Source organism: Falco cherrug, chromosome 5 (genome assembly GCF_023634085.1).
Source record: "Falco cherrug isolate bFalChe1 chromosome 5, bFalChe1.pri, whole genome shotgun sequence".
In the NCBI taxonomy this organism is placed as follows: Eukaryota; Metazoa; Chordata; class Aves; order Falconiformes; family Falconidae; genus Falco; species Falco cherrug.
The window spans coordinates 43,975,270-44,047,358 of NC_073701.1; the positions used below are offsets into that span (position 1 = coordinate 43,975,270).

Consider the following 72,089-nt stretch of genomic DNA (forward strand, 5'->3'; position numbering starts at 1 on the left):
AAAACTACTTCTTCAGGATGGATAAATAGAAGATAGAAGAAGGAATGCCGGGAAGTATTCATACAAACATCAAAAATCCAAAATAACTTTATTCATCCACAAAGGTATCTTATCAGTCAGAACAGATGCTCCAGTAAATATGTGTGCTGAAGACATAACTCCATTAATAAAAAAAGAAACAACTTTCAATACTATTACAAACAAAGATACAGAAACCTTATCAAATGAATAATAATACTGTATAAATCAATGGTGTGTCCTTGTCTGGAGTACTATGTTCAAGAAAAGAAGCTGTAGCAGAATAGGTGGACTTGAATATGAATAAGCAATGACGCTGAAAGAATAGAGTTTGGGTACATGAGAATAGAATGTGTAATATAAAGATACACAAAAAATGCCAAACATACAACTATTTACTGAAAATAGAAATCACTTTCTGGTTTACGTAAAACAGGAATTTACTCCAGCTGTATTCACACTTCTGTAACACTTGTTTTCTGTGAATTGTCTAGCCATATAATTCTTGTAAGACTTCTTGTAAGAAAAATAATCTGAATGAACTATATAAACAGAAAAAAAAAAAGAAAAAAATCATGTAAATGTGATTGAATATTAAAGTCAATAGCTTTTATGAGCAACATAGCTTCAACAGGTTGTTTAAGAATTACCTGCATAATTCATAGTTTACAGGTAGGGATGTCCAACTCTTTTTGTTTTTAGAGATTTGCCCCTGAGTGAAAGCTTACTTATTTGTTCCTAGTACAATGCTGAGTGCATGTGAGAGGTCTCTGAGAGCACATAGCTGGCAAACTCATTAAGGAGTATGAAATCAGATCATTTCAGTGCTGTTTGCTTTGATGGTCTCTCAGGTCTCAGCATATACAACAATGCAATGGTGTGTTTGAGCTTACGTTGGTTTGCTATTATTAGCTAAATAAGTATCTGGACATGGAAATATCAGCATTCATTGCCTTCATCAAACTACAGCCCAGGAGTAGTTCGGAGGACTTCGGCAGCAGGGAGGAATTCATTACAGTCCTCCACAACGCCCCTTCCCTCAGCAACCTGTGACTCACAGCTCTTGTTTTTTATTTTCTCCCTCACAGCAGCCAATTTAGAGATAGGCAACCTCTGACCCACATAAAAGGAACTATTTCTAGCTGTTTGATGGCATTTAGCTACAGTCTGGTGCTGTTTCCCTCAGGCAAGATGTCTCTCAGCTCTGTAGTAAACACTGGTCCTTGTCCCCAGAGCTCTCTTGCTCTTGTGTACCTGCCCTGCAGCTACCAGCAGGATCAGCTTCCTCCCTCCAGCATCTGATGGAGAGGGGCAGTCACATGGATGTGGGGGCAGAGTAAAAAGCAGCACAGGTTGGTGGGAGAAGCCAGAAACATACTCAGACCCCATGAGGCTGTTGTAGGACATCTCTCCTTCATTTGCAGGTATGCTGGGGGACAGCCACCCACTGAGACGGCACCTTGCCATGATGGGCTGTGCTGTGAATCCCAATGACTGATCGACGAAGTAATCCAAAATTAAGAGAGATATTTGCTGAAATGTGGGTATTTCATATTCATGCATTGTACATGTATGTATGTACATGTATATATGTATGTTTATATATTCATAGCTATGTATACATGTATATTTATTTATACAAGTTAAGTGGGATTTGTACAGAATAGATCTGTCTGTCACCTCCTCTTACAAAAGAGGGTTAGGGAAATTTAGAAATTGCCACAATGTGCTAGTTTTTGTGGGCTGTTTTGGGTGGGGGGTTTTGGTGGGGTTTTTTGTGGGGGGTGGTGATGTAGTGTTTCACTTGGGCATTTTTGGAGCAAAATGAAGTCTTCTAAACTTGTTTTATTTTAAAAATAAGGATAAAATTCCAAAGTTTTAGATAAAAAAAATGTTAACGCATCCAAAAAAGGCAAGGCATCTCTCCCTTGTTACAGTGCCTGATGCGCTTCGTGAACTCTGAGGAAATTCTGGAAGGAAAGCAACCCTCTCGCAAGGATACACAGCCCATAACGTTCACAACATACTGCTCAGCTGGGTGGGAACTGGGCTTCTCCCTCAAGTGAAGACAGCTAACAGCCAGAGCTGGACAAAGTACAGATTTAGGTGTTCCTGTTGCATCCTGAGCCCTGGGGGATGAGGTGGACCTCTGTAAGATGTGAGGTCCAGAGAACAGATAGCTTTTAAGCTGATAACAGCACTACTGGCTCTGTAGCGCTCACATTACTGTTTCAACAATATCTGAGGGCCAGACGACTGTTAATCTCAGAGTTGGAGCACTGCCTGTTTTTTATCTGCAGTCAGGTTTATTTGCTGTCACATTTCTGAACTGCTGTTCTTCCAAAGCTCCGAAGACACATATGCTGGTCACTAGTGATGGAAGTGAGGCTTTAAAATGCCTGATATTAAACCAATTCTTTCCGCAGCGCATTTTTGTAATATTGTTTTTGAAAACGTTTGGCATTTATGTTTCACATCTGGCTATAAGATCTAAGGTATTCACCCAAACAGTAGCCCATTTTGGTCACTAATGGTTTCACTGCAGAAACTGAGAAAAGTGGCTCTCAAAACTCATGGAAGAATGTAGATTGATCTGTAATAAAGGACAGAACAGAACACCGTGTGCTGAAGCATTGTATTTAAACTCACAACTGCAAAAGCAGAAGCATATTTTTCATGAAGAACCAGGGTAAAGTTCTTGTCTAATCTTTGTCTTAATAGTATTTCAAATACTACTAATTATATTTTATATTATTCATTTTTCTATGTGTCTTTCTTAAAATCAGCTGGGAACTACTAGCAATTATTTATCAGAGTTTAGAACACTAATTAAGTTGAGTTGTTTAACAGATTTTTGATGACTGGAGCTTTGACCTGTGTTCCAGAAATTAGTTACCCTGAGCAGTACAGAAAGAAGGTTGTGCTAGTTATAAATACGTAATATTGCCTCATTATTTTCCTTCCTTATTAATTCTAGCAATTCCTTCATGTTTCAGGTATTACTGTTTCATTTCTATAGACATGGTGATTAGCCCTCTGACTCCAGAATGCGGTACTCTACTGTGCAGAATATTACAAAGTATGTAAACATGTAAATGTACAGAAGATTCTTATTTTCTGGCACTGTATATTCAGTGTACATTAATCTTATTGTAAAGGAAGGGCATTATTATATACCCTCAACTGCACACTAGATTTTTTTTAAAAAAAATTTACTTCTGTTGTTGCTTTTGTATCTCTGTTTAACCTAAAGAAAACTCATAATGACTGAAAGAATATGGCAGGCTGCAGAACAGTGGTCAGTACCCATAGCAGTTTCCTGATTTGTGTAGTTCTCCTGCCACACTGGAACATGGTTCCCTTCCTTTCTCTTCCTATCCAACCTAAAAAAAATTTTTAGTACTTCTACTTAATTAATTTCTGAGGACTGACTGCTTGGCTCATCTTTAAAGCTGTTAATAGATTTAGATCAAAATCTTCCTAGTATTATAGGAGGTATCGTTGAAAAATGAACTTTTAAAAAGCAAAAACTCTTAATCCTTTTCTAATCTTTTAAATTAATTTAAAAGACAAAAGATGTTCTTTTGGGTAAAATACATATATGTTTGCTTTGCTTTGCCTCTGCTTTCTTCCTTTTTAAAAGCAAAATGGGAGAAGGCAAAGAAATGGGAGAGAGAGACTCAGGACTGAACAACAGCTATAAAACAAAACAAAAACATTTCAGTACATGTTTCAAAAAAGTTCTCCATGCAATACTGATGAAAAATTAAAAGGAACGTCTGTCTTCATTATTTGTGCAAATAAATGAGTGAATTTTCTGAAAAACTTAAATGAATTTTTACCTGTTATTGGGAAGCAATTCTTATATCTTCTTGGGATTAGGATGCTGTGACTGGAAGAGGGTCATCAACTGACTATCAATTAACAGTTTCCTCCAATACAAAACTAGATGGAAAATTGTTTAAATTTTGTTTTGAAACAGAGAAAGGATCTTGATAGCATGACAATATTCTGTCTTGGCTTTTGTGAAGAACAGAATGTCTGCGTTTTCCACAGAAAATTACCTTGTCCCATTTTCTTTCTTCCCCCCCCACACCCCACCCATAACCTGCAACAGCAACCTCTGTTCTTCATCAGACCTGACTTTTCCACATGCCAGGCTGCCCAGCTCTGCTTTAAAGACCAACTCTGTTGAACTGCAAAATCATAAACACCTATACTTGATTTTCATCTGCTAATATCCTCTTATTTTTAAAAAGAGCATGTTGCTCCTCATGTTGTTATCTCATAATTCAGTAACTGCCTGCCCTTGGCCAGTCATGAGAGCTTTCTGTTGGTTATTTTGGCAAGGTTGAAAGATGGATGTGAGTAAGAAAGGACTTATGTCTCTTCATCTGCTTGCCCCACTTTTTTTGTAAAATGAAGGCCATCTGGATTTTATTTTGCACTGAAGAATGTACAGCATGTACAGAATTTGTTTTCCATGTGAGAGACAGCATTCAGTTATGACTGCTGGGATTGTAAGCCTGCAAATGTTTGTGGCAAAATACCTGGCTTCAAATTCTGCTTTCTAAAAAGAAATGTGAGCTAAACCTGGTCTTGGGGTTGAAGACGGGGGGCAGGGGGCGGGGTGAGGATGCCATGTTAGAGAGCCTGAGAGTTTCATATAATCCACGTTCAGCCGTTAATGTGCTGCCCTGAACTTCGCGTGGCCCATCTTAACAACATGTAGGCTCCTCTAATTGTGTGACAGTTCTGGTGAGAACAGATCAAAACCTCAGAAAAGACAGACAATGGCTGTAAGCCAGGGGAAGAAGAAAACAACTAAAAACAAACCTGAGGAAAGTATAAATTTAGCCTGTTGGTACACTGTGCCCTCGACGCGTGCTGTCAGCAGAGGGGTGTGGTTGGTTACTGCCAACTTCTCTGCTCTGCAGTAACAGGGCTCCCAGCCATCCCTGCCATAGCGATCATCACTATCATCATCACCATTCAGAAAGAACATGTGGGCTCTGTGGGGAATGTTGTGGATATAATATAGAAATGATACATTTCTGCATCTGAATTGTTACATGCATATACTTAGGAAAACTTGTTCCAGAGGTTGATGGTAGCTTACATGGAAGGTGCTGCCTCTTCCAAGAGCATGACATGGCCTAAGTGAGTAAGAAGGAAAGGATGGTCATGTTCTGCACCCTTCATCCCCAGCATGCCTCAGCCTGGCAGCCTTTGAGGTGCAAAGAGGCCAGTCCCATAAGGGCTTCACTGGGCTGGCCTCTGCATTTCCTAACTTTCTTGTTCATCTACTGAGTTGCAAGGGTAGCTCATTATTCCCCCTCGGAGACAGGGTGAAACACCATAGATTAAAACTGCATCTAAAAGCAATTCAAGAAATGATCTGATATTCTGTGAAGTGAGGCATCAAGCCATGCTGGAGGACCCAAGCAGCAGGCCCATGTTCAGTCTGAAAGATAGCTATATACCTAAGTCTGGCCCAGGCATTTTGCATCCAAACTTACTTCTAAAATAAAGCACTGCTTGCAAGTTGAGGTACTGGGAGGAAGGAGGGATGGTTTGGCAGGTTTCCTTTCTCTCTTGGCCTACTTCAATACTATCCAGCTACCTGAGAATTAAAAAACAAAAAAGAAGAAAAAAAAAAAAGAAAAAAAATAGAGATGCAGTTCAAAAAGTAGCACTTGAGATGTGGAACAAAAATTTCTAAGTTACATGCATGCTGGGCGTACCTGAACAGTCCTGAGAAGAAGCTCTCAAAGCAGTGGTGGTAAGAACATGGCTGGCTGAACTCTCTCACACCCACTCTGACTCCTGCTCCACACATCTACAAGTGGGGACAACATTTATTTCAGCTAGTTGCAGCCATTTAAAATCCAAATGCTTGGTCTTAACTGAGCATTTAGGTTTTCCTCTATAATCAAGAGCAAAAAAAAGGCACTTCTAGAGGGGAGTTCTGAGATAGGTGTCTGGACATCTTGGCAACTAGCAGGCCTGGATTTTAAATTCTAAGGAGGCTACTCTCACAGAGATACAGGATACAGTGTAGAGGAATGAAGCTGGGTTAATTAACATTGATAATATACAGCTGTGGGCTGGCTTTAGCGGTGGCGGGCTGGCTGATGTGGATAAGGTGCAGCTGTGGCTGGTTCCTGCTAAGTGGTTAAAATAGCTCTAAGGGGTATAGAAGGGGAACAGCAAATGAAGAGACATCTGGAAAGGGAGAAGAGAGAGTGCCCTGGATGAGAGACAAGAAGGCAGCAGAGGCGAGAACCTAAGGGACTGGCTTGAAGAGTATGAAGAAACAGCAGGAACAGTAGATGGACCCTAGAAACCTTTGTGGGGGATTGGTGGCCATGCTGGGGCAAGGCGTGCTAACTACTTGTTGAAGTTAACTTGGTATGTGATGGTAAAAGACCTTGTTGCAGCTGGCTAATTTTGAGAGTGCTGTGACAATGCAGGACTCACAAAAGAGTTCAGGAAGTTCAGTTTGTTGTTGATTAAAGGTGTTTTGCTTATTTCAAGCGTGTATCAGCCAACAGTTTCAAGACCTTTTCATTTTCTTTCAGATACCACTTAATGCTACATTGCTAACATGCATGTTTCACACACTGTTCATGCAAGATGTTGTTCAAATTGCATAACTTGTAAAGTGTTGGTTAGCTTTCCATCAGTTCCCAGCCAGAACAGAAACATTTCTTGCTGTATAGCATGTTTCCATTTCTCCCAGAGACTATTTAATATATTAATAATCTGTTATTTAATGTTATCAACCATTTAATATCTATTTTACCTCTCACATGTATCATCACAATTATTACCAGGCTACATGTTTGTTTGATCTGTCCCTTGTGGTGGTTTTCACAGAAATGCTGCCAAAAAATACTGAGGCAGTTTGTGGGAAGCTACAGAAAGTACAGTCTGCTTCCTTAGGTCTAAGATTATATTTTGGTTTTAAGCTCAAACAGTGCTCCTGAAATGCTATCAATCAAAATAACAAATGAACTTTTAAATGCCATATGTTCTCCAAGTGGAATTTTAATTAGATATTAAAATGTAATTTAAAGTTCAGGTTATACACAAATATTGTCAAATATCTCAGTGTCGTACAAAATATTTGAATAAGTCAACCATCTATATGAAAGTTTATGGGTTGTTTTAATGAGAAATGCCTTTTCTGGTGGAAGATAAATCTAAATAGATTTAGCCTCCTGAACAGAGTGATCTTGTAGAAGCCACCTCTTTTAATATAAATTCACCTCTTTTAATAGTAAACATTAACCTGACAATGCTTAAGCTAGCAAGGATTTCTGTTTTTTCTGTAAAGACTTACATGCATTATGTTGTATTTAATAGGTTCATCACCCCCATCACTTTTGTCTTATTCAGTATTAATAGCTTCTCCTCTAAGTAGAAAGATTTTAGAGGAGGTTTTCTGTATGTCTTGCATCAAATTGGTCCTTCATCTTATAGAAGTATCTTCATTTTCCTCTAGTCTGAGTGCCTAGTAATAATGCTAGCCATCTATTACTTATTTCAAAACTGGTGTAATGTATTCATTCTGAGTATTCAAAACCTGTCAAGGGTTGAACCGCAAGCCTCTCATGGGCCTCCCTTTCCTGGCTTTGCTAGGCTGATGGCCAGGTCTGCTGGCTGTGTCAGGGCTGCTAGGTGGTGGTCACACACCTAAGCAGAGCTCACACAGTAACCCGTGTCCTGCTCACAGTCACCAAGGATGTCTGACAGGGATCCCACATTTCCTTCAGCTACCAAGAAGGAACCCCCTCATGCCATCTTTCCACCACTTATTGTAAGCTCCAATAGACAACTGTGGGAACTGGACAGCATCTTTTTGAATGCAACAACTTATCTTATAATGAGCCTGTAGAAATCATATCAATCACTGTACTTCCATTTGTGTTCCTCTTGAGAAACAAAGAAAGTAACCATGGGAAATGTTCCAACAGGCGAGGAAATTTTCCCCACCAGCAAGTAGAGTAGTTTTTTCCTCCTTGTGCAGTAAAAGGTCTTCAAAGTACTTGCTAAGTTGATAGTTCTTAAACAGATTTTCTCACATGTTCTTAAAGACCTAAAATAATGCTGTAAGTAAAGTTGGGCAGGAATTTATGTGTGTGTGTGTGTATAAAAATATTAAAATAGTTTACTTTTTAGAATCTGAAAATACAGCAGATTCATTAAAGCACTATCAGGTAAGCTAGTTCTGAGAGTGAAGCTGGAATTTCAAGTGGTGAATGAAGGGAGGAGACAAACAGGCTGAAATAGTGTTTACTGAAATAAAAAGATAACTTGGTGCCAGGGCATTCTTTCTGGGTATGAGAAATTCCAGTTTACATCTGTGGCCTGAATCACAGAAAATCTGCCTGCCTTCTTTATTTGGGGATTATTTTCTTGGTTTGATTTAGTTTGGTTTGGTTTAGGTTTAGAGAGGGTAAGGGTTATTGTTGGTTTTCTTCACTGAAAACCTGCAGTTAGTTGAGATTTTGTCCTAAAGCAGAAAAGCAAAAGCAAAAAAAAAAAAAAGAAGAAAGGAAAAAAAATAAAAGCCTCATACTGGAAAGTTTCATGGGACAGGAAAATTATTTCCTGCTTAGCCCGACTAGTAAGAGCTGGCAAAATCTCCACAGCTGCTCTGGAGTGTCTCCCTGGTGCTGGGAGTCAAACACATCAGAGGGAAAGGAACGCAGCATGAGTAACACGATGAATATTCATGTCCTGGATGTGGGTCTTGGAGTCAGCAGAAGTGAGTTCCTGCCAGATGTGAGGGTTCAGCGCAGATGAACGAGACTTTCAAAGAATCCTGAGGAAAATCTGTTGTGCTTCTACTGACTGAAAGAATTCACGTCTCTTCTAGCTGATGACTCAATAAAAAAAATTTTTGCTTTAAATTTAAGAAGAACACAACTGAGTTGTGTGTGTGTGTGTAAGCTTGTAGAAGTGAATGAAACCAAGTGGAGAGCCCAAGTAAATATTTTTCTTCATCCTGAGTGACTATGAAGCTTGAGATATCTATGCTGCATTTTTTTTTCCAGTACCGACACAGCCAGTGCTGTTTGTAACCACCAAGTTCAATAAAAGCTTTTTACTCATTTTCTTTACTATGTCCTTGTTATTTATTGTTAACCTGTGAGTGCTTTCAGGCTAATAAGACAGAACCTTAGCATGGAATCAGCCCTGTTGGTGGGCCTCAAGCAGCTGCCACATCCCAATGTGTGCACAAAGACAGCCCTGAGCAGGGCTCGCGGCAGCTGAAAATGCAGAGCCACCTCAGCCTTCCTGGTGGAGCTCTGCCTGCCCCCTCCTCGAGTCGCTTCCTGCCCTCTCCACCCCTTCCAAGTGTGTGGGCCTAGAAAGTACTGGCAGTCCCACCGTGCATCGTACATCTGGGCTACATATTATTGACGTTACAGTAGCTGTGAATGGCTCCAACTGGGACTAGGTCTTCCCCCCACCCCCCACCCCATCCTTAAACACTGAACAAATAAGAATGGAAAGTTTGGGCTCTGAAAAGATTACAGTCATGAGTTGTAAGAGTGGCTAAGACAAAACGAGCCTGGGAAAGGGCCAGGGAGCGTGTGTGTGTGTGTGTGTGTGTGTGTAATGGATGGGGAGAAGGGTGTAAAAATCAGAAAAAGAGAGCAGGTGAACACATACAAGGTCTTTGATATCAGGCATACTCCTAATAGGTTTTTTTAACACATTTCTTAAATTTTAGCATGCTAAGCTACTACATTCTTATGAACTGGAACCAACATCAATGCTAGATTCATCTGATGTGTGTCACTGGGAACTGTAAGCAGAATGGAGAGCCATGCTTCATCTAAAAGTGCTGCCCATCACATTATTATTCTTATTCTGGCACAACTGGCAGAGAAACAACATTTGAGTAACTTGTTCTGTAACCCCCTAAACCAAGTGATCTGGTATATTAACTATCCCATGCTGCTTATATGCATGCAGATAATGACAAGAGCCAAAACAGATCAAAAATATCTCAGGAAGAAGAGGCAAAAGAATTTGGCTTTATGAGCTGTCCTCATAATCTTTCAGTTATAGGTAAAAGATCAAAAAAGTACAAATGTTAGTTCTGAAATATAATACATGAGGACAAGTTTGTATCACAATGAAGACCGTGATTTTCTTAATATGGTATTCTACTTCCAATGGGTAACAATGCAGTCCACCTTTGAAAAACATGAAACATATTATTGTGAAAAGGTTTTGCTAACCTTATTGGGGTTGTTTTAGGCTAAACTGAATAAGATTTCTGAGAAAAGCCTGTTGGTCACTTATGATAACAGGATCAGAAGAGGAACTAAAGAAAGTGTAGTAGTTCTATCGGCTGAGAACTTTGTGTGTGTATACACCACTGCAATAATAAGCAGAAAGAAATTATAGTCTTGCAACGTGATAAAAAATTGGATTTTCCTGGCTTAATAAATACCTGGTGGGATAATTTATATGCTGAAAAATTCCTAGAAGGAGTAGACATTCTTCATCAAGGAGATGGGAAAGTGGCAAAGGGTAGTTTGAAGTCACAGAGTAAACCTGATGAAATAGTGTTAAAGGAAAGGGCGGCAAGCACGGGGACTATAATGAGGGAGAGGACAGATCATCATGAATAGATGATCAAGACGATGAAGTTTTATGTAAGCCATTCATTAAAAGGACAGGGTCTGCTTAGGGGAGTTTAATCACCCATCTTTTCATTGGGAAAAGAAAACAGCACGATATGGAGAGGTGGTAATTCTGTGTGTGCTGGAAGCATTGAGAGGAGGGAATTCAAGTAAGGAAGGCCTAGCTGAGAATACAAAGATGGTAGTCAACTTAGGCAAAAATCACTATGAAATCGTAGGGGTCTATGATCTTTACAAAGGAAGGGAAGGGAATAGTAAAAATGCCAGTGAAATTCAAGAGGCAAAATTCATACATTCAGCAACTGGAAGATAAAATGCCAAAAGAGACGAGACAAAAAAAAACAACAACCAAAAAACAACAACAACAAAAAAAAACCAAACAGGTATGGAGAGCCAGGAATTTCCTGAACAATTTTAAGGACTCAGGTACAAGCTATCTCAGTGTTGAGAGAGAATGAAAAGCATAGATATAGCCCTGCTGGCTAAAATCACAGGTTCTTCAATGACCTAAAACCTAAGGGTGGCACGGTAAGAAAGTGAAAACTAGGCAGAGTAATAAGGATGAGTATGAAAGAAGAGCACAGGTATGTGGGGACAAGAGAAGAAAGGGCACTGTGCAGAGTGAATTAGGACAGGTGAGTCATAGTTGTTCAGTAATAAGATCAGTAGTAAGAAGAAGAAGAAAAGGTGACAGATTAATTTTAAACGTTGAAATGTTTAATTCCTGTTTTGTTCCCTTCTTCAATAAGGTCAATAGCAATCGTACAGATATCGTATTTAACATCAGTAACGAGGGAATGAGATCTCAGGTTAGAACAGGGAAACAAAAGGATAGATAATAGACCAAGCTAGAGCATTTTCGTAAGTTGGATTGCTTTAGAGCAACAAATTCTGATTAAATTTGCCCTAGGGGACTTAGACAACTAGCTAAAACAGTCCTCAGGTACATTATTTGTTATCTTATGCAATCTGAGCAGAGCAGATGTGGGTCCAGAAGACTGAAAAAGGCAAGCTTTGAATCAGTTGTAGCTGGAAAATGAAAATAAATATAACCCTAGTGACCCAAATCAAACATTGGAACTGTTTCCCTAATATTTTGGCAGATTCACTATCACTTAAAATCTAACTTAAGCTTAGATGCCTTTTTAAAATGATCTGCTTCAACTCAAAAAGAAATTGTAGAGATATCTGTGAAATTGAGTAAGTAGAATGGAGAATTCTTTACTTGGGAAACTATCAGATATTTGGGGTGTTGCAAAAGAGAGGAAAACAAAATCAGGGCAGTAAATGTATGCAATGAGCTAATTGTCCTGTCTCCATGGAAACAACAGTGTTGAAGTAGTACTTATAAAGTACAAGGTACATTTTAAGATATTTATCATTATTTAATGCAAAGAAAACTGTAGTGAAGGGTCATTCATCTGAAATGGTATGGGAATCTGAAATGGGATATGTAGGCACAAAAATACTTAACACCTAGCAGCATCTCATCCTGTTAGAGCCCCTCCTGATCTTGCAGAGTCAGTGACTCCACTCTTCTCCAGACAAAGCCTAGCAGCAGTGCCAGTGCCAGCAGACCTGGACTATCTTTACAACGAAGATAGTAGATCAACAGTAAATAATACATAGGTTTTCGAAGATCAAGGTGCTTTCTTCATGTCTTCCTGGTAGTTCTGAAATTCCATGACAAAAATGAAAAAAGTCCTTAGGATAATGTCTTCTTCAGTTTCCTTGAAAAAGTCTGTTCTTTTTCTCTTTCCATTTTCTAAATAAATTCTATTTAAAGATTCAGATTGTATTACTTTGAGATTTTGTTTTATTGACAAGCACTCAGCTTCTGATGTTCCATCTTTTCAGAAATGGCTAGCTACCTACTTGTAGTCGGTAGAAAATCAGAACACTGCAATCCTGGGAAATCACTTTTATGACCCAGAAAACAAGTAATTTTGGGTTTCAGATGTAAGATGAAGAAAGCTTAAACTACTGAAATATGTCTTGCTTCCTAGCTAGTAAAATGCATTTGACGTTTTAGGTAGAAGCTACAACTCTAAATGATCCGAATGTCTCTCTTCTAAGACTGAGTCTTTGGAAAAAACAGGACTTCTCAGAGGGAGCATATATTGTCCCCTCAGGATTTCAAAAATGGTGCATTAATAAAGAGGAGCCATAGCAATGAGGGCGGCTTTATGGTAGCTACATTTGATCAGGAAATTGTGTCTTCCCTTTACAAACATTTCTATTCAACTAAATTCCTTTTTTATTATTGTTTTAGAGATTCTGAATGTTGTCAAAACATTCTGACTCTATATTCAGAAAGTAGCTGGATTTTAACAGAAACAGTGTTTTGATTCCAAGTTTTGAATATTTATAGCAAAGTTATATGGATTTGCAGAAGTCCATTTTCCTATTTATTCTGACCATTTTGCACAACATTTCTATTTTGTCAGTAAAGCATTTTCTTAAAGGAAAGACATTCTAGCCAGTGAATGAAGAACCCATTCTTCTCCAGTTTATTCCTTTAACACTACCACATTTCTTAAAAAGCAGCATCCGCATCTTTCTTGCTGTTCTAGCTTCTCCCTGCTCTAGAAGTCATTGAAGCTGATGATCTTCCAAAAATAGGACTGGCTCCTGAGAGCCGGTGCTGCCTCCTTGGTAGAGCAGCATGCAACACACTGCCTGTGAGTGCAACCAAGAATGGCCCAGAAATTACTTGAAGCTGCTCTGCACCTTCCTCCCATACTGACTTGCAAAGTCTCTTGTTTGTAGCCTTCCCCTGCTTGCAACCAGCAGGACAAAAGGACTAATGCAATTCTCTTTGCAGAAAAGAAGCAGATGTGCAGGTCAGCAGCAACAGCCCACTACCCAGCTTGCTCACCTCCACTTCACCCTCTGTGCCCTCTGGCAATTCTTAGCTGCTGTTAAGTTGGGAGCTGGAAATGTCTTATAAAAAACCCTGGGAAGCTCTTTGCTTTCAGAAACTGGTGAATTTTATCATTTTGCCTGCAAACTTTTCCAGTTATAACTTCCCACAAAACAGAATTCTTTTTGTACTCAAGTCATGGTTTAAACATGCTGTCCAAATCCACCAAACCTATTAGTGTACATTTTATCTTTCCTTTCCTTTCAGCTGCCACCTTTTGTTTCATAAAGTACTACTCCGTAGCGGAGTTCAGATAAAATATTTTATCTGGCTTAGGTAATTTTCCAAAGCATTTTTCTTTAGTACTAAAATCTTCTTGTTCTGATAAAGGTAAATGCAAAAATCTGCACGTTTGTGTGTTTTGTACTTCTTGTATGAACTTCCTTTCACTCAGCTGATGCTTGTGTGGCATTATTTAATGTAAGCCAAAGGGGAAAACTCCATTATGGGAGAATGCCAACAACTGTGGAATGAGATAGCAGCTTCCTTCCAGCAGTTTGCTTTGATTCATGAAAGAAAGCTTTAATGTATACATGCTGATCTTGGAGACATCAGAAATATCTTATTTGTGTTCAAGGGACCACTCCCTATTCATAGAAAATAAGCATGAGGAAAACACAAAAGAGTTGCAAAACACAAATGAAAATCGCATTTGTAACTGGAAGATCATCCTTTCCCCAACCATGGGCAACATGACCAAAATAAGGAAACTTTCATCCACTTTAGAAAAACCTATACAGAAATTCCACATTCTCAGAAGAGCTTTCATTTCCAGCCTTTTGTCCAGAATGAGACAATCTATTTAAAATGCCATTATCCCAGAAGAGTCTGTAATGACAAAGATTTGCAAGAGATGCAGATATTTGTGACATCCCAGAGTGCTGCGTTCTGGGATGGCTTTAGCCAGACAGGAAAGCCTGCTACTGTTCATAGTACTTAAAGAGAAGGGGGGGGAAATAGAGTGGATTTCATTCTTCATCTTACCTGACAAGATAACCTGCATCTCAGAACAGTTGACATGTTTTTCATCACTGGTCATCTGTTCCTGAGCCTCAGTTCCACAGCTCCATGTAGGAGATGGTGAATGGTTGCTGGAGACATCCTTGCTGATGTCCAGAATCACTGAACAACATTATTTATTGTTCATATTCTGAGTGCCTTTGTCTGCTCTTTTGGAGGATTCTCCAGTGGGTGAAGGTAGGGAAAGTGCTAACAAAGATGACATCTCTGAGTAGTGAGGAATGGGATTTATGTACAGCAGCACAAGCCCTGTGGGAATGCTCTGTTTAATAGATGATGAGGGAGATAAGATACACACGTGATTGAGTGGGGTCTATTAGAAGAAGCCTACCTCCAGGAACTGGCAGTTTTGGGTACAAAGGCCTGCCTGCAAGATCTCCAGTCCTCATGCATGCCACTATAGAGTTTCTCTAAAGAAGGCCCTTTGACATCTGCCCTTTGCAATGTTCTTGAATAGACTGAGGCAAATATCTGGGCCTGTCAGTCAGTCACACATTCAGACCACTGTAAATGCAGTTTCCCATGGGCTGGTAGGCAGCTTGGTTTGTATAGGCACAGAGGGGGACTCAGTTTCCCAATACAGTAGATGAGTAGTACTTACCTCAGGACTATGAATCAGCCTTTGGAGGTGTCTTTCTCCCCAGACGGATCTTTAATTGCAATATAGGGTAGCAAGGGATCTGATTTAGGCTGCCACAATCAGCTTGGTAGGGCCAGGCACTTACTTCTCAAGTATCAACTAATGAAATGAGACATCTAAAGTGGCAAGTGAAAATCTGGCTTAAAACCTATTAGACAGTAGCACAGTATTCACATTCTCTTTATAACCTGTCACTCAATGTGTTGCCTAATTTCTGGAAAGACATTCCAGTGCCTTCCCATGAATTCACACATTCTATATTTGTAGAATTACTCAGCTTCTCAGGCCTCTCTAACCTCATAGTTAGGAAGTTCTCGGAGGGAAAATGCTGCTCTTCAGACCCTGCTCCAAATCATATTCAGTGCTTAATATGTAGGATCAGTCCTTCACCTATTCATAGATGTATCTGGGTAATATGTCACTATTCAAAATCTGTTTCGGCTCAAGCTGCTTATTACACCAGGCAGTTCATGAAAACAGTGACTAAGTGATGTAATTTGTCTGGCATGCCCACAGAAGACATACCATTACGTACAGCTGCTGATGGCTGAAAAAAAAACTACTGACAAATATTCACAATCCAGGTAAGAGTGAGAGGTGATGATATATTTTGTCAAGAAAAATCAGCCTTGTTTACATATAAAAGACCCAGACTAACCACTGGGCAATATAATTTTAGCTCCTCACATTCAGAAGAACCCAAGCACACTGTTTTACATGACCATGTCCAAATTTAAAATAGAGACAGATACATAGTCCAGCTTCTTCTCTTTTAAACAGCTAAATGAATAAATAAAGTTCTTCAGCACATGGTACTTTTCTGCTAAATGCTTTATACCCATAACAAACCTGGTTTTAAACCTAGTAGCTTTATTTACATTCCTGAAATGGCTTTGCAGTTCATTTATAAATCTGCTTAAATATATGACTATCTATAAAGCCAATGCAAGCATAGTGGTAAAGTAGAACCAAAGTTGTCAATACAATGGACATGCTTAAGGACTATTACTTTAAATTGGTTTAGCTGTTTTGTTTTCTAACAAATATGTTTTAGTTTCTTTTTGTTTGCCTTGTGGTTGCTGAGTCTTAAGGACACACAAGAGTCATATTTTGATGCTTTCTTCATTGGGTCTGGGCAAAAATAATACTCTATAAGAGTAAGGCAAGAAGAAAAAGTGAATAAGAACAGTGGAAAGAATGAAGAGGTAAGGTGAAAACATAAATGTTGTTAAATGTTTCCAACCAACCAATGATTCCAGCTGTTCTCAAAGTAAGTCCCTTTCAGCCCAAATACCTTGATGACAGAAGGCAGCCTGGGTCCATAGCTCAGACCAGAACATGAAGTATAAAAATGATAATTGCTTTCTGTTCCTTGAGGAGACAAGAGAGACTGAATTGTAAGCAAGGCCAAATGTTGGAAGAGATTGATGGTGGGAACGCTAAGTGTTGCAGAACTCTTCTGCACTATTGCCAAGCCAGAGAGTTGCTTTTGACATACACCTCTCTCACCAGGAGGCAGGATGCTCCCACCTCTCAGGATGAGTGTCGATGAAAGGTCCTTGAGACAAGACAGAATTAGCAAAACCCAAGCTATTTCATGCTTCCCCTCTACTCTCAGCCAGAGAACTGTTTGCTCACTAAAGTTCCTGCATTTCTCTTGTGCGTCCCTACTCCTTAATTCATCATCAGCTTCCAAGGCCAAGAGGTCATTTACTCCCTTCCTTTTCTTTCCTTTCATTGGCCTCCTGATCCCCTGAAGATGGGTTCTTTGCACACCAATGCAGTTTGAAAATTGCGAGAAATTAAATTTCAGTCTCTCATGCAATGGCAGGTGCATCCTTTTCTACTCTGCTGGTGGAAGAAGAATAGCAGCTGCCCCGCCAGAACAATAAAACTACTTTCCAGCTCACTGTGACTGGCTGTCATTGAACAGCCATGCATAAATATAATCCATGGAGATCCCAGAGGTGGCATTTCTCATCTCTTATCAGCTCTGCTGCACACACCAGAATTCGATAAGACACCTAGAAGGATGATAAAAGCTGCTATCAATCTGTCTAAGTAGAAATAATAAGAGCAATGGTAACAATATCAATAGATTTATGGAAAATCAGTGGGTATATTATTTTGATGCTCATTTAATTATTCATTTTTAAAATCTTTTCTATTTCTCCTTAAGCTAAGGGCAGCTAAGATAGCAAATCTGTATTTCTGTATTAACCTGATAGACTAATGTCCTTTTGTGTGCCTGAAACAAACTCAAAATATCTTCTAATTAATAATTTTTTAAAAAAGGAAAAGAAAAATGAAATTAAATAGTCCTTCAAAGTAACCTCTTGAGCCCTTTTACCACACCACTGTACACAAACACATCTATACAGGGCCCTGTTCATTCCAAGTCTTTTCAAAGCAGTAGTATACGTAATCCTGCTAAAATTATTTGGGGACTTATTAACACTGGAATAGCCTGGTGATCTGCCTGGTTCCATATCCTTTCTCAGGCAATGCTCTATGGCAGATGTTCCAGAGGAAAACATTAAATTCCCTGTAGTATACTTGACAATTGTGTAATACTACTGCTCCAGGGGAAATTTAAAACTTTCCCCAGCTGGTAATCAGCTCGTATATTGAAGTATGAGGACAGATAATTGTTATTCTACCCAGTGCGACTGCAAATGATATTTTTATTCCTGAGCCTTCCTTTTTGAATCCTAATGATTACTTTCTTTCAGTAATACCTTGTGACTGTGAGTTCCCAGGGCTAATTTTGTGTTACATTTGGTTTTGTTCTTGCGGATCTAAACAGGCATGTTTCAGTTTCATCCAATTTTCTGTTGCATATCTTTCTCTTTTTTTTGTGACAAGTAGTGCAAAAAGGAGATTCTAGATGCCCTCAACTATCTCTGTAATATGAATCATTTCATACAACTCTACAGCATCCATTTTTACTTCTTCACTCCTCAAAAGAAAAAGTTTGTGTATTAAACAAAGAGTTCTACACAAAAGCCACGCTGTTCAATCTTTCCTTTCAAAAACACCAATATCCAGATAGGTCTAATCCATCTCTTTGCAACCTAAAGGAAAGTGTTGCATGAGAATACAGTAATAACTAACTCATGACAATAATTGGCCCTTTGTAACTATGCCCAGCCATAGCCTCACAGAAGTTTCTCTTGAGTACGTCAAGAGTGCCGACTGACATTTTTGCATATCAGACAATCCCATTCTTTGATGCGGAAGGCTCGGACACAACTTATACGGCCAATGTGATCAAGTTAGTGCCACTTTATTGAAAGACTTACAGCAATTTATACTCTCAGCAAAAGATAAACACGCTATGTAGGCTTTGTTATGTAAAAAGTGATAGGTTAAAACCACTCATTCACACGCTTCCACCTCCCTCATGATTGGCCCCGGTGTGGTGCCCACACGCTGCTCCCCCCTTGTGCAGGCATCCTGTTTTTTCTCATCTTTCCATCCAATTCTCTTATCTCCCTGTGAATACACAGCCTCCCCATCTCCCTTGGCCTTGCACATGTCCTTCACAGTACCTGCAGCTTGTTAGGGCTGTGGCCTGTTATTACAACCAAGTTATTTGGTCTCGATTGCTCAGAATATGCCCGTTTTCTTCCAGCCACTCCACACCATTCAGAGCAGCAGTAGTAGCTGCAAAAACTGGTCACTGCAATATTTTCAGAATTGGTCCTATCAATGCAAGCATTACTGCAAATACACAGAGAAATATGCAGCCAGCAAAGCACATCCCTCTTGCTGAAACCAGTTGGCAGCTGAAGGATCAGCCTCTCTCTTTCAGTGTGGTGCTCAGGGTATTATCAGCAGAGGCTTTCCTTGCACATCTGTGTGAGACTGTGTAACTGCAGTATCTTAAACATAGAAGGGATGTCAGGAGCACTTCAAATAAGTCTTTCCATGACATAAATATATAATTGCTGGTCTCAGATTTCCACATGTTGAAATATGTTGACTGGAAGAGGTATCATTTGAATAGATACTTCTGTCAAAAAAACGTGTCCTTTGTGGACAAGCACTAGAGATAATTCTCCAATAAACAGAAAACTGTTGAAAGCTTGGTTGTCCAAATTATTTCCTTTTGTTTAGAAGGAAAAAAACCCCAAACAACCACAAGCTATAGTTCTGGAGGGCGGAGTTCTTATACGTGTTTGATGGGAAACCAGAAAGCACAAATTCTCCCTTTCAGAAGGAGAGGAAAAAAATAAGGTCAGCTCTGTAGATCTTCTTGATGTATTGGGCAAGGAAGTACGCATGAAGCTTCAAAGGTAGGAGGCATAATGAAACACCATAGGGAATAACAGCTGGTGGGGTGCACGGATGCTTCCTTTCAGAATGATACCAAGAGGGTTAATGTCTGGCCTGGTGATAAAATCCTGGCATCTGTTACAGAAAACACAATGAGCATTGTTGTCATTGAGAGAATGGCTCTGTTTTTCCTGGCATGAGTTACTGTTTGGAAGCTGTTCTAAAATAGAAAAGAAAAAAAAAAATCTCACTCTGAAATTTTAAAAATAAAGGACTATGCCAGAATCATGTTCTCCACTGTATTTCTAGGAAGTGTTGCTGGTTCATTGTTCTGACAACTTTATTTACGTACCTTAAATACAATTGCTCCTGAAATGCACAGCAAACTACAGGCTTTGACATACAGATCAACTACTGTATTGAATGTGCATAAGCTTGGAAATACAAGCTAAGAGATGCCATAGAATCATAGAGTCATGGAAATATTTAGGTTGGAAAAGACCTTTAAGATCATTGAGTCCAATTGTTAACATAGCCCTGCCAAGTCCACCACTAAGCCATCTTCCCAAAAGCTGGCTGCAGGCACAGGGCAATAGTCCTACTGGGCTTTCTCCTTTACCAGCAGAGAGTCTGCCATCCCCAGTGTAAGATTCAGAGCAACCAAATTAAAAGTCTCTTCAGACTGTCCCTAGACAAGCTTCCTCTTTTCCCATTGGGGATTAGCCCCTAGCTAAAGTTCATCCTTATGGACTTGCCCTTCCAAAGCCAAGAATTCACACGTGAAATGGGTTCACACTCTGCCCTCTTCACTAACCAGTTTCCATTTTTTATGTGAGTTTTTCCTGAAAGATGAAAATATTTTGTTTGTAACTTCTAGTTCATATAAATTAACAACATATAAAATATATCCTTCTGTTATGACATAGCACCTCAGCTTGTACCCAGCTAGACTCTTCACTCACTGTTCTTGGTACCCCTGTCAGTGGGAAGTAGACAGTAGGCTTTTCATTTTCCCTATTAATTGTTCTGTCCATGCTCTGTTGCTGTCTGCTATTTGTTGGCTATCAGCTAAATAAACACAATCAGGGAGAAAAGGTGAAAACAAACAGTCCTTCAGCCTTGGTTTTGCTGTAGTTGATTCCCCTGTCATGAAACTTCAGAACTAATGGAGAAAAAAATCTCTGTAGATGCAGAGCAGAAAAGATGGCAAATGTTATTTCCAGGCTGCATTACTTGCCTCAGAGCAATGCAAAGGATCATGCTGACTGTGTCTACAGCTTGTGATGAAAACATTGTTTTCTTTCTTATTTCAGACAATGCCACCAGTCTGAGCCAACCGCAGAAAGCCTAAGCTGTTCACAAGATAAAACAAACTGAACCCTGTACATCTGATCAATAACCAAGCACATATCAGCCACTGCAGCCCATGCTCCTTTTACTTTCTGGGAGGCAACAAAGGAACAGAGGCAGAGAGATTAGGATCAAATTCAGGGCACCAGAGCGGCTTTGCTGCATACAGCTCCTTGGTGCCAGAGCAAGCTAAGTGTTCATGCAGCAAGGAGCTGCTACATGAAATCATCATGTATAACCTCTCCAGCCATGGCCAAGATATACCCATGCCTCTGATAAACTTGTGCCTGATTCAGTCTATCCCATGGATCAAACTGACTTCATTTCAGAAAACTGAGGACTCTTCCATAATTTGTCGAAGTCATCATCAAATGGCTTATCTAGCTTCCAGATTGCCTCATTGAGAAGCAATACAATGGGCCTGTTGGGTAAGTCAAGAAAAGTTCATTGCATCTTTTTGCAGCTGGAAAATACACTTTTGATTTTCTGTGGAGTTAAAACTGAATTTTCAATTAAACAAATTCTAGGAGAAAACAAACAAAAAGCACATTGAAGAAAACGCATTTCTTAAAAAACAAACATTCTTTTCTATTTCCTGCCATGATTGATTATATTGTAGGTAACAAATTTCATTAAGCTGTAATGCGTTAGCGCAGATAAGTAACATGATGGCAGAAAGCCTAGCTCAGATTGGTCCAGTTATTCAAAAATAACTTTTAAAACCCTGAAACCTCAGAGTTATGATTAAATATATGGGAAATGTCAAATTTCATCTGGTTTATCCATTTTTCAGTGTACTGCATGCATAAATAACCCAGCTAACCTCAAGCCTCTATGGTTTCACCAGCATTGAAGGAATGCCACAGGAGGCACACTTCAGCCCTTTCGCTGAATGGTGCGTGGCTACCTAAATGTGCTTTGAAGTTTGGATTCATTTGCAGATTCCCCTCTCTGGGCACCTGAATTTTCCTCTGGAAACCTGGAGTCTATTCCCTCCTACTCCATGCATCCCATAACCTGCTGCCAGAAAAGCCAATCCTCATTTTAGTAGTAGCAGAGAACTGTCATGAAATCTTAAATTGCAGAATTCATTAGTTCCACAGTACTGAATAGGAGATCACAGAGCCTTTGCTGGCAAGCTATGTAATATTACAAATGCAATGCAGAAAGAAGCTGAATTATGCTGTCAACTAAGGAAAAATGGTCTATCAGTGAAGAAGCAACCTCAGCACATAACTCTGTCTACCCATTACCCAACACGAGTCATATAAACCTGGTATCAGCCTCTTGCCCTATACCACCTCTTCTCACATGGGACAATTTGGACAAGACCATTTTGGCAAAGATATCCCCACATGAGCACTTGTAGACATATTTCAAGCTACTCCATGCCACTTGAGCATGGTCAGTAATTACCACAGAACTGTGGCTTGCTGCTGGCAGCAGGTCTCCAAAGCTACTGCAAAATGGTGGAGTTCTCCAGGAAGGAAACTGAAAAGCCACAGTCAAAGCATTTACTGCATTATTTGTGTAAATGGCAAGGAACTGTCAGTCAGCTTATCATGACTGATCAACAAGCAGCTTTGATAGGGTCTAAGTGTCAGACAACTGTAACTTGCCTAAGGACATCTGCTAGTCAAACATCTCGTTTTTTTCCAAAAGCGTATTCTAATAAAACAGGTCATCACAGAATTAATAGCAAAATTCAGGGAATGCGTGGACCACCAAAGTAGGTCCTTTTTTCTCTGAATGAGGTAACTGGTCTTACCTAACTGCAGCCTTGCTCAGCCTAGCTGTCTACGACAGGACAGTGACCAATAAACAAAGCACCATTGCATGGCGAGTGTTTAGGCCTTCATTGTAGCTGCACTCTGACTCCCTGCATAGATTCAAACAGCAATATCTGTTCATCTTCAGCAACAACTTCTAGTGACCAAGTTGAAGAGATTACTTCTTTTTTTTTTTTTTTTTTACCTAGGAAAACCAGAAGATGGATAAAGAGAACAGAGACAGGCCATTTTCTGCTAAAGAAAATGGACACAAAGACACCCAGAGTCCACTCTATTTGTATATACTTTAAAATAAAGCATTCACATTTTTATATATATAAATTTTGGTACTAGGTCCCATCCCGGAGATAAATTACACTTGCTGAAAGACTAAGTGGATATGGAGGTCAGAAACTGCTCAGAAAATTCAGTCACTGCACATTCTGATGTCAAAAAAGCCCTATAAAAATTTTACACTCTTCCATTCCTGCCTCCCTACAGAAAGGAATTACAGCCACCAAGTGCACTGCTGGGGATCCCAATAAAAGGGATACTTCTTAGCTCCAGTTCAAGCTGCAAACCATCTTGACTAGCATTCCTTGGGGGGAAAAAAGGCTTCACATAAATGTTCACTGAAAGGGATTCACAGGCATCCTCTCAGTGAGAATCTCACCTTTCTGAGATGAGCCATCAGTGGTACATATCAATAATGAGCTTGCAAATATTTTTAAAATTGTTCTTGTAGCATGATTAAGAGAAGAAAAAAGGTGAGAGGAGATCTCTGTCTTCCACATGTGTTCAAGCTTTCCATGGTTCACAGTACGCTTACATAGGCACCCAGGACAAAACGGATACACAGTATGTGTCTTAGCCCAGGGCCTTGGGACTTCACCTGCCAGCCACACACACAGGAGCCAGTGGCTGTAAGGGAGCACTAGCAGAGGTTCCAATACTGCCCAACACTTTCTCAAAGATAATTCTTGCAAGACTGATTTTGGTTTGTTTCTTCCCCCTGCCAACATAAGGAAAGGTTACTGATACCTATGGATCATTACATATGGGTTTCTCTTCATGTGGATGTTTATGCTCCACCAGAGAAGATGCGTTAAATTGCCCCTTCTCTGGCAGCATCTAGTCCACACACGTGGCCTGCCAGGCCAAAAAATGTCTTCTTGGCTATGGGAATGTGCATTAACAAATAGCCATCAAATGCTCTTCTGTGCTGTAAGCAACATCTCAAGCCAGGAAGATGTTACTAAACAAAAAATACAGCTTGAAGCCATATTCATATCCCTACAGTGGCTCCCACACACTGGGAAGCCCCTCCTTTGAACACAGCCACCCTGATGGGATAGCGTTAAATTTTGCCTCCAGTGAGAAAACCTGGAGAAAATTGTTTAGAAGTGTTTGTCTGTTTGATGCTGTTTGTCTCTCATCTTTTTTGTGTGCTTTCTTTACTCTTGAGGAAGGATTTGTGTGACTGTGAAGATGATTGAAGCATCATTTTCTCAACCTTTCCCTGGATCCCTTCTTCGTGCTGTGTACCATCTTTTCTTCCTGTGACTCTTCCCTTTGTGACAAAAAACGCTGTTAATTGCATAGATTAGCTTCAAATCCAGGATCAAAGGTTTAGCATTTCGATTTTCTGCTCTTCAGGCATTTTATTTTCTTTCTGTCATTATAAGAATTATAAGAAACCAGTCACTACAGAATTCAGTTGGTTTTACTCTGTAAGTCAAGGACAAAGGCTAACAGGAGAAGGGGAATATTCTTAGTTGAACTTACCTGTGGTTTAGGATTTTGATATATTACATTGTATCATTGAAAATGTGGAGTGATGGTTTTCAGGAGTGTTTACAGAGCACCTGCTGCTGGAAGCCACACTGCTGAAAAAGGAAAGGCTGCCACTGTGTCACTTTGACCATTCATAAGAGTGATAAAACTGAACCAACTCTAGGCACATAGTCTGCTTACACACCATTTGCTAGGTTAAATTAAAAGATATGTTGTGTTCCTTGTCTATCAAAAATTCATGCATTCATGCAGACTGGACAGCTGGCATTTTGAAAAGCTGTTCTGGGCTTTTAAGTACAAAAAAATTATACTTCAGCTGGCATGGGACACCTCCATTTCAAACATCAACAAAGGACAGCACTTGTGAGACTGCCTTGTTCCTGAGGGCAGCAAGGACTTGGAGATCCTGTGCACTTCTCAGTCAAGTTCAGCCCCAAATGTTCTCAGATTTAAAAAAAAAAAAAAAAAAAAAAAAAAAGCAGGGGGAGAGTTTTTCATATTTTAAACCCGGCTTTACCTATCTTTTGCTTTTTACTTACCTTTTTGATTCAGTTTTGGCAGTCAAATTTTGCAAAATTCCTCACATGCAATTTGAACAGCTGTTTAAAGCTATACCTTGACATGCTGGGTTAAAACAATCCAAGGTAGATTTAGCTCCAGTTTAAGCTGCAGACCATCTTGACTAGCATTCTTTGGAGGGAAAAAAAGCTTCAAATAAATGTTCACTGAAAGGGAGTCACGGGCACCTGCTCAGCAAGAATCTCACCTTTCTGAGATGAGTACTTCTGGAATAAACACAGTTACACCAAGAGTCAACCTATGAAGTGAAAACTGTGTACATGAAAGTAGATATCACTAATGCTGTGCTTAAAACTTTCAGCCAAAGTAAAGAACTTTTAAACTTAATGACATGGGGGTGGCAAAGATGAAGCTAGATAAAAGCACAGCTTTCCGCAGCACTGTGTTGGAGTTATTTTTCTTATGTGCAACAACTATAGAGCTTTCCTTTCCCTTAGCAGTAGCCAATCAAAGAAGTGCAAAAATGGCAGATGACTAAAGCAGCCTTAACAACAACCATCATACTGCTTGCTCAGTGTCTGCATTAGCTAATTAAAATAGAAGGTGAAAAAATCAGAAGCAGATCCATTACGTGGTTTGCTTTTATGTAAGTCGGATTTATTTGTATTCAAGCTTACAGATAAACGTTTCATGATTCCAGAAACTGCCTGTATGTACAGTCTGTTCATGTGATATTTTGTTTCTTGAAAGCTTCTATCGATAAAAAAAACCCAGACATGTACCCATCCTATAGCTACATTTTGTCATCAAAGACAATGGGAGTGCAGAATTCTGGTTTACTCGCCCACGCACTGAAGAAAATTGTATGTCATTCCTGCATCCTGATTGGCTGATGATTGCAAGGGATGGATATGTTTTCTTTCTTCTTTCTTTTGTTTCTTGGTTTTAGGAAACTTGAACGTCCTCTTTCCTTGATTTTCCCACTAGTCCATCTACAACCTTTAATGGGAAATTTTACCAAAGGTGCTTAGTCACACTACCAGACCATGGGAGTGAGGTTTTGCTATTATTTCTGTTGTCACACATGTTTAAAAATATGAACAGCTTTTTCTATTTTTGCTTTTTGAGGCAGTGAGAAAAAAGGGCATTGAAAAAATACACAGCATTAAAGTAATAAAATATCTAGTGAATTTCCTCTGTATTTCAAGCTAATTATGTTTTCCACTTTGTCACACACAGCTAAGAAGCATTTAAAGTGATGCAAACTAGAAGAGGGTTAATATACAAAGTATAGCTTCATCTGCCACTCTTCAAGCAGAGAATCGCTCTTCCCCCTCAACCAAAACTTTCAAGTTCTATAGCTTAGTGTAAACATTTTAATTGTTTTTTTTCTGCAAGGCATGAAGATAAACCATGCATGAATCAATACATGAATGAATCAGCCTCTGGTCTAGCTTACTGATGTACTCATCATTTATAGCCTTGCATAATTTAAAGAAATTGAAACTGTAGCTGGGCTTTGAATTCAGCTAAATGTGGCCTGTTTACACACTCCAATAGGGTTTCATCTTCCAGAAAAACTAATTCTGTAGGGACTGCTTAAGAAGGATGAAAACATCTAAGGTTTTGTGCTAAAATAGATGCAGTTAATTACCTAGATGTCCCAGCACTTTAAGCCAAAGCCTGGAAAGATCACCAGCCTCTTGTCTTTGCCACCTATAATCTCACTTAATTCAAAGGGGGCTTGGGTTCCCTAGGCAAAATGTGTTTGGACCCCAAATTCAGTAAAGTGAAATATCAGCCACTGACAGAAAGAGTCAGATTCATCTCAGTGAACTGTAGCTGCTTAAAAATAGGCGTGTATTCTAAATTACTTGTCCAGGTTCCTGCAATGCACTGACATACTCCCCGTCATCCAGCTGCTCCTTCAGCCCCTGGCGTTGCCCCTTGGATAGCCAGGATGCAACTTCTGGGACCACCACTTCTTAACTGGCTGGGTCTTGAATCTTAGCCTTAATTGTCCTCTGCCGCTAGCCTTAAACAGAATGAGATTTCAGGCCACAAAAAGCAAGTGACAGTAACTATTCCCAACATTTTCTGAAAACTCCCCTTATTATCAGCATGTTCCCTTCTGCATCCTATATCTTTTCTTGTCACATATCACAGGGGTGAGGTCTAATGGGAACACAATGCCTGCCAGGTTCCCTGAGAGGTCTTCCCCTCCAGGAATGGTGCTTTTCCTCCATTCTCTCCGCTTCCTCATAAGCGCACCCTGCAGTTCCCCCAGACACCAGTGGAAACAGGGGACCCTGACAGATTACCACCACAGTCTCTCTCTTATTTTGGATTTCATTGGCCTTTGGTGGGGCAACTCTGTTTCTATCGTCTCTCTTGGTTGCACCCTCCCAGGGATACGTCTTTTATACTCTGAATTTTAAAAGATTCCAGGGAAGTATTTGTGTCTCTCAAAAGTCCAGTATCTGTTTGAAGTGCTCAGATTTAGCAATTACAATTACAAAACAGTAGAAGCCTATATGTGAGGAAAGATTTTTTGGTTTGGAAGGAAATTTTCACTTTGGTTGTAACTGTCAAAGGGGATTTCACAGCCATCCATATTACATCTCACCCCTGCAGCTGACATCAGAGCAACCTTTGCTGCTTGAGTGAAAGGAGACTCTGGAAGATACACTATTCAATTTTGTACAGAGAAGAAACAAAAAAACGTATTGTCAGAACCAGTCCAGAGCTCCACATTGAATAACATCTGTATTTAAAGAGAAACACAGGGTTGGGGTCGGGGTCTTAATGAGTTATTGTTATTTCCTAAAGACGCAGATGAAGTGTTTGGTTCTGTGAAAGTCAGAGATCTCAAAACAGCCATGTCCCATTAACACGGCACATCAAACACCACAGGCTGATTTTGAGTTCAGCTGAAGGCTGAGGATTTACACCACTGACAACAGCCATGCATCTGGTCACATACAGTCAGGAAATGAATAACTCTGCTTGAACTGAGGAGAGTGAGGGTGCAATAAAAACATATCCTGCAAAGGGATCTGCAAGGGGAAATGGGAGGGGAGCTCAGCTCACATGAGAAGAACAAAGCCCCTCTCACGCCGGACCTACTCTTCTGCAAAACACAGCACAGGAAAGGGACCAAGCCTCAAAAAATTACCAGGGAGATATTTCCAAGCCAGTAGCTCAGCAAGCATGAAAGCCTGTACCCAGGGTGCCAAAAGGGCACCAAAAGGTCCTCCTTGTGCTGAGCAACCTGGCCTCTGAGCAGAAACCAGCCCTGGGCTGCAGGGTACTGATGAATATCTGGCTTGTCGCTCACCCTAATGCCTACGGTAACTAAGAAGTTGAGACCACGTGTTCTGCGTCTGCCTGTGAAGTAAGAAACTACACATTTTATTTGGCTAGGCCAGGTACAGTGTTGGTATTTGTTTCTGTAACCACAGATGGATTTTGGAAACAGTTAAGCAACAAGCACACCCAGAAGGGCTGAGAAAGAGTACAAGAGCATGCACTCTCTTGTTATTTCTGATATTCCCAAAGTGAAACAAACACAGAAAAAGAAGTTGAGAGCCTTTTTTAACACATTATATTTCAGTGAGAAGGGGCATACGTTCTGTTTTGTTTAGGGTTTTCTTAATACATTACCCTCAGTGACTTCAGTCTTGCCCACCTCAGGCAGAAAAAAAATACCACTGACCTGCATGGAAAGCGTGTTTCCAGAAGGGAAGCAGGAGCAGTCGGTCCCTAAGTGGGTTAAGTAGAAAATGTACCTATTCTTGCTTAACAATTAAACAGCTTTGCATGGCGACGCTTTGGTGACTTGGGCTGTTTCAGTGACACAGTACATCTAGTGATACCATGAGCATACCCCTTCTGTTTGCAGAGAGATGTCTGTGTTGATATCTTTGTTGATATCTTCGGCCACCTGCTGTCTTGCTTTATCTGATTAATATGTTATTGATTTTTCATGTAATCGGCATATCCATTCACACAGTAATTAAAATCAGAAGTATTTTGTTGTGTGGATATCTGCACTGAGTTGACACCCGGCCTAGATGCTGTACGTGAACATCTTTTATTCATAGATTTTGTGACCTAGAACCAGAATTATTTTAATTAGGCATGACAGACAAGTACTAAATCAGATGATAAACAAACACAACAAAACATAAAATGGATGATTTCTTCTCTCTATCATTGCTGATAAATGGCAAGAAACTTCAGTGTGTTTGGCAGAGTGCTCTACTTCCTCTTCTATATGTGTCTGGGAAACAAAAGGTACATTCTATATTAATGTAGGTGTACTACATCTAAAAATAAATACATGGTGATCTCCCCTTCACTCAGGAATAAATAAGAGCAAAGCTAAACTTGCATCTTCAGAGGAATGTAGATCACTGAATGCATGCAGACAGAAGAGGTGCTTGGGCCACATGGGCTAATGGTGCTAGTTGCAGAGCAAATTCAAAGTTCTCTGAAGTAAAAAAACACCTAATGGGCTTTGATGGGTTTCAGATCTTTGGTTCTTGTGACAAAAGTAAGCTGTTCAAATTTATCTGAGAATTGCCGTTTGCACTTAACAAATGTCTTTACTTTCTTGCAGGTTATCGCAATTTCTTTTTGTTGACAGATGAGGTGGGATTGCTCCTCAGATGCAGCTGAGATGTTTACATACATACTTTTTTTTGAGAAATCAGATGTCAGAGTAGAATCAGGCGCTTGAAGGCTCCTGACAGTAAAAGACAAAATGGAAGTAAGACACACTGCACACTGCAGCAAAACCAGAGTGTGCATATGGAAAGCAGGTTTTTATTGTAACTGTACAAAAAGAAATTCTTGAAGTAACTTTCAAGAGGCTCACCCTCCAACTAAATTAATGGCTCACACTATTCCAGCTTTCTTTAGGATTGCGGATAACTATGCCAAATGCACACTTGCTTTTTATATCTGGATTTAGACTCCGTTGTGTGTGACCACACCTGCTGGGTAATCCTACCTGCTGATCCTACCTGCCTTCCCAAGGGAAGTGTATCTCTGGCTGGCTGACAGATCAGGGAGGGAAACTGCCAACCACCACCAGGACAGGATGTTTCTCAGCTTGGAGCTTTGCCTGCAAGAGATGGGAGGTGCCTGTCCGACTCATGTGACACAGCACCATGGAGAAAAGCAGTGCCAGGGCAGAGACCTTCCCTTGCCACACTGCTTGGGATCACGCTGAGACAGGGAGCCTCTGCCAGCCATGGGGCTACCAGCTCCACAACAGCCCTTGTCTCACCCAGGAGTGAGCGGGGGCCACCCAGCCGCCCCTGGGCAGCACAAAGGCAGCACTCCTGGCCCAGCCTGAGCTCCAAATGGTGGTGGGAGCCCCACGACATGCCCATGGCCATGGGTTGGGGATGCAGGAAGGAGCACCCTCCCCAAACATCTCCCTGCTGTAGGCAATGGTGCCTACAGAGCTCTCCACTCTCTGTGCAAAGTGCTGCAGATGGTGGTTATCTGATCTAGCCTCACTGACCCTGCAGATGTGGATATGGAGCAGCCACATGGCCACGGCACTGGAAAAGAGGCTTAAAATCTGCTCCCGTTTCCCAGAGGGTGTTTACTTCCTCCCAGCTGGCAGGCATGACTGACTATACAAATACTCCTTGCCACTGTGAGGACAAAGTCAAACAAGCAAGCCTTCAGCCACAATTTATGTTTGTGTGGCTTTGCTCTCAGACACATTAAGAGTGATTATACGCAGGTAACCACCTCTTAGATGGGAGATGGTAACAAAGAGCCAGGAGTTCAAAGACCAGCCAGAGTCACCTGTTCAGTTATGAACTGGGATACAAATGATAACAGACTGTGAAGCAGAATTGCCACTAGACTTAACAACAGGTGGGTAATTATTCCCAGATCACTTCAGTACTGAAAAGTGCACCTCAATGATTTCAGCTGTGTAAAGTAACCAGGCTTGGGCTCTTCCAGGCAGGGAGTCTCAGGCATGGGTTCAGTCAGAAGAGCAGCAAAACAGGGGCCTCTCTGAGCAATGGTCCTACAGGGCAGCAGCATCACCCATCTGGTACCTTCCCCCCCACCCAGCAGGTCCTCTGCCAGCACAAATGTTGAGCCTCAGCTGGAGAATCACGGGGAAAGGTGGGGTAGGCTAGCCATGAAAAAGGGATCACAAAACCTCGAAGTGGGAAAGAAACAGAAGAGAGAAAAGAAGATGAGTGGGATGTGGAAGAGAAAGTTGTCCAGAAGAAGAAAGAATGGTGTTTGTTGAAGGGTGGACATCTCCCTCCTGCCAGCCTGTTCCCCCCAGGAGGCAGGAGTCCTGCAGGGAGGAGTGGGGTGACTCAGAGCGCATCCTCACCCTCAGCCAGGGCTGGAGGAAGGGTTGCACTGTGCTGCGAGCCAGGGCTGACCGCACCGCACGAGGTGTCGGCACCTGGGTGAGACATAAAGCCAAGGCCTGTTTACTCTGTCTGCTCATCACAGCTCTTATCGGTTTTATTTCAGAAGAGCAGGATGTGACACCTAGTTTCCTGCCCAGATTTTAACCAGGTCAGTAAATTATTTATTTTTCCCCTTCAGTATAAACAGTGTTTTGCTTTGTGGTGGCATTCAGTGCTGCTAGGCGCCCTTTAATGCTACAGTATTGTCCTCCCTGACAGAAGTCATGGCTGAGGAAAATAATTTCAGCAAAACCAGCTATTTTTCCAATATTATTTTGATTGAAAATGCTTATCCACATTTATAGATCTACCACCTATGTCTCAGCCTCAATTCTGCAGCAAGACTTCCTGTAATCTCTCTGGTGAAGGTTCGCTACACACAAATCAAATCAAGACAGGCTTTCATTGATGTGAAATACAACTGAGAGAGCATTTCCCAGGCTATATGTCCTAAGCAAATGGATTTTCATTTCAAATTTCTGGCACGATTTAGCTTTTTCACATGCCACTCTACTGCCAAAATTATTGTAATGCAAGACCAAACCACATTATGCTTTCAAAACTGCCACTGTGTTGAAAGGAATATGGAATACCAACATCAGAGATAATTCAACTCCAGATCATTCTCCTTTGTGGAAGGAATTGGGCTTTAGCCACCAGGACCTATAGAGCAACCATCCTTCTCTCTGTTATAAAATGCAGGACATCACATGTATGCATTTGGGGGAGTTTGAACAGCTGTTAGTAGTCTGGTGTTCCTAGACAAATGCCTAATATTCCATATTTATTAACTACCAATACATAGGTCAGATCTTTATCTGGTGTACATCTGGACTGCTCTGTTGAGGTTGCTCCCTTGCATTATACAACCGGCTGCCTGACCTTAACATACCACACATTTTCTAACACTTCTATAGTTATAAATAAGGTATTTTAAACAGAGAAGAACACTCTTTAATGCTTTGCTTAGAAAGCAGAATACTGTCTTCTTTTGAGATGAGTGCATGAGAGGGGCAGGGACTGAGGGCAGATAGTGACTGATGGGATATACGGTGTTTTACTGTCTTGCATCCATGCATAACCTATCCAAGGATTTCAGACTTTAAAACTTAAAGTACTGCTTAGTGTTGAGAAAAACACCAGGTGTTACCTAACAAGAAGGAATTGTTTCAGAGCTGCAGAAACAAGACATATCAAATGCCCTTAGGTTTTCTCCCCTGAAATTAAACACCTCTTATATAATATTGAGGTTGGCAAATTAACAAAATATCTGATTGAAGCAGATGCTTTTGAACCAGCAGACCATAGTCCTCTGTGTGAGGTCACGAACAACCATATCACCCAGCACTCCCAATACAGGAATGAGCCACACAGTCACCTTATATGAGTCAGCCATGGGTGACTTGTGACTTCAGATAATTCTCACAAACACACCAGTTAGGACCTGTGAGGCCAATTATTGGTACCCCTTAGGTGAGTACAGGTTGCAGAGCAGGACTTGATGGGCCTGATCGACTGGTCTCTGTGCCGATGAAATGCCACCGACAGTGCTGGTTGTGCATGGAGACAAACGGAGGGGCTGCCAGGGGGGCTCTGATTTGAGTCAGAAAGGCATTCAGTGGGAATCCTAAGCAACAAGCCAGGGCTGACTGTGCTCCAAGCAAAAGAAAAGGAAGAAAAATTAATGCAGCTGTAATTGTTTTGGTTTTAAAATACATGTCATTAAATGCAAATTTAGTGATTCTTATTTTTCCCCCGGAGTACTCAGCTTTTGAATAAAGCACAGTGCTTTCTCCCCTCACAGTGGTGTCAGATGACTTGTCACAGACCGTGGTGGTCACCTGGGTCCACTCCCAACCCCTATGCATGTTACTTTACCTGACGTTCTTGGGTGCCCTGTTAGCTCAGACAGGTTGCATGAGAAAGGAGCATTACAGTATTTCTGGGCTTTGCACCAGGTCAGTGATTTGTTAATGTTTCAGCCATGCCAGTGTGTGCTGAAATGTTCTGTCCCTTCTTTGAAAGAAACCTCATAATAAATTCAACCAGTTTGAAAAATGAACCATGACATGATGTTTTATAATCAGCCACAAAGTCCCTTTGGTAAAAACCAAACACTGACCTTTGCAGGGGAATGTAAGCGGTATGAGCAAACAGTCAGTGCCACAGCTCCTGTTCACATTTGCTTTGGTGAGGGCAGGCATACGCATTCCTTCACATTTCCATTTGCTGGGTGATAACAGCTCTAATGATGACAGTGTTGACAAGACAGGGCTGTTGATCGGTCTCTTGCCTGACCTCATTCAGAGCTCAGCTAGAGATGATGCACTGGTGTCACTGGGCACTGTTGCCTACCCTCAAAGGCTGCCAGCTCAGAGCCTCTGCAGACCCTCCGATGCTCTCCAGAGAGACAGAACTCTTTCCATTTGCCAGGTGCATCAATCTGGGTTGAATGTGGGTCACCCAAGCATGACACACAGTGCTAAAAGCACCAAAGTTCTGCCTTCAGCATCATTGCAGCCCGCTTCAATCCCACCTAGTCTTCACTTTTCTGGGGTGGATAGCCTTGGGTGGCTGAAAGAAACAGCCCCTTGTGCTGCTGCTGCTTACATGGTCTTGCCTCTTGCAACACAAAGTGGTGCACACCAAATGTGGCTGTCAGGGGAGTGTGTAGCATAAATTAGATTAAAAGAGAAAGCGAAGATGGAGCTACTAGTACCATCAAGGTACATGGCATTACCTGATTCTTCTCATCATAAAACCATTTTTCAGCTGTTCACAATTCTGTCAGTCTCTTGGGGAGGGCAGGAGGAAGTCTTCCATGCCAGGTATCTCCCCATGGCTGAATCTTTTATTTAATTATTTCATAGAGTTTAGCCATTTCCAGAAATGAAACTGGGGGCAGGGGAAAGAGAGAGAAATGTTGTCAAGGCAACAGTAATCCCATTATTTTCTAACTTCTGAGTGCCTGAGTAGGCAACCTTTATCTTCTTTTCATGCCATTTTTGTACATAATAATAATGTTGGAGACAATTATTTTCATCAGTTTTAAGAAAAGAGCATGCCAGAGTAGTGAAGGGGCAGTAAGACATGCATTTGCAAAGAAAACAAACTGGCACCATCACATTGTTGGCTGCTGGTCTTCAATTGCTGTTTTGAAAACAGGCTCTCAGGGCCTTACTGCTCTGTTAGCAACATCTCTTTAAATTGCCCTCCATCCGGACAAGATCAAGAAACTAATTTCCCTAGCTTGAAGTACAATTGACAGCCTCCACGCTGTCTGGTATTGAAATCATTAAGCATATGTTAGTGTTCAGTAATCATTTCCCTCCAGATTTTATGGCTCATTGTCATTTTTCACACAACGAAATGTTTTAAATGAGGAAGAAGGCTCTCTGCTTTATGTTTTAGGGAATGTCCCTGGGGAGAGAATTTTAATTTCTGCATGATGGGAGGAGACTTTTAAATCATATTGCATCAGTTACAATTTCTCAGATAAGAAGTGTTCTTACTATAAATTGAGCCTACAGCATATTTGTGGAGTGCACTAAATGAAAGAATGAATAGGAAAAAAACCCTAAATTGACCTTTCAGGAGTCCTGCTAGATTTGCAAGCTTTTATTTCCCTCCTCTAGAACAAATAAAGTTGGTCAAAAAAATTCAGGGTTTTTGTTTTTCATTAGAAAAAATGCAAATCTGTCATTACTGGAAATACATGTAGGAATGTAAATCAGAGATTGTTTTAGGAAAAACAAGCAGTATGGAATGTGACAGTCACACTTGAATATATAATTTTGTTTTTCTTTCAGAAAACATTTTATTTCCCAATTTTTTTTCTACATTTATCTGTTGCCTTTCTTTCAGTCATTTCTGGTATTTTAATACCATTGTTCCGTATTTTTGTATTTTCACACTGTAAAATATGGAGGCAACAACTCCTAGCAAATAGACCATTGGGTTACAGCAAATGAAATTCAAATTCTATTCAGGGTTTTGCCACTGCATTTCTGGCCTATATGACAAGCCATTTTATTTCTGTTTCTCTGTTCCCCAACCTATGAAATGGGAATGATATATGATTAAGTACATTGATATCTATGATAAAAAGGTTTGCTGAAAAGCTGGGTTTCATTATTTGTATGTTATATATAAGATATATAATACAAGAAGGTGTTTACCTGTGTATAAGAAATCTAATGGGCATGACACGAGATCAGACATATTATGAGAGATGTCAATATTACTGATTTTGTTCTTATTCAGATTGAAGGGTCTTTAAAAATAGTACTTTTTTCCACAGAAAAGAAGGCTTCCTTGGCTTCTGCTCATGTTTTGCACCACCCAGCAGGGCCTGTGTCTTTGATTTGCCCCTGCTGTGCTACCTATTGCATCATCAGAGCTTGTCACCTTTCTGGTATAGGAAGCTGAGCTCACATTTCTTTTTCAAGCATGTTCTGACAACCCAAGCAGCTTTGTACCCAGTTAATATGTGTGTAGGTACTGAATCCACTCCAGCACTGTGCACCAATTAAGTAAATGCATTTTGAGAACAGATGTGACATTTAAAAAATCCCAGCAAAAATTTCAGCAAAACATCAAGCAAAACATTAGCATCACTATGAAGAATTTCTGAGAATATCAGAAACGATTTTACCACTGCAACAACAGCAACAAAAATAAACCCGTGGCAGGAACAGGAAAACATACTTGTTAAATAACAGCCAAATCAGCCAGTGTGAAAATCTAACAAGAAGTTATTGGCTGCAGAGAAGAACGTGTGCATACACCACATCGCTGCCACAGAGATACAGGATGTTATTAGTACAATGTGAACCTTCACTCAGCTGTCATTAAACCACAGGCTGTGCTTGCTCTTGGGTGGTTTAACTAATTCTGAGATGCATTTCATGGAATCAGCTGTTCTGCTGTATAACTTACACCAACTGTTCTCCACCTGACAGGGTGAACTAAGCCACTTCTTGTCATGTGGCAGCACTGAAGAAACAAAGCTGCACGTGCTTTCTCCTCCTCCCCAGTCCCCTCAAAAACAAGGTATTGCAGTAGCGCATTGAGAACTTGGACCTCATACCTGCAAATGCTTAAATGTGTGCTGAATTTTACTCCTGAGCTTCCTAGTTTGACCTTGTGCAGGGCTTAATCCTGCCTTTAATTAAATACATGGCAGGATTCCCACTGTGAGGAAACAAAGTTATTGTCATTTTGCAGGAATAGGAATATGGTTCTATGCCCACAGAAGTACATGTGATTTTTCTTACTGATCATGCATTAATCAAACCCCTTGCTCCAAATAATAACAATAATTAAGTACAATGCATTCTCAAGAAGCAGGTATAGTGGCGCACGCAAGGGTCAGCACAGATCATGTACTTCTAACATGGTCAGTACAGAATTTACTCATTGCTAGGCTTGGAAAGCAAACATGGATGCTGTTTATCTGCCATTTTAATTACTACTATAGCACTGACATGGTGGAGAATTCCACAGCTGTGAAACAGCAACTGGCAGCTGTATTTCCTGCACTACCCCTGTCTTCAAAGAGGTAAAACACCTGGTGCTTTTCTAGCTCTTCTAGAAATATAAAGGTTCTTTGCATAGAGTAAGTCCTGTTATGGCCACACACATGTATATGTATGTACATATACAGTGACATGTCTGTAATTACTGAGAAAATGAGGGTCAGACACAAGAAAAACTGAAGTTTTTCAAAATTAGACAGTAACCAAAACTAGAAATGGGCCATAGGTGTCCTCACTCACAGCCTTCCTTTGAACATTAGCACACAGTTCAAACAAGAAACAACAGCAACCATAGCAGCCTCAAGCAAACATTAATGGGCTTGAGGAGATGGGCTCTCCATGAATTCTCTGCAGTTTGTGTTCAGATAGGCATTTGCAACATGCTGAAATGCCCCAGTGTTGCTCTCTTCTCACCTAATCTCATCTAAAAGGTCATGAATCTGACCTTTCCATATCAATTCTTGTGCAACATGGATAGCATGAGAGTTTTAACCAGGCAAGACAAATAAAAGCCAACATACATGACTTCAGTCACGTTATCTGCCTTAGATGTTTTTACTCAAGGATTGCCCCCGCTTCATTTGCTGAATAGCAAATGAATGGCACTTTTGCAGATTTAACCTTTGCTTTATGTTACTTCTCATTTCTCTGAGTCACAAGGGGTTTATTCTCTGTTCTTGAGCTCACCTGCAAAAAGCACAATTTCCTTTCTCTGCCAAAAACCATGCACACACAGAGTAGAGACAGAAGAAATACTTGTATCATTTCTCCTTGGCTGATTTGAAGAGATCAAGTAGCTGAAAGCAACAATGTCTCTGCCACGTTTACATTCCTGCTGAGCAGGTACAGGCAGAGCACAGACCCAGATGCATCTACCACGGCACCGCTGCACACACAAATACTCCTCTGGAAATTGAAGCTCCGCCAAAGGGAAACTCAAGGGTCTTTTTGCAGTATCTAAGGTGGGGATTAACATTTGCAATTCTGTGCAGTTTTTATTTCCTTTGGGCAACACTTCTCATGCCATAAAGACATAATTCTGCAGTTCCTTTTGCTTCTAGTTACTCATCATACCTCTCATAAAAAGAGCGATAGAATATTATCTGACTTGCTCTTGCTGTTTTACAGATGATGTTTTGCCAGCAATGCCTTGTCCAGCCTGAGGATGCTTTCAAAGCACTAGTGAAAAAGGACTCTTTTCCACATTTTTTAAACCTGAATTCTCTTTTAGTAATTTTCTAAATGTCTGACTTGGCCCAAATTTTTGCATGCGATAGCTGCATCTGAGTACCTCTCCTTTTGCATATCTGACAACAAACCAAAATTTTTCAAAGAATGAATATGAGGACTATCGGAAAGTCAGGCCTCTTAACCATTGCTCACATTGGATTTAGCCAGAGCTGTGATATACCAAATAATCAGATATTTTTGAAAATGTGAAGAAAATCTGTACTCTTTCTAGGAGGCTTTTCAGTCCTGAATGCCTAAATAGTGAATTTTCCCACTGATGCGCCAGTGGGGTGGCACATGCAATAAGTTGCAGAAGAGCCTGTTCTTGTCTCTCCTTGTTCATAGAGCTAGGGCAAATCTCCCTACATGGAATTTTCACAAACTTATTTGTGGAGTGATTTGAAATCCATTAAAGAAAAGCATTCCTCAAAATTGAGATGTCATTAGAAATAGTCTGTTAGCTATGAATCCTCACTCCTTCCCTCCAACAAAAATTTTTACTTCAGCAAGCAACAGGTTGCTTCATATCTTGAGGACTGCATATTTGCCCCCAGACAAGCCTCCTCTGGCTCTTCCCATAGACACAGCTCAGAAAAACCACCATGGTCCAAACTGTTCAAGGTTTATATGTAGACACAATAACTTGAGTAAGACGGGCCTCATCTTCTCTCCAGCGAGGCCAGAGATTGACTAGCCAATGGTGGTGGTGAGCAGGGTTTGCCCTGCATCCACACAAACAGCACCAGGATCCAAAGCTGGAGAAAAAAGCAGGGCTTTCTGAGCTAGGAAGGTGGCTTCCACCCAAAGCCCCATGCCTGTACAGCTCTTCATCTCTTCCCTGGCCACATACACTTGATATTGCTCCACCTGTGCAGCACGTGCTTTGTTGCAGGCACTAACAGAAGGATGCACTTGGGGTGTCATGACTGAGGGCCAGCAACGTCCCCGTCACCAGCTGCGGCAGGGACAGGCCATCTCCGATTCACAGGCAGCATGTGCAGAGAGTACAGGGAAGAGGCAGGGAGGGTCAGATCCAGCTGGCAGAGAGGAAAGGAAAACAAAGTGAGAGGGAGACAGGGTATCTTGGGAAGCTGCAAACATCTTATCTAACAGGCTCCCAGGGTCATAACACCACCAGTCTGGCCCATTGCCCCAGCTGTTTCTTCCAGTTGTTGCTAGTGCCATATGGCCCTGAATGCCCGCCTTCTCCCACTGCACTGCCACTTGACTACTTTTCCGTTGCAATTAATAAAACCTCAGCTGCCTTTGCGCAGTTCTTGTGAACCACTGCTCAGTGCTGATGCATTAATTCTCTTGGAAAACTTTGCAACTTTTGAACCTAATTGGTCTTGGCAAGGAGGGACAGACACACTATTGCTAAACTGTTAGCAGCTTGCATTGCAGTGACTGGTTCAAACTTCTAGGGTTTAACAGGGAAAGAAGCTGGGGGAAAAACATTCTGGAGCTGTAACAGTTTCCAGTGAAACAAGCAGTGCTCCCACAAAGCCTGCTGTGCAGCTCCAAGCTGCGCTCTGACTTCTGCTGTTGAACAGCTTGAGACTTTACACAGTCATTACTGAGAACATTTTTTTCAGCTAATAATTTGAGTAACCATATCCTTAACTTCATTGTGACTTCTGTTAGACATTCACATCTAAGTTGAGTTACTGTAGCCATCTCGCTCACCCAGAAAACTAAATGCAAGTGGGGAAGTGATGCCTGGATGAGCTAAAGTAACTTCCTGAGGTTATGCATAAAATCTGTGCCTTGATGCAGGACATGAGCGTAGATCTTGCAGGTCGTGGTCCAGTGCTTGCACCCACACAGGTAGTGGTCAGGAGTCATCCTACCAATGGCAACACTAAAGAAGAAAGGACACTTCTCAGAAATGGCAGAAGCCAAGCTCGAAAAGGCAAACAAAAACCTCAGCACTATAAAATCCTTCAACGATGATGTGGAATGAGCACCTGTGCATGGCCAGGATGAAATTCACCATTGCGAGAACGGCTATCTCAAAGCTGGAGCACCCCAGCAAGCTCTTGCTGTGAACAGTCTTGTGTTACCTGCGGGCAGTGACAAAACTTCCTTGGCAGCTTTAGCTGTGCTGGAGCCATCTGTGTCTTCTCCCTTTGCAAAGCAAAGGAGGAAAACAGGGAGGATGTCCAAAACAGACATGGCCACCCCCTGCCCTCCTGGCAGCAGCAAGAGCAGCAAGCTGGATTTCCACAGGCCTACCCACACGTCTCCATCCCATGTCCATTCTGCCTCTAGCTCTGCTTTCTGGCAGGAGGCTTTTTTTTATTATTATTATTTTTGTCCAGCATTGCCAAGAAGCCTTGAGCTGGCTCTGCAGAGCCCCACTGAAATCCCAAAGAAAGGCATAAGTCTGAGATTTATGTTAGCTTTGGCTCAGTAATGAATCTCACCTGCAGTGCCCAGATGGCCAGTTTCTGCATTTGTTGGATCTACTGCAGTTTAAGACCGCATGTCCAAAGACGTGTCCAAAGGTAGGATTTGGCCAAACAGTAAACAAGAGTTTAATTCATACACCAGCAGAGACCAATCGCATTCTTAACTGCCTCTGGGTGACATGGACATCCCTGTGGAAAGCATCCTGCACCTGGAAAGCAAAGGGCTGCAGCAGCTGCCCCGCTTCAACCCAGAGATATTTTCTCCAAGGCCATTGTGTTGTATCGCTCCAAGAATCTCAGATTTATCTCCTCAGTGTGCCAGCACTTGACAGACCTACCTTGTAAATATACAACACATAGTATGACACTTTGACAGCTGCTCTGCCATGGACATACCTTAGAGTCCTGTTACTATCTCCTTCTCAGCTGTGGCAAAAGTTGCCTCAGGAAGCCTGAAGAACAGCGTCAGTAACATTAGGGGGCATCGGGGTCTGCCTAGGGCCTCCAGTAGGGCTCCACATGCCCATGCTGCTGATAGCGTAACTATTTCTACTAATTTGTCAACATATTACATGAAAACCAGAATGATCTAATGGCTGGGTCAGAAGCAACTAAAACAATGAAAAAAAACCCCAAACCCAAAACCCCAACCAAACAGGAAGAACACTGTAGTGGTTTGTTACTTAAGTTCAATTTGCAGCTCATCTGGTATTTTCCACTAGGGGTGTGAATACTATGAGAAATTTCATAAACGAAGGTCCAGCCCTTATGAATATGGGTTTTATTTTTCAGACACTTTTGGCTCAATGAAATGTTCTGTTTTGACTGTAATTTCTGAAATATTTCTTTACAACATAGACATAGACCATAGGCTACAACTTCTGCATCAGTAAACCATAGACTATGTAAAGATATTTGCAACTGGGAGTAATGGCATGCAGATACATAGCTCTGGGTTTCTGATGAGAGAGAGAAAGTTGAATAGTACTTGGCAACAGGCTGGAAATAGGAAGCTGCAAAATCTAGGGGTTTTGGCAGAAGTCTGAAAAAAACATAGCAAATGTTAAGAATCCGGGTCAGCTGCACTGGTAGCTCACTGTGTTGCCTTCAGCTGGTCTCTGTCAGCAAACCCACAAGCATCTCACCTGAAATGCGCTTTAGTGGTCCTCATATACATGCGAACACACACACAGTGTCCAGTAAGATAACTATAAAATTTACCTAGCAAACGGCAGAACTGGCGGGAGATATCTGGCTACTGCTGGAAAGATTAATGGCAAACCACCAATATCCTTCATGCTTAGCTTCACACAGCTTTGTTTATTATTTATTATTTATGGAGCAGCTGAGAGAAAATTCCAGGATGATCGACCTCTATTTAGTAAGCAGTACAGCGTGCACAAGGGGAAAAAATGGAAAAGGCCATATGCACCTCCTCTATGAAAAAAGCCTGTAAGCAAACAATTCACACTCTAGTAACTCTCATGCTGCCTATAGGATTCACACAAGAGGACACCATGAATTTATTTTCCCAGAAACAATGAGTTATTGTCTCTTGAATTCTGACAAGTGTGCAGTGCAAGGATAAAGGTCTGGAAATGCAATCACAAGACATATTTGAGCAATGAAGATTTGAACAAGTACCCATGGGTTGGGCTACTTCACTCTCCATGTTGCACTCTTCATCTTATACCAAGGATAGGCAACAACCTTTCACAAAGCTGCTTTGTGATTCAGGGGGATAAGGCTGGATGTTTTTTTTCAAGACGATGGCAAATGAAAGTTAAGAACTTGCAGACAGTGTTATTAACCTGCCAAAACTGGGACAGATACATGAAATGTGAAAAGAGAACAGGAAGGAAAATACTCCGTAAGGACATGTCTACATACACAAGTTACACTTTTATCTGAATTTTATGGAGATGTATGTTATTGTGACATCTCTCTCCTTACATTGGATGGTTTACATATCACTCCTTATAGTTTCAAAACAATGGTGAGAAAATGGGGGAAAATCTGTTGTTAGTAAAAATTTCTCAGCATTTCCAGAAATATTCACCTTTCTGGGAGGAAAAAGTATCAGCAACTATTTCAGTAACCCATCCTGTCATGCTGGCAGCTTGTTTGATCTCTCCTTTTAAATAAGGGTCATACACCCAGCACTAAAATCCTCTCCAGCACAAAGAGCAGCCAAACAGCCTAAAACTGTAACAAGTGCCTACTGAGTCAGCCCACTGGTCCATGTTGCACAGTAGTCTTTTTCAAACGTTGAAAAAAAAAGATGTTATTTGGTAAGTATATGTGAGGGAAGACACATTCTTCTCTCTTTTCCCCTTATTGGAGGTGCTGGAGGGCTCCTCCTTGCCTATTGCCTCTAGTATTCACAAACGTGCCTTACCCTTTTCCAAATCTGCTGATAACATCTGCAGCAAATTTGAGAAGTTTGCTCCCCAATGAAAAAAGAAATATTTCCTTCTACTAACTTTAAGCTGATCCTCTTCTAATTTAATCAAGTAACACAGGCCCACAGTTCCACACTCAGTGTATACACCACCTTCATTTTATTACAACACTCAACCTACTCTTTTCTAAATGAAACAGTCCCAGATATTTCAGTCACTTCCCCTAAGGCAGCTGCTCCCTCCCCTTGATCGTTGTAACTGCTTTTTTTTGTACCTTCACTTTCACTGGAACAGGTTGCCCAGAGAAGCTGTGGATGCCCCATCCCTGGAAGTGTTCAAGACCAGGTAGGATGGGGCTTTGAGCAGCTTGGTCTAGTGGAAGTCCCTGCCCATGGCAGGGGTGTTGGAACTAGACAACCTCTAAGGAACCTTCCAACCCAAACCATGCTATGATTCTATGATTCTTTGTTTCACTAAATCCTTCCTGAGATGCAGAGACCAGGTTTGCACATTGTACTCAGGATTGGGGCACATCAGGGTTCAAATAGCAGACAATCATGCCCCATGTCCTGTTCTCAGTATCCTTCTTGATAATGCCTAGCATTTTGAAGGCTTGTCTGGCTAAGCTGCATATTGATTTTGGCAACAGCAGCTCTAAGATCCCTTTCCTGAGTTGTAATGGACAGTTTCAAGTTCAGCATCATGTAAGCATGATTTAGATTATTAATTACTAATGCAAATACAGAGCTCAAGCGTATTTTGATACTCTACCTAAAATTAAAAGGCAAACCAGCCCTTTTCACAGTCCTTGGAATATGGACTTTTTCATCCTTTGAAACTTTTATAGCCTAAAATCTGATAACAGTTTTCAAGGATAAAATTTTTCTGAAGTGTCTTAGAAAACTAGTTTTGTAAGCATTTGCTTGAATGTCTGAAGTACAGCAGTTTATTATCAAAGGAGGTCTGCTCACCTTTCAGGACTAAAATTTAAAGCAGGCATCCTTCTAAGCTTGGCAAGTTCTTAGTCTCATTTTTTTATTCCTAGCTATATAATGATTATAAATTTAACATTAATTCATTGAGAATTTATTCCATTAGGCATTGCACAACTGATAACTTATCAGAACTGTCACCACACACAACATATAGAGCAGTTATATTCAATCAAATTAGATATTGGATGTTATAGCTAAGTTTGACAGATAAATATTAAGGATAAAGCCAAAACCGAAGCAAGACATAGTATGAAATTTCCCTATGTGGTGAAGGTTGCAGTCAATCTAAATGCTATGGGTCCCACTTTTAAACTATGGCATTGGAAGGAATGCCACCTGTTGTAAACTGGAGCTATTTATTGCTTTTTGCAGATATTTTTACCAGTTCACTGGACTCTTACATATGTGTATGGAAATCACCTGCCTCAGATGCTTGTTTTTGCTCTAAGTGGACTTGGTTGTTTTGCTAAATCTGCTCCTTGTTTTCTACCAGGATGTTTTGGAAGTGGACTAGACAGCAGCCCCGCCGATTGCTACAAAACCAGCATTTACCAGACAGAGGAACTGATGCTTATGGATTTCTGCCAAAAACAATTGACCTGGTTATCCTGACTAGGTAAATATTAAAATATCAGTTGTAAAGAGTCTGAGAGAAGTGTATTTATGTCTTGGTTCTAAAATCCTGTTCATTGATACTTTTTCCAAAGGGAATGAAAAACAAATTCACAGAATAGCCACTGTAAAAAACGACTGGACGCTTGTTCTACACTTGTGTAAACTGCTGGAATATTCTTGGTCCTTGTCTCTTTATATGAATTCAGTCTACTGAAATCTGTATGAGCTAAAGTCACCTGTTTGAAATTGCTGCACAGGCTGAAGAGAAGATTACCCACTTTAAAGCAAGGCTGTTGGGTTATATAGGCCCAAAAGGAAACACCTAACAATTTAAATTTTTTACTTCCTTAGTCTTAGAATCATTTCCTACCTCCCTCTACAGTTGACAACAACTTGCCCCCTACCTCCCCTACCAGGACCCCAAGCAAGTCCAAGATATTTAAGTGAAGGCTTGCAGGGATGTCCCCCTGCCTCTGCACCTTCTGCATTTCAGTACTCAGTATTCTATGCCTGGCAGAGATGCCTTGCTAGCTCTCATCCTGGAGGACTATATCTTCTCACCTGAGGACAGCAGGGACAAAAGAGACACTGAGAGATGATGTCTCCCAGTCTGGTTGATAGGTCTGCCTGGGCTAGCACATCTGTGCTCTGCCTCTACTGGGGGCTCAGACAAGGCCACTCATTATCTCTCTGTTGTGCTACCAGTACATGTTTTGGCTTGTGTCATGTAAAGTTGAAGAGAAACTCTGTCAGAATATCCTGGGATATCCTCATCTGCAAATCCATTTGAACAGTCCTGTATTCTGGGACAACATGGACCATTCCAATGCCAGAATATTGCCTGTTGAAGGAATATTCTTTACCCCAAGGACAACTTGTCTCTATCGAGGCAGTCTGCTGCAGAAAGGGCTGGATCTGAGGGTGGCAAAGAGATCATTCTGAAGCCCCATCCCTCTTAAGATGGACGGGAGGATTTCAGCAGGGGTCTCCAGCAGTGTTATCCAACACATCAGTCTGTGGAGGCATCTTTTTGGGTGTGAGAGGAAAAGTGCAGTTCTTTTAAGCTAGGATGTGATGGTGCTAGGAATCAAGAAGGTAATTTTCTATAACTGGAAACAAATTTTAAAAGCAGACTGATTCTTGTCTGATGTTTTCAGACACGCCAGCTTAAAGCTAATCAGGCAAAGTAATTTTTTCTAGTCCTCTGAGTTTTGAGCTAATATGTTTTGCTGGCTAAAAGGACTTGATATTAGCCCTACCATAAACAGCCATGAAATCTGAGATGTCCTTTGTCTCCTTGTGATTCATGCAGAGACCTGTAGCATTTTAAGCCCAGCAATCAGTATATAAAATTGGCTTGATCAAGATAAAAATATTATATTTATCAAAAATGAGCTAGCTATCAAACAGCTGAGTAAAGTTGAATTAAGGCAAATCAGTGTTTAAAGAAGGGCGAAAACCAAAACATCATTGCCATTCTCTCTCATGTAAAGTAGAGGAGAAAATGTGAATTCTATTTGATTTCTGTATCATCACCTGACGAGGGGCAGACAGCCTCACAGCTGCGCTGGACTGCAGTACTTCTCGCTGCTGTTTGCATAACAGCATCACCTGCACTAATTCTGCTGTGAGCCAATCTAAGCACACGAGTGCTCTGAAACAGTAGGTGCAATTCCTTCCCACTTGGTCCCTGGAACAAACAGTTCCTCCAGTGTCAGCAGGAGCACCTTCATGAGTGAAAGGAAAAAGATTTGGTTCAATGTTCATATACTTCAAATGAACTTTCTTCCCACATATACAGGTAAAGAAACATAAACCTCCTCCCTCTTTCCCAGAAAATTAGCATCAGTGTTCATGGCTTTCCACATTCTTGGTTTTCAGGAAAAGCTGCAATCCAGTTACAGCCATAGCCATCCACTTTCAATTTGCAGAGCGGTGCAGACTTTCAGGCCCTCACAGCATTCGTCCTGACATCGTCACTGCCCATGAGAGCAGAATCAAACCTACCATGTCAGCCTGGCATCGCTCCCTGTAACTGCACACTTGGCAGGAGCCAAGGAGGAAGGAGGGGAGAGCAGGGACCTCTGCTGAGGCTGTAGCTGTATGAATAAAAAAACCCTGAAATTTTCATCTCTCCTAGACTTCTATGCAAAAGCTATTTGTTCCTTCTCAGCTCGGGGATGTCTTTGGCTGGAATTCAAGATTTAGAAAAGAGAAAATCAGATCAGGTTTAAAAAAAAATAATAGTTAAAAGTCATCTATATTTTAAATAACATAAAGGTGTATCTGCTACTCCCCTCCCCGCCCACCCCCAAGTTAACATCTCAGAGTGATTTCTGTGGATTGCATCATGCCAGGATACTGGTTGTTACCGCTCCAGTTCATGTTTTACCAGCAGGCTGCTGACAGTCAGCTTGGTTTCTACCCTGCACAACAATGAAAGCAGACAGTTTCTTGGAATAAACCATGTGGAAGGACACCAACAGCAAAACAGCTGTTTAAACATTAAGATAGGTGTCTGAATAGTTCCTGGCTGGGAGGTAATTTTTACAATCTTTGTGGATGTGGGCAGACACAAGTAAAACATCGGAGCCATCCATTTATAATTCCAGTCTGCAGGCAGAAGTGTTGGTCATGTAACATCTTTATCTTCTGATAGGACAAAGCCTTTCTAGTGAAAGAACAACAGGTCTATAAAGTGCTGAACCATTCCTGAGCACAGGCCAAGTGCTGCTCCATCCAAAGAAATTTTGGAAGGGGCTGCAAAAGTACTGTCACAGGTTCTGGTGCAGGGTAGGGGGCAAATGTTTCTCCTCGGGGGTCAGGTAAGGAGGACTTCCAAAAAGGGAATAACAAATGCTCATTCTGCAGCCAGAAAGACAGAAATAGGCCGATGGTTTAAGCAGACTTCTCTTCCCAGCAACAGCATTTGCAGGAAGATTGCAGACTTCCTATATGAAGGTGTGCGGCAGATGAATCTGTAGAGTTAAACAGTAACTATCTTCTGTTGGGCAAACCATCCCTCCCCTCCTTCTCTTCCCTTCTGCCACCACCACCAGCCTTACCACATGATTTTAAAGCAAACAGTGGCCCCTCAGCAACCACAGCTGTCACTGGGGAGAAGAAGAGCATTCATCTTTGCAGAGGACAACTGCCCCACTGCCAGCAGTGCTGTGCACCCCCCAGGTGGGCACATACACAGCACATGCCACAGGGGTGGCACAGCCAAGTCACGGGCAGTGAAGAGGTCTCTTTTTTTCTAAGCAGTCTAATCATAAATATGAGCAGTAAACAAGAACATGTGAGATGGTCTCTCCTCTCAAAAATAATAGGCTTTGGATTGATGTCAACTCAGGTGACAAACTCCTGGTAACAGCAGCTGCTTTCCACTGAAATTATTACTTTATATTATTATTTGAGGGAATAAATGTGATAATGTTTGCCTTGAACTTTTTGTACCAAAGACAAAAGAGCATTTTCCCCCTTCTGGTAGTTCTCAGTTGTGACAGAAAGCCTTAGTTGGGGAAGTGGCCATGTGAGAGCACGCAGCAGTCCTCTGGCCATGATCTGAAGTGGGACAGGTGGCACTGATGTGCCATAACGCCCATGGTGTCATTTGAAGCAGTTTTGGTATCTGAAGCAAAGCTCAGTGCTAGCAGCTGCTGCCTCCACACAGGTGAGGACTGGGTAGCTAGCTGGGATCACCAAGGAGGTCCTGCTGCCCAGTGCGCTGAAGAAGCACCAGCCTCTGGGCCTCTCCCACAGGTGACCCATGTCCCACCCTGCCCTTCTCCCACCTGGAGAAACCTGGAGCTGATACCTCCCAGAAAGCAGCAGTTTCTGCCAGATCCAGCCCTGCCTTGCCCCCTGCCTCCCCTTCCCTCCTTTAACACTCCTTCTGACCCTCAGTAGTCCCAGCTCCAGCCTGGATGTTACCCTGCAACCTTCTTTCTGTAGAAGGTGGTTTCCTGTTGCAGGGAGTCACTGTCCCCTTGGACTTCACCAAAGTAAATCATCTCTTGTCCTTCATCTGCATTTCCAACAACACAGGTGAGTTATAATCTGTGGGTATTTTGCTTAACAAAATGATAGATAAAAATGTTTTCCTTTCATCGGGCACTTTTATCTCCCATGCCATGTGAATGGCAGAAAGAAGAAAGCCCAGAGAAGAGCAGAGTTTGTCTCTTCACCACCTGCTGTGCTCTGCAGTGAAATGGCAGCTGCCACACCACGGCCGCAGAGAGAAAGCCCTCTCAGCATGGGGAAATGCAATAAGGGACTGAAACAACATATACTGTCCCAAATGTATGATCCCTTTTTCTTTGGTTTTAATTTCATACGGTCTCACATCCCACAAGTTTAAGCCTGAGTTTCACATTCAGATAATCCCTCGGAACCTTTAGATGAAATATGGTGTTAAATGATCAAATTTATATGCTTTCTCCTCAGCTGGTTCCATTAATCACTCCATGGCCCCAGTTTTATCCAAATTTCTTGCAATTTTTCCTGTAAATCTATATTTTTTTCTTTCTAGTAAACTTGACTGGTTTTCAGCTTGACAACGGGTGCTGTGCATCCTGTGAGCTGGGGTGTCCTTACTGCAGTCCCCAGGAATGGCACCCAAGGGCAGGTCCCAAAGACCTACTGGCTGGCTGTAGGAGAGGGCAATCTTTAGAAGTTCAACAGAATAACCCAGTCTGAATCATTAGATTTCCCCTCCAAAACTGAAAGCAAGTAGCAGTTGTAAGAAAGGTGTACTACTGTGTTGTGTTGACAGTAGCCTTATTACATGCAAAAATAAAAATCTTATTAAGACCAATCAAGTGCCCAAAAATGACCAAGTCAAACTAGACGATACAGCAGAGGACTCCAAAATCTTTCAGAGAGCCCCAGGTGAGGAGAGCCCTTTCAAGGGCACCGTAGTTCACGGATCAGCCATGACTTCCCCTGCCAGGAACACTGACACAGGCTGGTAAGGCAGGCCCTCGGTACCCCTTTGGATTCAGCAATTTTGTCCCGGTATAAAGCTGTTCCCAACTGTTTCCTATCTGTAGCCCAACTTAGTCTCTGCCAGGAGCATCCAACCATATTTTGGATGTGTCAGTGTGAGGGAATGTGACATCTGGAGTAGGGAGAGAGGATGGGGAAAGTATTACACAGCACCACAATACTGTGGCTATGCAGTTGAAACCACGTGCCAGCTTTAGTGGTTTCATTGAGCTGTTTACAAAAAAAAAAAGGAAGATGAAGAGATAAAATGTGGGTTCTTGATGCCTGTAGCATAGGCATTGTGTAAGAAAGGGATTTTATGATGAGACGGTAAAGCACTGTGTTCTGAAGAGTGCCGAGCAATGGTAATCTGTCTATAACATCACACAAGAGTGCTCTAAGGGCAGAAAAGACACTGAGCAGACAAGAGCAAGGGTATTCCACCACACTCATGCATATAAACAGCTCTTAGCAAAAATGCAGGGATGTTTCCTTGGGAAAACAAATCAAAAAGAGAACCCACACTGATAGCATTGCTCCATACCATGAAAACATTATTCATTCTCACAAACATGGAAGCAAATGGGCTGGGAGTGGGTGTTTACAGCCAAGGACATGGAGAGGCTTCACAGCACCCTGTGATGGAGCCAGGAAGAATCACCCTTGAAGCCTCTGTGAGCTTACTCTAAAGTTTGGTTCAGACAGAATAGTCATCAGATCTTCTGGTGATACAAAGTGTGACAGCATAACATGAAAAAGTCATGGATTAATTTAGCTCCATCTTCAAAACTGAGCTAAAATAATTCATTCAGAAAGATATCTGCACAGCACTGCAGGTTTTACACCAGTCCAAAAGAAAATAAAATTCTAGTCACAGAGGGAAGGAATTAAAGATGAAGGGAATGAGAATAGGGAAGTCAAAGGGTGCCAAAATATAGAATTTAGGGTTCAGATTTCCTTCATGACTGTGAGCACTCTTTAACTCTAGAAAATATGAAGTAATGTGGATTATCTTAACCCCCACTCACTGCAGTTTAGGCAACAGTATGTACACTTGCCTCGGCTGTGTCTCTGAATATGCATGTGTACATTTAGTGCAGCAATAATGAACACTAAACTAAGGTACAGTAACTGGATTGAGAGTCATTGGCTTTAGAGTGAAAAGAAATTGCTAAGACTGAAAAGCTCAGCAAAATAAGACTAGTGGGTATGTGAGGAGGAAAGGGAGCAGCTGAAGGATTGGGAGGAACTGCCACAAATGAGCAAATAAAATGTCCACTAAAAGGGAAAAGACAGAGAGGATGGATGCTGAGGAAAGCATGGGAAAGAGGTCTTGTCAAATATTGCAGTCCTTGCAGAAGTCATCTACCCATGATAAGAGCAAGAAACAAGCTTTGACAAAGAAGCTAAGGCAGACCAACAAGGCATGGAGACTGTAGGCACAAGATGTAGCAAGACAGAGAGGTGGAGGTACTAGACAAAGAAAGCAAGACACTGTTGGATTCTTGCACTCTCACCAGACTGTCCTCAGTGTGTTTGTTAGGAGGAGCTGATGTCTTTTAGATTGGATGCATTTGGCAGGATGCAGGCATACATATTTGACTTCCAGAAAGAGATACACTGAATTTTGGAATAGACATCTAGGTTAGTCAGTAGAAGGTGTGGGGACACCGTGGAGATAGTTAAAGCCACTGGTCCCATTTTTAGATGGCTAAATTTTGATTTGGGGAATCCATCTTTGGGAGATCTTATACCAGTCCCATTACATCACTGTATATACCTACAATCCCATAAAGATATCCTTGGTACAGCTCACACAAGGTTTTCAGCTTGGGCATGGAATAATTTAGTTCTTATATTTGTTTGGATAGCCCTTCTCCCCAGCTGTTCACAGCTTTGAAAAGCTCAAATTAAACACTGTCATGAGCCTGACACAAAGCAGGTGATGGATTTAGCAGGTTATCTTACATGGGTTCACAAGACTAGGAGGAACCTTCTCCAAGCTCATCACCATTTCTGTACTCCCTAAACGCTACAGGCTCCCAGGTGCTGTGCAGCCAGCACTCCTTTTGCTGCACCTCGCACCAACTGCCCTTCCTGCAGCAGAGGCAGCCAAGCCCTGGTGTCGAACGCACAAGGCATGTAGGCAGGGAGAGCACCCACTGCAAGTGCAGCAGTCAGTGACCAGTGTTTGGTGGATAAAATGACATTATTTCCTAAACATCTGACATAAATCACATCAGCATATATCCCACTGCAAGAATCTTATCCCACTCTTATAGGTCTCAATGCTGTCAGTGCTGGATGCCAACCTATAGTTGCTGTGATAGATGCCCAAGGAAGGACCTGTGATAGGACAGTGGTATTCACCCACCAGAAGTAGGAAGGAGGTTTTCTAACTTTTAAACTGTAGTTATTGCTTCACCCTTGTTTACCGTGTTCTTTCCTGTCAGTTGAATAGGAATTTAAAAGCAGAACTGAATTTTTTTATATATATAAACATTTGTGGTAAGCACTGAGCCACAACAGTGTTGCAACCAAAACACAGTTGCTCAACGGCACCTGTTAGTGCAATTACTTTGACATAAAATGTGTTCTTTACTGTTGTCTACAGGGAAAACCAGCAGCAGCCTGTTAGCCTGCAGCTCCAGCTGGCAACAAAATTTGTTACCTTGATCTTGCATAATATTGCAGATGAAAATAACAGAATTCCAGTGATCAGACTTGTTTTTCACTTATTAACAAATGCAAGCTATACCATGCAACCAGATAACCTTGAGAAACAAGACTAAAGCAGGCTGTTTATTTACAGATAAATATTTTTCTGGGATCTGAATTTATATGCATTGAGGAAAGTATACCTGAGGGCATATTTTTCCTTTATTTTTCTCCATGGCTGAATTAGTGCTAGAGAGAAGGAAGACTTAACAACAGTCATCTATTTCTCTGTGTGCTCTCACACACAAACCTTTCCACAGTCCTAAGTAGGGGGAGACTCAAAAGCAGTAACTAAAGGCAAAAAGATGACCATATAATTAGGATTAGGATAAAAAGTTCTGCAAGTTTCTCCTAAAATAACTGTCATTGCAGAGTGGACAGTGCAGATGTTACCCATACATTTAGGGTTATGGGGTTTTATGTTTGTTAAAGACTATTTAGAAGAGGTATGTGAAATATACCTGAAGTGAGCAAGAACAAGGTGAAGAGGTTCTAGTTCACTGCAACAGAGCATGTCTTTCAGGTGGGAAAGGTGTCCAAGCGCATAAACTTAAAAAAGGTTAAACTGCATCAGCCAGTGTGAAAGGTCAAAGAGAAAGACCTTATTAGCAGGTCTACAGGGAGCCTGATCTATGGATCTGGGGAACCATGTGAAATTGTGACATTTCCTGGCAGTGGGCTCTTGGAGCAAAATTTTATACATCTATGTGCAAGAAGCAACACAGGAAAATAGTATGGCAGGCATGGGTTGTCCAAGGCCTTCTGGAAGGCTTGGGGTTGGCATAGCTCTCTATCTTCTAGGCAGAACTGTAGCACATGTATGATAATTTGGCTCTGAAAGTGTCTACATGGTTTTGACACCATTACAGCAATGTGTAGTGCCTTACAGACAGTCTATACAGTCATACTAAAGCCAACTTTGTTGGAATAAAAAGGCAGAAAAAAAGTTGGGAAGCAAGCAGATGGAAGGATGAAAAAAAATATCTGTCTTTGAAATGAGAGAGCATGAGAGAGGTGCTAAAGTTACCACGGACAGTTTTCATTATCAAGATATGACTTTAGGCTGATGGACGAAATACTGAGTCAATATTCAGAATAAGCATAGGTTGAGGGCTTTTCTTACAGAACATGCTCAGTGGCCCACAGGATAAGGTCTTATTGTATGAAATATGATTGAGTGAGGTCTTCAAAGAAAGGGCCCATCCCACCATTTAATGGAAGTGCTGGGAGCTGGTAAAATTTAGATTGCGCCCCACAGAGCCAAGGAAAGCAGCATGAAAGCAAGGCCCTGTAACAGATGTAAAGGAGACTCGAGAAGAAGTGGAATATGAGAAACCTGAAAGTGGACCCATAAATCTATGTTTAGCATCTATTCACAGCAGTGAGTAGCAGACTGGGAAAGGTCTCTAAGCTTGTTGTTCATTTTTATATTTTTATATATTCTTTTTACCTTTAAAATTGGAAAAGAAAGAATCTCAAAAAATGAGCAAAAAGCACACAAAAGGACACCTGAGGGAAAAAGGTTGTTCTTTATAACTTGCAAAGCTAACATCGTATAACAACAGAAGGAGTAAATGTCAAAAAAACCATTGTGTACAGTGCTAGCAAAAGGGCATTACTCATAGCCTGATATAAACAACTAACAACTCCCATCTGGCAGCAAAAGTCTTTGCGAAGGGAAATACACTAAAACTCCTGCCATTGATAACTGAGGCCTGTTATGGGAAATGCCTGCAGGATCCAAGTGTGATTGCAGCAGAGGGAAGGGAAATGACATGCTCATGTTCAAAATAGCTTGGAGTCTGACAATATTTGAGGTGTTTCAAAAGAGCATACATTCAGAAACAAAAAGCAAGTAAAAGGGGACAATGGGTACAGAGCAGTTCAGGTCTGAGATGGCTCCTTGACCCGGCTTTTTCATGACGGAGCATCCATGTTCACCATCAACCCTAACATCCTATTCAGAGGAGGGAAGAGCAGAGCCAGTCTGCGGTGGTTCAAACTGAAAAATATAGGTGAAACTCTATGGGAAAAGAAAAACAGAAACTAGGAAATGACAAATTTTTCATAATTCCAGAGAAGAAATTGTCATTCAAATAGAGCTTTAGCCAGAGCCCACCAAAGCCAAAAAGAGCCTTGCTGTGAGATTCAGTGGGCTTTGGCTCGTGTCCATAGGCTAAACACTTTCTCTGGCAAGCCTACAGAGTGATTCAGGCCCAAACTGCTCAGCACAGCCAAATTCAAAAGCCCTATTCATATTCTAAAAAAGGCAACTGGACATCATTCCATGGTCCCAGTTGCACAATTGTCTTCAAACAGGTGGTAGAAACAACATCTGTCACCAGCCAGAAAACCAAAAAGAAAGTCAGGAGTCTGTGCTAGAGCAAGATTTTACATCTAACATTCATACTGTGGAACCAATTTAACATTTTCCATTGAGATTACTCTCTTTAAAAGCAATGGTCAGGCTTCCTTCCCCCACCCCCCACCCACCCTTGATTTCACTGCAGAACTAATATATTCATCTCCTCTTGCAGGAAATTATATTACCATGTGGAACTGATACAGCAAACAGTAGCAGATATGATAAGATACTTGAGGGGCTTTCCATTATTTCAGGAAGAAAGATACCTAGAAATTAAATTAGCACTTCTGGATAAAGGTATTAGTATTAGTATTTTGGATAAAGGAGACTGGAGAAAAGTACATCTCACAGAACAGGAATTTCTGGTGAGAATAAAGCAGCTATTTTTACAGATTACCCAGGAAGGATGCAAATCAATAGGCATAAAGATACATTACTGGGCCCATTTTTTGTAAATAGAGCTTTTTCAAAAGTTCATAGTTTCCAGTCTTTATTAGACTAATATCCTAAATAGTGGGTAGTAGTCAACAGCCCAATGTCCAGGGGGAGACTGGTGACAAGTGGTGTCCCTCAGGAGTCCATACTGGGACCAGTGCAGTTTAATACCTTCATCAGTGACATAGACAGTGGGATCGAGTGCACCCTCAGCAAGTTTGCAGACAACACCAAGCTGAGTGGTATGGATGATACACCTGGGGGACAGGATACCATCCAGAGGGATCTGGACAAGCTCAAGAAGTGGCCGCATATGACCATCATGCAGTTCAACAAGGCCAAGTTCAAGACCTTGCACCAGGGTTGGGGGAACCCCCAGTATCAATACAGGCTGGAAGATGAAGGGATCAACAGCAACCCAGTGGAGAACAACTTAGGGATACTGGTGGATGAAAAACTGGACATAAGCCTTCAATATGCACTCACAGCCCAGAAAGCCAATCGTATCCTGGACTGCATCAAAAGAAGTGTGACCAGCAGGTCAAGGGAGATGATTCTGCTCCTCTGCTCTGCTCTGGTGAGACCCCACCTGAAGTACTGCATCCAGCTCTGGAGTCCTCAATACATCAAAGACGTGGACATGTTGGAGGGGCTCCAGAGGATGGCCACAAGAATGATCAGAAGGATGGAACACCTCTCCTGTAAAGTAAGGCTGAGAGAGTTCTGGTTCTTTAGCCTAGAGAAGAGAAGGCTCCAGGAAGACCTTTTTGCAGCCTTTCAATGCTTAGAGGGGACTTATAAGAAAGACGGGGAGAGACTTTTTAGCAGGGCCTGTAGCGATAGGACAAGGGGTGATGGTTTTGAATTAAAAGAGGGTAGATTCAGACTAGATAGAAGGAAGAATTTTTTTATGATGTGGGTGGTGAAACACTGGAACTTGTTGCCCAGAGAGGTGGCAGATGCCCAGTGCCTGGAAACCTTGAAAGTCAGGCTGGATGGGGCTCTGAGCAACCTTGGCTAGCTGAAGATGTCCCTGCTCATTGCAGGGGGGCTGAACTGGATGACCTTTAAAGATTCCTTTCAACCGAAGCTATTCTAAATCCCAAATTACATCAAAATGAGCATCCACACTGTGAGGAAGAATGCAGTGAGACTAGAAGGAAGCAGCCAGTCAGTCACCTAAACCTCTGCCCAGGTTTTCTACTCTGAGCTCGAGAAGGCTGAATTATATGCAAGCAGCACCAGCCTATGATATACAGAGGTTAAAATGCAAATAATATATCATGCTTTGCAATACCCAAGCAGAAGATGCATCAGTGATTATTTAGTTTTATAGCTGGACCAAGTCTTTGAGATGAATATGTTTCTGTCTCCCCATAACTCCCAGGAAATTTAAGGGAAAAAATTAATTCAGGCTCTACCTATCTGATAGGAGAAGAGATTAAAAAGTAATAGGAATACTTAAATAGTGACCATTGACATTTCCGTTTTGACATTTTTAAAATTGAAAGGTTTGTTTAGAATAGATGATATGTTTATTTTAATAGCTTTCTAAATTAAAATTTTACTTTTCCTTTCAAATTTTCATTTTTTGCTTTAAAACAATCCAGCTGTCAAGGAAAAAGAAGTTGAAGATCCTAGAGATTTAATAAAAGGTTTTGAATTTAGCTTAAAAATGTTAATAGTTTCTCTTCTGCTTGACTTAGACTCTTCTTTCCTCATTCTCCCCTCTAGCTTTTCAGATTTGGGTCAATGAACAAAAACATTTATTATTGACGCATGTTGTTTGAACAATGACATAGGGTGAATCTGCAATGTAGTGATGCTCCAAGAGAACAGGCAATATCTTGGGAAGAAGACCTCATTATGAGAACAACACTGCTGAACTCCCTGTTGTTTTGTGCTCGTTGTAAACAGCTCACGCAGGGTCTATGCCTGTAGCACACCTTCACTCTCAAGGCAATGTTCCTTACCCATTTGCAACTGCTGAAAATAGCTACAGGGCAATACACCTTCAGGCCCTATGGGTCCACATCATGAGTAAATATTGGATGGTGTGGCAGAACAAAGTTGTTCTAGAAACTCCTTGATGAGAAAAGGCAAAGAATAAGACTTACTTTCCAAAGAATTAGAAGGCCAGGTTTCATCATCAGTGGAGAAATCTTGGCCATCAAAAAGTTCCCAGAGACTTCAGTGGTAACAGAAATTTAAGAAAGTATTCACCAGCTTCCCTACAGACAATTTATTTCCTTTTGTCTTAAACTTAATGTAGGGAGGTTTTTTTTGCCTTCTTGTTTTTTTTTCAGTCCTGGGCAAGGACACAAGGAGGAAATCTCCATTCTGTAGTAACAAATGCATGTAGGAACTTGTTAAGGAAGCAACAATGAAGTGCATTCCTATTGGCATTTGTGAACTTGGGCAATTTCACTGTTCGCATACTGCTAACACTAAACCATAAAGTGATTATGTAAGTATTCCCATTTATACTTTTTGTCATTTTTCACCGAGAAAAGCATCTTGAACAACTTGCCTTAAGTTTGATGAACAAATACAAAATTCATTGTGTGATAAATATTCACATTTAATGGCATTTACTACAACCCCTTCCAAAGGAGGAGGAAAAAAAAAGGCAGGCAAGGAAAGGAACATGTCACACAGCTATGCTCCAGATACTCCCCACTCCAGCTCTGATTCAGCTTGGTAGAAACAAAAACAACAGGGCACATATGAGAATTGCTTCCTTTTCCCATCCCCCTTCCCTCCTTTCTGGTTGGGAGAACAGACTAGCAGAAAAAAATCCCCTTGTGAACTGTAACCTGTGTTTAGTAGTCTTGAGGCTGAATTATACAACTGAATCAACATACTTTGATCTCTTACTATTAGTTTTCTTTGTTTTTATCTCACATAAATCATTCAGCTTTCCTCTCTGAATTTCTCCCGTTCCCCTGCAAACACACCCATCTGCAGTCTGCTATGGAGTTTTGACCTTGCCTTCAAGATCCCACAAACCTGACAAAATGTTCATTGACCTTGCTGAAGAAGAAGAAGGCAGGTTGTGCAGGTTTGCTTTCCCAGGCAATTCTAGACATAGAAGAAATTTATAACTGAGAAGTTTAAACATGTTGTAAGAATATAAATATGGTGTACATAGTACATAGTAATACGCCCTAACAGGAACACTTGCAAAAACATTGGCAAACATTCAAACAGTATTAAAAAGCTGTCTCTCCTCACTGTGCATTGTAAAGTTTTCAGTTTCTTATTGTTAAATTAAATGAATACATGAACTAACAAGAGTTGAAAGGAAAAGGTGTACTGCAGAGCCTCCCCAATCACAAGCTAGATCTGTAGGTAATTAATTCTGACCAGCCATATGGCCTATTGTACCACGTCTCTACCGTTTTCTATTCATATATAGTTAAAGTGCATTAAAATTACACTAAAGTTGCAGAGTCAGCCTTCAGAAGTTTGAAAATCCCAGAATAAAAGCTGCTTGGGCAACATCAATCCAGCCTGCTTAGGTGAATGCACTCAGATATAGCCTTAATTTTATAACCCCACATTTCTTTCCCCACCCTGCCTCAGTGTGTGCAGTGGACTCAACATGCAGCTATTTCAAATTCTATTTCTTACTCTCTTTTTGAAAGTTGATTAAAGAAGGGTGGGCACATAATCTGGCAGTGAATTTCACAGGCGTTTGCTGCCAGTGAAGAAACTGGCATTTCCTTCCAGGCTGTGAATAAGGGTATACACTGGAGAGGACCATATGCTCTTGTACTGACTTACCTGTCTCGACCAAACTGTCCTGCTCCTATCTGTTTCTTCCCTATGCCTTCTAATTTTTTATCACAGTCCCAGTGTTCCCACTTCAGCCTCTTTATCCAAGGCCCAAATATTCCCTCCTACCCTATTTGCAGCTGCAATCTTCCCAGCATTTTTCATGCAAATATCTTTCACTCCCAATCCAGTTTTCGCTATTGATTTCCTAGGTTTCCCCACAACATTTCTTTTGTTCTCACTCTCCCAGACCCTCATGTTTCTGCTCTCTTTCCACTACTAAATATTTCCAGCTCATCCTTCATGTTCCTTATTTTAGTAAGTAACCTTCTACCACCACCAGGCTCAAACCTTAGCTCTTCATGTCCTCTCATACAAGGTAAAATAACTCCCCTTTCAGACCACCTGACCATCCATGAGCAGTCTCCTTACAATCTACAAGGGCTCCTGGCACCCAGGTAACACCCTTCAACCAGGAAAAGCAACACCAGAGAAAATCCTGATATGAGTAACACACCCTGCAGCTAGCATATGTCTGCGAATGACAGATTTCTTTTTCTTCTTTTTCTTCTTTTCCTTTATCTTCTTTTTCTGATTTTCATCTTTTATCCTTTTTTATTATTATTATTTTTCCCCTTCTGCTTTGTCTCTATTTCCCATTTTTTGAGAATTTAGCTGACAAACTGTAACAAGTCTCAACAGACCGCATAGGAAGAGATTTTTTAAAACATTCAGGCTGGCCAACACTGGTCAATGTGTCAAAAGGAGAAGAAGACAAAAAGTGAATTCCTTAAAAATAAAAACTTTGCCAGGTTTCAGAATGTCATTTCAGAGCTGTAGAAGTGCAAGTGTTCCCCAATGAATTCATTGAGGGGTTGAGAGCTTTTTTTTTCCTTTTTAAGAAAAACATCTTTTCTCTTAAAAGTGGCTTTCAGAAGACATAAGTATTTTGCCTTTAAAGTTTTTCCAGAAATATTCCATCCAAGGCAGATAGCCATTTTGGAAAATTTTATATGGACATATTTCCTCAGAAAGATCTTTGCGGGCCTACAAAACCTGAGCTATTCCACCCAAATGATCATTTTAGTTTCACCCGGTTTCCTAATAAAATGCTTTCGTTTCTTAATCAAAGCAGATTTTGATAAGATTTCATTTTTTCCCCAAAAAATAAGTGTGTCTTCTGTGTTTTGTCACAAGTGAGTAAGATTAGTTTTTTGTTCCTCTTGAACTCTCAGTTACTGGAAAATGGAAATTTGGCTCACTGTAAAGCACTTGAGATAACTCAAATAAAATCATGTGTATCCACCGCACTCCTGACACTCAGGAGTATCAGCAAAATCTGGGAGAGATGCAATTCAGGAACCCCTTCAAGCAAGTCGATTCACAATGGTTTGGAAACACTCCCTGACTTTTTGTTACAGTTTAGGTTGGCTGATGTGTACCTTGTGGGGGGGAAGGGGAGGAAGTGCACATCTTGTTCCTGCAAAAATTGACTTGCAAACTTAATTTTACTATCTGAAAAGTCAGTAAGGTTAAATAAGTGCACACATCTCTGAAGGAGTAAGGCCTAAACAACCTTCTGATGGATGTACAGGGGAATATGTGTGATCATGAATGACATCTTTTTGTCTCTAGATACTACAAAGGCTAAGTGCAGTCTGCAGCACCTTACAGATTAATTATCAACTACACCCTAAGTTTTTTCATTTCTTTCCTCCTTTCTTCCTTCTAGCTGACAGCTGGTAGTTTTACTTTCTTCTCACTTCGAAAGTGCCTGTATTTTACTGCTAAAAAGTCCTCTCAGAGAATTCTGCTTGGAGTTTATTGCAGCACAGAGGGTCTTCCAATCAATCCTATTTCTCCTGGCAGTGAGTCCAGAGATTTCCAGCAACCCACTTTAAGTAGACCAGTGCAATGAAAATACCCTTGAAGACTTCTGCTGGAGAGGGGAAGTCTGCTTGGAAGCACTTACAGCTCAAAGACAACCACTGCATATTTCCAGGAGAAACTCTCACCTGGTGGCACAAAGGTACACTGTCACACTGGTGAGAAAAGGCATTCAAGATGATTTAGAGAAAAATACATCCACAGAATATTTTGGGTTTTATTTTTCTTTCAGTGAATTTCTTTTATGCTTTTCTGACCTTTTCCTTTGGAAATGAACTGTCTAAATGCATTGTTTTTGAAGAAGACTATCAAATGCTTTGTGGATTCCAGCAGATAAGACACTGTAATATAGTTGCTCATACATGAGCTGGTGTAAGTAGGCTAAATTTCCACTGAGCTGCACGGGGAGAAATGCTTTGAAGTCAGTCCTACAGCAGATGTTGAATCTCACTCCTGAGAAAGAGGAAATATCTATCGAATGCCATGCACCTCAGACAGACTGGCTGGGAGACAAAACTCAAAATGCATGTAGAGAATAGGGCCTGATACACTGAAGCAAATCTGTGCATTTCTTAGGAAACAAACTTTATTTAAGGTTTTTGTATTAAAACTCCCAAATGCTAAAGTAGAATTAGCATCAAAAGCACATGAAGGATCAAACAACTCACTATGCTTATGATCCAATTATTAATATAACAGCTTCAGTGGCTCAAAGAAACACTGCACTAGCGGAACCTGCAGTGGAACAAAATGGAGCTTGGAATGAGCTCAGGCTGCAGTGCAGAAAGTGGAGAAGGCTTCACTAAAAGGACCTCAAGAGACCATCACCATGTCAGACTGAAAAGAGAGTGGAACCCATCCTGTGTGTCATTTCAGCAACCCTGGATATCCAAAGAATCACTTAACACATTATAAAAGCTAAAGATGGATGGATGAGAGGACTCATAAAAATACAAATTGAAATTGCCAAAAATTCACAAAATATGAGCAATGGAAATGAACCCAGAAAACCGTTCAGCCAGGAGGTTAGAAAGCATGAGTCAGGAGAATGATGAATGCTGATGTGCCTTTGAAAAATGCATGGCAAATGCTTATGCAAAACTGGACAGAAATGAGATTAAAAGAGTCAGTGTACAGCTGAAAGAATAACCTAAGTGTTCAGCCTAAAAAGAAGGAGCAAAGCAAATCCACTGCTGGTAGCTGAAATGTGAAGAAGTAAGAGAAATTGTAACCTAGTTTAGCATATCAGAAATGGGATCGCACAGGAGATGAACACATTCAGTCACCATAGACTTACACTGTCTGTTATAAAAAATGTCATAATTAGAAAAACAAAATTCAATAACCAGGGTCCCACTAGGTGGTACATAACCATTTGGCATGGTATACAAAGAAATAGCAATGGTTTAACAAGACAACCAGTTTATCTTCTCTATCAGCCCCAGCACACATTACGTAGACACACAGACTCCAACATGGACAAATTCAGATTCGCTAGCATATTACACCATTATCATTCTTTGCCAAGAACTACATTTTCAAAATAACTCACTAATTGGGCATCAGTTAATTTGGGATCTCAAATATTAGGCACTTAAGCATTTATTGTCAGCAGTGTTCTGCATTTAACTGTCTCCCCATTGAAGTTCCTGTTCTCAACATTCTGTCCAATTCCTGAAAAACTGACATGCTTGCAGGGACTGTTGGCTTTAACTGTTGTTGTGGCCATTCAGCTTCTTGCTCAGCCAGTCTTGGAGCCTCAAGTTTGAGAAATTGAAACGTAGTGACCTAAAATTTGTAAAAGAACTGAAATTCTGTATCAATAATTGGTCTTTGGGGAGCTTAGCTTAATTATGGCATATTCCACCCCTTCTTCCTCCTCCCCACCTACCCCTGAGCCCAAAAGAAAAGCAAAACACATTTGCAAAAAGTATTAGTAGGAAAAAGTCCCACATCAGGGAGCATTGTAAGTAAACTGTGCAGGAGCTGGCTCCCCATTAAGGGCAAGGCACTGACCAAGCAATCAACACTAAATGTAAATGTAAATGTAAAACTAAATGTAAACAGGCAGAATGCTCAAAACCTGAGAAATAGTAAAACTTTGTAAATCATGCAGATCAAGACAGAAGCCACTTTATTAGCAGATCTAAAAAGGCCCAAACTACATTTTGTGGCAGATAAAACTCAAAGATTCACTGAGCTAAGAACGACAATGCCTTGGAAAGCCATATGCTTAGGAAATACTGGATGCATGCATTTATCCCACTGAGCTCCTGGCATTGCAAGGCTGAGGCCAAAATTTGGATTTGAATTTTACATTCCAACTCTTGTAAAAATAAGTTGAAACAAATTGTTAGAAAGGTCAGGATAGTTTCATATGTTCTGATACTTAAGCTCATTCCATCCTTACAGAAGATACATCTAGACATACAGTTAAAGAATTAAAATGTTTTGTCATGAACTGTGAAGGAAAAAGTTCTACTGTAATTCACATAAGGCTTTAGGAGAGCAGTACATGGGTTAATATTTTGCTTGACCCATTGTGATGAACTAATAAAAGTAAAAGCTGTGCAGCTGCCCCTTCTAATCTGAGAACAAATCACAAAGGCAGGCACAAACAAAAGACAGGTGAGCTCTCAACCAAATGACTAGGAGGAAGGACAAACAGGAGGGAAAAAAAAGTAAAGCAATCCACCCAACCCCTTCAACAAAACTTAATCAGAAAAGCAGTTTAGAAAGGGGCTGCAAATCTACTGAAAACAAAGTTTCAAATAACAAACACCAATAAAAGTACAGTATAAATAACGGCATCAAGGCCAAAGTCTAGAGATTAGCAAAGCAATCAAAAAGAGCCAGAAACAAACAATCGTAAGTCTGCGAAGCAGTCTGTCAAGCAAACAGCTCTCAAAACCAGATTTAGAAAACAAGCTCTGTGGAAGGAACGGTTGAAGGCTGACTGATAGAGCCAATATACCCACCCGGGCGGGGGTTTCTTTGTCAATGTCAATCTAATGAAACAAAAAGACTTTTCCTAAAAAGCAACTACACATTGCCAGGATAAGGAATCACAAGGAACAATCAGAAGTTTGCTGTGACAATCGTAGTATTAAATACAGTTATTCCCACTTGGCACTGAAAATTTTGATGATTTTGACTTATGCTTAATCTTAGGAAATAGTTAGAGCTGTACTGTGGAATATAACACACGTTAGCCAAAGCGACAATAATCAATAGACCTTTGGCATACAGTCAATGAAAATATGCACCGAGATTCAGCAGCCTTGCCCCAAGCATGGATCTGGGTACTTATATGAGACAAAGTATGCAAAATGTCCCTTTTTTGATCTTCTGCTCCCTCCCAAATTGGTAAGATTCAGAGGCTACCACAGTTCTCAGGCAACCATGGTCTTCTTTGGAGCAACCTGGTCTAGTGGAAACTGTCCCTGCCCATGGCAGGGGGGTTGGATCTGGATGATCTTTAAAGTTCCTTCCAACCCAAACCATTCTATGATTCTATAACTCTGTTCTGGGGATAGAAGTGTCAGAACATGACCATTTGGTTATACCTGACCTTGACCTTGTACCATTTGGTTACACATGACCCTGACCTTGTCTGGAAGACCATAACACCCAGGACATTTCAGATATTTCAGAATGAATCAGCCCTTGAATCTAGATAGCTGGCCTAATGAATTTCATAATTGTGTATGAATATTCCAGAATTTAACTATCAAAAAAATAATCATTTTTCTGCCGGATAATGAAAGACAGAGCTGATTTGTATTTCCCTGAAATACTTACTCTGGTAAGCTTGACTTTCACCACTCACTCTTTTTATGATGAGACCTCATTTCAAATCTCGTGTCGCACCTTCTCTGCTGAGGCAGGCTGTTGCTGCATTTGGCAGTGGCAAGCCCCAAACCTGTAAAGTCTGTGCATATTCTGAACATTCTGGTGACAAATGAAGGCAGTGAGGTTAGCAGGACTAACGACATGCATGAAGATAAGCGCACATCTAATCAAGTATTTGCAGGGTCAGACCCGATTATAATATTATTAACACGGGATCATTTAACTGGAGGACAAGAAACTTTTCTTTGTGTTTGAGGAATAAATCCCCTATTGTTTCAAAGCTCCTGAACAAATGGGGTTTTCATATTTGGCTGTGTCTGCTGTCTGTTTTGGATCTTTGTCACTTACCCTGTCCCATATTTAGGCCTGGAGCAGCTGAGAGAGAAGTCTGGATGTGTTTATTTTTTTATTTCCTAAGGAGCCGGACCATGAGATAGCCCTCCCCAAAAGGAAACCAACCCTGATTGCATGACTGACGGGATTGTAGTAAAAAAAATATAGCTCATTTTAAAGTTTACCCAAGAGCAGAGTCTCTTCAAGCAGCATGACCCTGTGGCTTCATTTAACATTTCTGGGACAGAGTCTGCAAGGTTAATGTGTTAAGACAGTAAAAACTTTCCCTTTGCCTCAGGCACATCACTTCTATTCAGCAAGGCAAATAATACCCCACCTACAGCAGTCTGCCCAGAAGCCCAAAGCCTGCACAGCAACAAGCCTCCGTTTCTTTCCATCTCCTTGAGACTGACATTGCCTGGGTGCTGAATAGCCTGGTGGGAAGAGTTCAATGCAGGGTTTGCACTTTCCCAGCCATTAGCCAGCTGCCACCGCATTTCATTATCTTAGGGGGTGCTTTTATACATCAAAGGCACTCCCAAACAGTGTGATGAAGTGGAAGTAACCGAGCTTGGTCCACGTTGCAAGTCGCAGTATTATTTATTGTCATTATTTTTTTGCGCCCATCTCGTGCCATCTGGCCCTCTAACTGTAAAGGCTGGTGATGGAAAAAAGACTCAACACACCCCTCTCGGTTTCTTGGAGTGAATCCTGCTGAACAACTAGGCCTTGGAGCAACTGCCTGTTGTTATCGGGACTCGCTATTGTTCTGCACAAGGAGCCCTCTAAAAAGCAAGGGGAAAAAACACAAAGGTAGCGCACAGGATCTCATGTGAAAACAAAGCAAGCAGAGCATGAAAAGCGGCGCTGAGATGGCTTTTTCTTTGCTTGCTTTCCATCGTAGCCAAGAAATAAAGAGTTGAAAAAGGTTTTCTTTCAGTCTTCTGAAGAAGCTGCCTGTGAACAAGCCAAGGTAGTTGGTTTTGCATAAGACCGCCTTAGATCACTGTTCAGCTGTTTTAACTTACTTCAGCTTTTGTCTTATTGTGGCTTGCTTTTAAGGACAAAAGCACATATGGTTAGGGATTTATTGTACTTCTCCAGAGTTTGAAACCTGCTTTCCATTACCGGAAATCTCTAATTGATACGTTCATAAAATCTTGAGAATTACATTAAAAGGTGAAAAACAGCAAAATCTCTCTGTGTCACAGACTGCTAATGAGTGGCTTAAATAGGAGTTGTCAGTGGATGTATGATGAAGTACACTTTTATATGGTCGCTGGGTTTTACAGGCCAGGGAACAAACTAGAACACGTTTCTGCCTCTGCTGTGCCTGCCTGCCACCAAAACGCCCTGTTGCCCAAAATAAAACCTTAACAAGAAATGCTCATACTTCCATACTGACACTTTATGGCATAGATATTTTGTCTAATGATTTATTTTACTTTCATTTAGCCATTAACTTGAAGCTTTAAAAATACACTTGTTTGACTGTGAATGAGACAGGGCAATTGACCATGCAATGTCAAGCTCCTATGGCTTGAAAAATGTCCCAGACGCAGGCCATTACCTGCAGAACATTGGACCTCTCTTTTACAAAATTACAATATTGTTTTGCATTTTTGATTGCTTGCTATGAAAATAAATATTTGTTATGGTGAATCCTGGTGTGTAAGTCCCTGATTCTGTAAACCAAGTCACATAGGTAAAGCTTTTGCTCATACAGGTTCCAAAACTGAGTGTGCCTGAAAAACAGTTTGTAGCATCAGGGTCAAACTTGTTAGACCTTTAGTTAGTAGGCTTCATTAACTTAATTTGAGATTGGCATAAATAGGGGTTGAGACAGTACAAGACCTTAATTTTGTCCTGAAATCCCTTTCTGTTCTGTGCTCACTGCAGCTAACCTGTAGCTGTGAAGTATCTCTCTGTAAGCCAGCAATTAGATTGCTATCCGAGATTGACTTGGAAACAGTTGTCAGAGAAGTCAAGCTACTGGCAACCAACATCAAAAACAAAAATCCCTGACCTTGAATGTTCTTAATACAAAAGCCCTTTTCCTGCTGTTTTTGAATGAACGAATGAGAGTCAGCAAACGATATAGCGGACACTATATTCTGAAAAGATAAAGCATATTTGTTTTATTTCTGTATACAATCTGCTGCCCAAGAACAAAGACAGGAAGCAATATTGGGAAATTCTTAAAAATATGATTTATGCTGGATACAGTCTCTTCCTTCTCCTTTATATCACTTGGAACAAATAGTGAGCCAAGAATTTCCTGAACTTTTGCAATTTGCTTGGAAAATGTGTTCTCCCTTCCTTGCTGCCGCATTGTGAAGAAAGCATTTATTTCTAGTAACAGGTTTTACATTTCTCTTAAGATAAAACTGCATCTTATACACCCTGCTCTGTCTCTACTGCTGCCATTCTGGCTTTCTTTGTAATGGGATTGAACAGGTGCTATAAAACAGCTTCATTTTCAAGCTGCACAAAGATAATCTTCCCCATTTTGGAGAGCAGCAGGCATCCCTTCTTGGGTAACCAACCTCATGCCATGCAAATGGAGGGAACAGTCACAAATAAAGACAACTTTTGCTCAGTTTTAGAAATATGAGCAAGCTAGATGTATCCAGACAGATTTGTGAAGTGTCCTAAATGACCTGTCCACAGGAGTTCTAAACGTCATGGGACAGTATTTTTATGCGGATGAACTAGGGGAATTGCTCAAAAGCAATATGGCCAATGCAAGTAGGTTTCCCATCTGCGTAAGGCAATAGGATAGTACCTCTTTTGTCATTTCGATGAGCATTTATTCCCTATTCAGGACCAAATGTGTGAAACGGGGTCCCTCGATAGGCTGAACGGGCAGCGTTTTACCCCAGTGGCTCTACAAGCTGTCATTAGGGCTATGGCACCTGGACACACACACCCACCCCCAGGGAGGTGGTGTGCAGCATCTTCTGCAGAGAGGTGGTCAGCCAGCATGACCCCTCTCCACAGGGGTTTGGAGGAGGAAAACACAGCTGACTAGCACAAAGCTGCAGGGAGCAGGGCACTGAGCAGCCCAGGGAGAGGAGGGAAAGGCTTTAGGAGGGGCTTGTGCTCCAGGGAGGCGAGTGCTCAGTCTTGGCAGTATATTTGTCTGGAGGGAGAGGCTAATTTCACCCTCTGATAAACTGGATTAGGGAAAAAATTCACTGAGTTAGCCTTCAGGCTTGGTTCCTCACCTGATGAAAGCAGGACTGGCTTTCATTGTCCCGCTGGAGCGGAGCAGCTGAGGACATGGCCCCCAGCACGCTCTGCCCTCCCGCAGGCTCTCCCCTGGCAGCGATGCTGTCAGACCCTCGCTGCGGGCAGGTGCACGCTGAGGGCCAGATTGCAGCTTGCCCAAACACAGCTACCCTGGAGAGCGTGGTCTTCTCCAGCCCCCAGCTCCCCCTTGCCATCCCGCGTGGCTGTCATATGGATGCTTTTCTTTGCCAGCTGGTTTGGATCAACCCAAACTGCTACTGTAGCACGAGTCTGGCATGGTAGGAAGGAGAAAGGAGACTGGATCTGGTATTTCCTTGCAGCTATTGAGAAAATAGGGAGGAATTACAAAGAGAAAATGCAAACCATGCTGCATTCAGGGTTACATGTAGCTCTTCCCATCCAGGAGAAAGGAGAAGGTGGAAACGCACTGCAGCTCTCAGGATTGTCTGCCAAGCCATACACCAGCCCTGGCTGAGAGATGGTCAACTAGGTCCTAAATCTGGTGGTCAGAGGGAAAAGAGTTCACATGATGCACCCCATTCACCAAAACGATAGAAGCAGGCTCCCATGTGAAGATAGGTTTTCCTGCATTAAAGCATCTTTAAATTTAATGACAGCAAAGATAATAATAGTTCTCACTTTGTTTCAGATGTGGTAAACTAAAAGCAGCTTTCTTTAGCTTTGCATTTCATTAAAGGTCACCACGATTATGAATCTCTCTTCTGAACTACTCAGCTATTTCCATGTAGTGTCACTGTCCAGACAACCCTCCTAACACATCAACAGCTAACAAGCAATGACAACAAGTTATGGAGCACAATTCAAGGAAACAAAAAATAAAAATGGAAGGATGTGAATTCTATGGAGAACACAAAGAAAAATGGGTGGGATGCTTGTTTCCTCAAATTGTGTATCAACTTCATAGGTCTGCTACAAATTATTCCCCATTAAAGGAGGAGGGTATCTTCTTACATCCCACCTTTGTGTTCTGTTTCCAGCACTCCATTATGGAACCAGATCTCTGCTGCTTCTGTCTGAAGAACTGTAATTTTTTACATGCTTTTGAAACATAAAGTGCAGTTGTTGAAATGATTCAGCGCTGGTCTGGCAGCACACAAAATCAACAGATGACTTCAAAATATCTGAAAAAAAGAATCACAATGCAGACTTACACTAACATGCTTAAATTATAGTGCTTAGAATATATTTAGCAAGACAACAAATTAAGGAAGAATTGCAACATCTTGAAAACAAAACAGATTTTTCGTACAAAATCTTGCAGCAACTTCAGTCAAGATGTCTGCATTTCTGAATGAGGTATCTTTAATATATACATTTAAATGTATAAAAGTTCTGGGTTTAGTTTCCTGTTACTTCATTGTCTCTTTTTTCCTCTTAAAAGAAAAAAAAAAGGCACTTTCCTTTCTTTTTTTGTAATATATATATTTGAGAAATGCATTTTTAATCTGTTATTTATCTGTGTTATCGTTAATGTCTCCTGCTTTCAACTAGATATACACAGTAGCTAAAAGTGCTGCTGCACTGATATGCTGTATACAGTACACAGTGTACCAAATGTGTTTGTTTTTAATGCCTGGCAGTTCTCGATCACTAGCCTAACAGAATTTTTTTTCCATTTTATTTAGGAGAAAAAAGAAAACCCTGAATCCCTTTTAAGAAAATATTTCTCCTGTTATCAAAAGGTTTTAAACATTGGTAAGATGCAGGTTTTCCAGGACACAGTGAGAAGCCACTCCATGTAAAAATACTTATTTACAGACCCAATTTGTACATCTTTTGCTTCACAAATATGGACTTGCAAGACAAAAGAAATGTGCCATATCTGTAAGGTGGCATTTTCGAAGAAATTACTTATGTGTTTAGGAGACACTAAACTGATGTTACTGTAAGATAGATTAATTAAATACCACCTTGCCATTACAGCAAAGAACATATTTGTTTCTTTTATTGTATGAAATACACACTCTCTAGAGGAGGAAGAATTGCAAATGGATATAACAAGCATGAGTTTGTGCTGAAAGATAAAATAGCAAACATATAGTATTTCAAGACAAAGCAAAATAAATGAAATATTTTTTTTTCTATTGTTAGAATTTCATAAAACAGATGCAAATTCAGAGTTAGTCATATCTAGAAACAAATGAAACTGAAAGAGGATGCTCTTTACCAAAGAAAATTTAGTTTGACAATGTTAAATAGATAGCTGGGATCTGCTGGGAATACATACCTTGGTTTCATCTGATTGACCTCATATCACTGCTACGGCACATAACTACACCTGACAGGTCATTGATTTTGCAGTATGTAAAGTGGATCCTTAAGGAAATAGCTTGGCAGAGAGCAGCTTCCAATGTTTTTCACATTCCCACAGCAAAAATTCAAGTCCCTATTATAGGATTCATCACATATAGAGAGGAAAGGAAAACAATGCTCTTACAAAGAGCTTTATAAATAAAAAAGATGGTTAGCAACAGCCTCACACGTCAACTAACAAATTTCAAGGCTCTGATCACAAAAATGACAGAACAACATTGATTTCAAATTTCAGAATGAAAAAAGCAATACTTTTTTTTTCTCTTTTCAGCCCAGCTTTCACATCACAACTCCAATAGCCTTAACACTTTTTATGCTTGGCCCTGCTTGATAATTTTGCCAGAAATATGCAGCACACACACGTGCACAATAACAAAACCAAATTAGAATATTTATTCTGCTGCCACAAAAGCAATTTTACTGTACTTTGTGCCACTAAATGTACCACAATGTTTTCATCACCAAGTTAAAGAGAGTACGCCTAATGGCTTATACAGCCCTTCTGCACAAGAACCCTATTCAAACATTTGCTCAAGTCATGCATGGCTTTAGTCACATGCATAATAGCCTACAGACAAAAGGCACAAGAGACAAGGAGGGCTTTATGTATCAAACTGAAAGTAGTATTCCCCTGTGCTAATACTATGTAAACAACAGAGAACCGCAGGAGATCATATTAACATGATTTTTTGTGAGAGAGAAAGAAAAACTAATCAATACCTAAAAACTACAGTACCTGTGTCTGGAGAGAACAGACACATAAACAAAAAATATAAGAGACAAAACATCGACGTAGATGCCAACATGAAAAAAATAAAAACAAACCAAAACAATGTTTTTTACAGGTTTACCATAAACTAAATCATATCACTTTTGCATAGAGCAATCAGAAAGTTTTTGGTGGCAATATAAAAGAGATACCTTTTGGGGTTTTTATTAGATAGGTGGACATGCTTATAATTTTAGGAACAGACATAAATAGGTAAAATATCACTACATATTGAAAGAAGAGTGTCCAGTGATGGCATACTTCAGTGCCCAATGTCTGCGTAAGGCCTTATGAATTAGCATGGGGCTACTGCTCTGGAATCAACAGCACCCCTAAGGTGTCACCCCAAGATACAAGAGTGGTGGAGAGGGAAATCATCAGGCAAAATCATCAGTTGGTGTAAACTGACAGGGCACTCCCCACCCCTCATGCCTTCACACCAGCCAAAGCTGTACTTCACAGGAGGAAAGACAACTACAACACTATGAGTGAAAACAGAGTAATCTGACAACATTCATGGACCGGACATACAACTCTGCTATGATTCTAGAGGGCAGGTCACAGTCAACAGGGTTGTCTCAAATCAGGTGCCTACTCAGTCATACAGGACTATTTTTGGGACAGCCTATGCCATTTTCCAAGCAAAACATCAGCGGTGAAGTCCTACGGATCAAGTTCTTGTTTACAGCAAGACAACCACACGATGTACCTCTTCTATATGGTTCAATTATTCAAAGGTGCCAATAAAATTA

At 41.0% G+C, this 72,089-nt stretch overlaps 1 long non-coding RNA gene across 1 annotated transcript; it reads left to right on the forward strand.

Moving 5' to 3' along the window:
* Positions 1–25,634: 25,634 nt before the first annotated feature.
* On the forward strand, positions 25,635–48,192 carry LOC129736248 (uncharacterized). Its single transcript, XR_008732572.1, has 4 exons — positions 25,635–31,545; positions 36,398–43,361; positions 44,505–44,627; positions 46,508–48,192. It is a non-coding gene; the product is annotated as an uncharacterized LOC129736248 (long non-coding RNA).
* The last annotated feature ends 23,897 nt before the right edge of the window (positions 48,193–72,089 follow it).